This window comes from Nicotiana tabacum, chromosome 19 (genome assembly GCF_000715075.1).
Source record: "Nicotiana tabacum cultivar K326 chromosome 19, ASM71507v2, whole genome shotgun sequence".
NCBI lineage: Eukaryota > Viridiplantae > Streptophyta > Magnoliopsida > Solanales > Solanaceae > Nicotiana > Nicotiana tabacum.
The window spans coordinates 84,163,108-84,235,021 of NC_134098.1; the positions used below are offsets into that span (position 1 = coordinate 84,163,108).

At 40.0% G+C, this 71,914-nt stretch overlaps 5 protein-coding genes and 1 pseudogene across 5 annotated transcripts; all 6 read right to left on the bottom strand.

The window, feature by feature from the left end:
- Positions 1–9,427: 9,427 nt before the first annotated feature.
- LOC107824061 (dirigent protein 23-like) lies at positions 9,428–10,301 on the bottom strand. The gene has a single exon (XM_016650778.2). The coding sequence runs from the start codon at positions 10,072–10,074 to the stop codon at positions 9,523–9,525; it is 552 nt and encodes a 183-aa protein (XP_016506264.1). The 5' UTR covers positions 10,075–10,301; the 3' UTR covers positions 9,428–9,522.
- A 13,211-nt stretch (positions 10,302–23,512) lies between these two features.
- LOC107824054 (putative amidase At4g34880) lies at positions 23,513–25,826 on the bottom strand. The gene is made up of 6 exons (XM_016650772.2): positions 25,487–25,826; positions 25,089–25,406; positions 24,764–24,978; positions 24,435–24,677; positions 24,034–24,232; positions 23,513–23,964 (listed from the first exon to the last, which is right to left on the bottom strand). Exons 1-6 carry the CDS (start codon positions 25,703–25,705, stop codon positions 23,611–23,613), a joined length of 1,548 nt encoding a protein of 515 aa, XP_016506258.2. The 5' UTR covers positions 25,706–25,826; the 3' UTR covers positions 23,513–23,610.
- A 1,140-nt stretch (positions 25,827–26,966) lies between these two features.
- On the bottom strand, positions 26,967–31,637 carry LOC107824055 (putative amidase At4g34880). Its single transcript, XM_016650773.2, has 5 exons — positions 31,022–31,637; positions 29,233–29,447; positions 28,510–28,749; positions 28,153–28,351; positions 26,967–27,663 (listed from the first exon to the last, which is right to left on the bottom strand). The coding sequence occupies exons 1-5, from the start codon at positions 31,499–31,501 to the stop codon at positions 27,310–27,312; spliced, it is 1,488 nt and encodes a 495-aa protein (XP_016506259.1). The 5' UTR covers positions 31,502–31,637; the 3' UTR covers positions 26,967–27,309.
- A 1,083-nt stretch (positions 31,638–32,720) lies between these two features.
- On the bottom strand, positions 32,721–35,521 carry LOC107824057 (uncharacterized). Its single transcript, XM_016650775.2, has 4 exons — positions 35,270–35,521; positions 34,762–34,895; positions 34,342–34,652; positions 32,721–33,467 (listed from the first exon to the last, which is right to left on the bottom strand). Exons 1-4 carry the CDS (start codon positions 35,427–35,429, stop codon positions 33,116–33,118), a joined length of 957 nt encoding a protein of 318 aa, XP_016506261.2. The 5' UTR covers positions 35,430–35,521; the 3' UTR covers positions 32,721–33,115.
- A 3,475-nt stretch (positions 35,522–38,996) lies between these two features.
- LOC107824058 (eukaryotic translation initiation factor 4B3) lies at positions 38,997–41,683 on the bottom strand. The gene is made up of 2 exons (XM_016650776.2): positions 40,436–41,683; positions 38,997–39,289 (listed from the first exon to the last, which is right to left on the bottom strand). Exons 1-2 carry the CDS (start codon positions 41,602–41,604, stop codon positions 39,208–39,210), a joined length of 1,251 nt encoding a protein of 416 aa, XP_016506262.1. The 5' UTR covers positions 41,605–41,683; the 3' UTR covers positions 38,997–39,207.
- A 25,433-nt stretch (positions 41,684–67,116) lies between these two features.
- The window catches only part of LOC107824059 (putative magnesium transporter NIPA6), a 5,025-nt pseudogene continuing 227 nt past the window's right edge, over positions 67,117–71,914 (bottom strand).

Here is a 71,914-nt window from a genome sequence, read left to right on the forward strand (position 1 = left end):
CAGAGGCCGAAGCCTCTTTCTCGATGGACGGGGGCCTCAAAACCGCATCTTTGCCCACACCTACCTACGGAAAAATTTATTAAAAGTATATGGAAAGCATCTCGTTCAAACTACCAAAAAATACGAGAAAGGGCTTACCGTGATTCTTGGCCTCCCATCGGCCCTTTGACAAGTCACGCCTTGAGCGTTCGGCGTATGTGGAGGTCGACGCCAGATCCCGTACCCAGTTCTTGAGGTCGGGAACTGCGCCGGGCATCCAGGGAACTGCTGCATCACAAAAAAGGAGGATATCAGTGAGAAAAGAAATAAAAAGGCAAAATAGTAGGAGATAACAATAGAATTACACTTACACTTCATGTTCCACTCCTCGGGAAAAGGCATCTTCTTAGTCGGAATTAGGTCCGAAGTCCTTACTCGGATGAATCTACCCATCCAGCCTCGATCCCTGTCCTCGTCTATGCTCGAGAACATAGCCTTGGTAGCTCGATGCTGAAGTTTTATTAACCCTCCTCAAAAAGGCGAGAACGGTATAATCGGATGAGATGATCGAGGGTGAAAGGCATCCCCTCAATTTTGTTCACAAATTATCAGATCAAAATAACGATCCGCCAAAAAAAAGGATGAATCTGGCCTAGGGTTATTAGGTATTTACGACAAAAATCTATGATAACAGGATCGAGGGTACCTAACGTGAAAGGGTAAGTGTACACACTTAAAAACTCTTTCACGTGAGTAGTAATGTCCTCTTCGGGAGACAGTACTACCACTTATTTGTTCCCCCAGTTACAATCTTTTTTTATCTGCTCGATATACCCCCGGGTTATCGAATAAATATATCTTGATACAGGCTCACATCAGCCGGGAACCGGCGAACCTTTATCGAGTTCGAAATTGGAAGTAAGAACACACGCCGCCGGAATGCACTCCTCAGGCCATGGATCCACCGGTGTTTTGTCGGCGGCGGATTGGGAAGAAGAAGCTTTTTCTTTTTGGGGGACTGTTTTTGATGTCTTCACCGTCTTGGGATTTAGAGAAGGTGATAAAGATTTGATGGTTTTAAGAAGAATTTTGCAGAAAGGAACCACAGATCTATGAATGAACTCAGAAGAGACGAAAAGGAACTTAGAAAATTTGGAAGATTGAAGACGTAAAAATGATAAATGGTGAAAGGAAGGGCTATTTATAGATTGAAGAAATGGCGGTTCAATATCAACAGTGGCCGACCACCGTCTGACATGCATTAAATGCCTTGAAAAACTAAACCGACCACAACTATCACGTGCGTCATGATCGAGCCTAATGTGAACATCAACTTATATGTGATCGAGCCGTTGTGAAATCATGTCGTTTCTTGCTACATCCTTCTCAAGAAACGAAGGGACTATTTGTATACGGTAAACACCGGTTAGTCCTTCGTACGAACTGGTTTAAATGGTAATACGTTGGATCAGAGAAACGTCTTCACAGTATCAGGTTGAGGTCCGAAGTTAGGTCACCGATCTTCGAGCCCGAATGACCGATCAACGTCGAGCTCGAATCCAAGTCGAACTATGATGCAAAGTAAAGTTATCGAGCTTATGATTCAGAGACCGACCAAACTGACCCCGAACCAATATAGGGATCCGAGTCAGAATCGAGCTCGAGTCAAGATCGAGAGCTCGAGTCAAGACCAGAAACGCGAGTCAATATCGAGCTCACAGACAAGAGCCGTTGCAAACCCACTAGAGGAGAGAATCCTAACAGAAATTATGGAAAGGCTAAATTACCATGGGTCTCCCACTATGTATTTTTAATTATATCTAAAAGTAGGATCCTCCACTATAAAGAGGATGGCTACATTTCTGTAAAAGACAGTTTATTTTTGGCTTACATTATAATTTCAAGCACAATATTCTCCTATATTCAAGAGTTATTCTTCTAAAAGCTTCCTAAATTGATTTATCCTGCTCAGTCCTAAAAATCATCTTTTTTCTAACCTTGTTTATTTCGCATTCTTTGCAATCCATATTGGATATTTCTATATATCCTTACGATTTGTATTAAGTTATTTGACATATCCTTAGAACTACGTACAAATTCAATTCTATCCGTTTTTCGGGTAAACAGAATTAATGCAATGTTGTACTATAACGTTATACTCAATAATAGTATCCTCCAGTGGTAGGGTTGAACCAATGATTCTTTGGTGGCGCGGTGGCGATACCTAGAGGCGGATCCAGGATTTAAATCTTATGTGTTCAATTTTAAGATTTTTAACATTGAACCCATTATAGTTTTAAAGTTATGGGTTCATATCTACTATTTTTGTAATTTTGATGAATTTTTACATATAATTTTTTTACTCCGCATTGAAAGTTACGGGTTTAGTTAAACCCATAGCTAGTACGCTACATCCGCCTCAGGCGATACCCCGAACCACCAATAATCGACATCTAAAGACAGTGACGGGTCTAGAATTTTTATTAAGGGTTGTCAAAATATATAAAAGTAAACATACCAAAAAATTAAGGGGAGTCAATACATAATATATATACATATAATTTTTTTTTTACCTACCTACACAATATATTTTCCCACTGTTAGGATCGAAAAATCGGGTAGTGCAAAATTTAGCCAAACAATGTTATAATGACAATAACAAAGACAATTCAAGTTGATAATAACGATAATTAAAGAAGATAAAGAAGACATAAATTTAACGTGGTTCGGTCAAGGTGACCTAAGTCCACAAGCGGAGAGGAGCAATTTTCCTATACCAACAAGAGTACAAAAGAGAGTATAAAATTAGAGTAAATACTCTAATTTCCAAATACCCCAAGAGAATAACTTAACAAGATCACTCCAAAGAAAGGGTTTACACAAGTGTTTCCCAACACTCACTCTCTTATAAAATACTCAATAATGAAATAAAGGAGGAGAAAGAAAGACCAGAGTGAAAAGCTCTTAAATTAGTGTGTTTACAAATGAGGAGAAGCTCCTCTATTTATAGCAAGAAATTCTTGGCCTAATAGTGGATATTATGTCATGGCAAATGTCATGATCCACAAATTTGTTATAGTGGATATTATGTCATGACAAATATCATGAAAATTTGGCCCCAACTTGAGAAGAAGCCAAATTAATGGCCATATTACAAATCTCCACCTTGGCCTAATTTTGGCTTATATATAGTAAATTTGCTCCAGCTTCTCTGCAAAAACCCCAATGGGCAAAATCATTCTTCATAAATGCCAATCAAGTTCAGGCAAAGCTTGAACTTGGACACTGGAAGAGGTTTTGTGAACATGACAGCAGGATTGTCTCTAGTGCTAATCTTCTGAACATAGACCTTTCCTTCAGCAATGGTTTCTCGGATGAAATGATACTTTATATCAATATGCTTCGTCCTCTCATGATACATTTGATCTTTAGTCAAGTGAATGGCACTTTGACTATCACAGAAAATGGTAATACCATATTGGTGTGAACTGAGTTTCGCAAATAGACCCTTCGACTATAAAGCTTCTTTGATCACCTCGGTCACTGTCATATATTCTGCTTCGGTAATAGATAAAGCTACTACATGTTGTAATGTAGCTTTCCAACTAATAGCGCAACCACTAATGCAAAATACATAGCCTGTTAGTGATCTTCGTTTGTCAAGATCACCTGCATAATCTGAGTCTACAAAACCAACCAAAGTGTTAGTATTTCTCCCAAACTCCAAACATGTGTTTGAAGTACCTCGCAAGTATTTGAGAATCCATTTCACAGTATGCCAATGTGCTTTACCAGGGCAAGCCATATACTGGCTTACCACACTCACTACTTGTGAAATGTCTGGGCGTGTACAAACCATTGCATACATAATACTGCCGACTGCACTAGAATAAGGAACATGTGCCATGTACCTCTCTTCTTCCTCTAACTGCGAGGACTGAGCAGCTGATAACTTAAAATGAGCAGCAAGAGGGGAACTAACTAGTTTAGCATATTTCATGCCAAAGCTCTCCAAGAGTTTTTTCAAGTACTTCTTCTGGATCAGAAATAGCCTGTTGGATTTTCGATTTTTTTTTATCTCCATGCCAAGGATTTTCTTAGCTGCTCCCAAATCTTTCATCTCAAATTCACTTTTCAGCTGACTTTTCAAATTGTGAATTTCTGCTAAATCCTTAGCAACAATGAATATGTCATCAACATATAATAATAGGTACACAAATGAACCATCATTTAACTTCCGGAAGTAAACACAACTATCATATATGCTCCTCGAATAACCATGACCCAACATAAAAGAATCAAACCTTTTATACCATTGTCTTGAAGACTGCTTTGATCCGTACAAAGATTTCTTCAACAAGCAAACATGATCTTCTTTTCTTTCAATTTCAAATCCTTCGAGTTGATGCATGTATATTTGTTCCTCAAGTTCGCCATGTAAGAAAGTTGTCGTAACATCAAGTTGTTCTAATTCCAAATCATACATGGCAACGAAGGCAAGCAAGACACGAATAGAGCTATATTTAATAACAGGTGAGAACATATCATTAAAATCAACTCCTTGTACCTCACTATAGCCCTTTGCAACTAATCGTGCCTTATACCTCGCATCTTCAACCCCTAGAATTCCATCATTTTTCTTGAAGACCCATTTGCAACAACCAATTCTTTTTCCTGATGGCGGCTTCACAAAAGACCAACTACCATTCTTGTGGAGCGACTCAATTTCTTCATTCATTGCAATCAGCCACTTGGCTGAGTCAGCACCAGAAACTGCTTTTGAATATTTTGATGGTTCTCCAATTTCTTTAGTTTCCTGTGCAACTGAAAAAGAAAATGCAACATAATCTCCAAACCTTAATGGTTGTTTACCTTCTCTTCTTGGTCTATGTTTATTTATAGAATACTCCTCTTCTTCTAGTTCAACTTCAGGAGTCTCAACTTCAGGAATTTCAGCTTCTGGCTCAACTTCAGGAGTTTCAACTGTATTTTGCTCCAAAGTTGATGAGCTTGGCTCAGAAGGAATGCTAATCTTAACCTCCACATGCTTCTGTGTACTCTTTCCTTTATCTGTATTACAAGAACTAGAAGACTCTTTTCTAGAATATAAAATAGAGGATTCATCAAAGGTTATATCTCTGCTAATTATAAATTTTGGTGTCGTGGGATCAGGATACCATAGTTGGTATCCTTTCACCCCAGATGCATACCGAAGGAAAATGCACTTTTTAGCCCTTGGCTCAAATTTTCCATCATTTACATGCATGTATGCAGGGCAACCAAATATCTTTAAATCAGAATAATTAGAAGGAGTACCTGACCACATTTCCTCTGGAGTCTTAAAGTTCAAAGGTGTAGAAGGAGCTCGGTTGACAATATAACAGGATGTAGAGATAGCTTCTGCCCAAAAGGCGTTTGTCAACCCAGCATTTGAAATCATGCAACGAGCCCTTTCCAAAAGAGTTCTATTCATCCTTTATGCCACACCATTTTGTTGAGGTGTCATTCTCGCAGTACGATGACGAGCAATTCCTTCATTCTTGCAAAATTCGTTGAATTTATCATTACAAAATTTCAAGCCATTATCTGTTCTAAGCCGCTTAACCTGTTTTCATGTTTGCTTCTCAATCAAAACTTTCAATTGTTTGAAATTTAAGAAAACATCACTTGTATTTTTCAGGAAATAAACCCAAACTTTCCTTGAATAATCATCAATGAAAGTTAACATATACCTCGTACCACCTTTTGATGGGGTACGTAAGTGACCCCAAAGATCTGAATGAATGTAATCCAAAGTACCTTTTGTTCTATGAATTGTTGGAGATTTGAAGCTGACTTTTTTCTGCTTTCCGAACACACAATGTTCACAAAACTCCATATTTTCGGTATTTTGGTCACATAAGAAACCTCTTTTACTGAGGATGGAAAGACATTTTTCACTCATATGCCTCAATCGCATATGCCACAATTTGGTGATGTCAAAATCTGATTTATCTGATATTGAAACTGCAGCAACACCTCTAACAGTAGATCCCAAAAGAGTATACAACGTACCAGATCTGCCTGCTTTCATGATCACAAGAGCACCATGAGAAACTTTCAGAACTCCACCTTCACCTGTGTACTTGCACCCAAGAGATTCTAGAGTGCCCAAAGAAATGAGATTTTTCTTCAAGTCAGGAACATGTCTAACATCGGTGAGAGTTCTCACTACACCATCGTGCATTTTGATTCAGACTGTACCTTTTCCAATAACTTTGCAAGCAGCATTGTTGCCCATCAAGACAACCCCACCTCCAATAGATTCATATGTGGTAAATAAATCCTGATTGGGACACCTATGATAAGAACAACTCGAATCTAAAATTTACTTAGATTTGAAACTATTATTAGTTGCTAAAAAAATAATTCCGTCTCATCAGCAGCTACACTTGCTTCAGCAATGTCAATATTTTTGTGCTCATTTTTCTTGTCTGTATGCTTTTCTTTGTTTTTCAATTTAAAGCATTCAGAAATAATGTGACCTTTCTTATGACAATATTTGCACATGACATTTCTGTATCTATATTTTGACCTTGATTTAGGTTTCTCACTACTTGAATCTTTCTTATTGGATCTACCTCTAATGAATAAGCCTTCCTCTTGGTTCTCACTAGTTTCCCGATAATATCTCTATCTATTTGTTCTTTTGATTTCAAAATAGATTTGATATCTTTATAAGAGATATTATCCTTTCCATAAAGCATAGTATCTCTTATATGTTTAAACGATTAAGGTAAGGAAACAAGCAATAACACAACTTGATCCTCATCTTTGATTTTAGCATCTATGTTACTTAAATCCATAAGAAGAGAATCAAAAGTATCAAGATGTATAAGTATAGAGGTACTTTCAGCCATACGAAAAGTGTAGAGTTTTTGCTTTAGGTAAAACCTGTTTTCTACTATTCTTTTCATATATAGGGTTTTAAGCTTTTTCCATATGCCTTTGGCTGAGCTTTCTGCTGCAACTTCATGCAAAACATCATTTGAAAGATTTAATATACTACATGCTTTTATCTTTTTGTCTATGACGATAAACTTCTCGTCCGTCATTTTATCCGACATCTTTTCCTTTCCTTGCAATGTCAAATCTAAGCTATCCTGAATTAGGATAGCTTTCATCTTTAATTGCCACATTTCGAAATTTGCACTTCGGTCAAATTTTTCAACATAGGTCTTTGTTAGAGTCATTTTGGCCATTTAAACTAACCCGGTTAGATCTGGCTCTGATACCGATTTGTTAGGATCGAAAAATCGGGTAGTGCAAAATTTAGCCAAACAACGTTATAATGACAATAACAAAGACAATGCAAGTTGATAATAACGATAATTAAAGAAGATAAAGAAGACACAAATTTAACGTGGTTCGGTCAAGGTGACCTACGTCCACAAGTGGAGATGAGCAATTTTACTATACTAACAAGAATACAAAAGAGAGTATAAAATTAGAGTAAATACTCTAATTCCCAAATACCCCAAGAGAATAACCTCACAAGATCACTCCAAAGAAAGGGTTCACGCAAGTATTTTCCAACACTCACTCTCTTACAGAATACTCAATAATGAAATAAAGGAGGAGAAAGAAAGACGAGTGAAAAGCTCTTGAATTAGTGTGTTTACAAATGAGGAGAATCTCCTCTATTTATAGCAGGAAATCCTTGGCCTAATAGTGGATATTATGTCATGGCAAATGTCATGATCCATAAATTTTTTATAGTGAATATTATGTCATGACAAATGTCATGAAAATGTGGCCTCCACTTGAGAAGAAGCCAAATTAATGGCTATATTACACCCGCGAATGGGTATCGTTTGATACCCCTTCCTATAAGTTAGCTCCGCCACTGTCTAAGCACTCTTAAACAGAGTTCCAGCCAAGAATGCTTTGTTAACAACCTTATTTTGTATTATCAATCGTCTTATTTCTTTTGGTTTCTTAAAATAATATACATATTCGCTTTGTATGGATGTGAATATAGATAACAAATAAGGTGGCCAAAAATTCATTTCAAATGGGAAACAGAAGTAAGAAAGGAAGCTTAATATACTTAAATGGAGGTTGCCTTTTGTTTTATTTTGTCTAAGATGAAATATCTGACTTGTGACCTACCTCCGAGGGAAGCGTACCGATTCACATGTTAGATGTTGCACAATCATGCGTATTGTTGTATTCCTTTATCATGATTAATTAATATGTAGTTTTAATTTAATCTGTAAATTTTATAATTAAATTATTTAGTTTGACGTATACAGCGGTAAGAGTAAGGATTTACCATTGAGATTGTTGTGCCGAATGTCATATGCATTGACTGCATGTTCCTGGCTAATGGCTAATTCCATAATTTTTGTTTCTACAATTAGTTTGAGCTTTGATAATACAATTGCAAATACCGATGACCAAACAAATATTTGCGAATACATAAATTTTGTTTAGAGTCCGACGGATAAAAATATTAAAAGAGGGAAAACACCTCAACATTTTGGGTGTGTTTGGTACGGAGGAATATATTTTTTCGAAAAATATTTTCTAATTTTTTTTAATGTTTTGTTTGTCTTAAATGATTTGAAAAATATTTTTCTCATGAACTCATTTTTTTCAAATTGGGGAAAAATATTTTCCCTATCAAAAGAAAGAAAATTAACATTTTTCAAAACTCCTTTTCAGTCTTCCCCACTCTATTTCCCATCCCTACCAACCCCACCCCCACACCCCCACCTACTCATCCCCACCCCCACCCCTGCCCCGCCCTAAATAGAAATATTATTACTAGTACTTTCTTTATTCTTTTCATATTATAGATAGAGTATTTTTTTATTTATTTCAACAATATGAGTATTTTCTTTTCATGATTTAAAAAAGTATTTTTTTTTATTTTAACAAAAAAAGTACTTTATTTTCTTGATGTAGAAAAAATATTTTATTTTATTTCAATAAAAAGAGTTTTCTTTTCATGATTTAGAAAATGTATTTTATTTTATTATAGTAAAAAATAATTTCTTTCATTTCAACAAAAAAAGTATTTTTTTTTTCATGATGTAGAAAAAATATTTTCTTTCATTTTAACAAAATAATTTAGTAAAAAGCAATTTCTTTCATTTCAACAAAAAGAGTATCTTCTTTTCATAAAAATATTTTCTAAAAAAATATTTTTCGTAGAAAATATTTTCCTTCTTACCAAACACACCCTTTTAAGTTATGGAGTTTTCTTTTAGAAACTAATAATTGTCTTTTTCTTCTTCTTTCAACTCTATCTATTTTTACCTACCCTTAATACAAAGTCCACAAGTAGTTCGACCAACCCCGACTAAGACGCTGGCGCTGTGCATCATTCATATACTTTAAGAAATTATTGGTTCTGATTTTATCATTCATGTACTTTAATTTCTTTATTGCTCACACATCAATCTCATTCCAAAAAAGCAAAATTAGGCAAGAAAAAAAAATGAAGAACTAAACTAAATGCTGCAGAATAGTTGCATCTATAAGAAAAACAAAAAGAGATCAAATATATGTGACAATGGTAACATTATATCCAACAATAGCATCACCGTTAGGATTCGCCGAATAGGTTTGAGCAATAGCATACCCACGAGCTAACCGGAATAGACCGGTCCCACCAACAATAGCCATTTCACGAACCGGGTTCATTGCTGGGTTCAAGCTCAACAGGCTAAACGAACTTCCTTGGTAAATACCATCCGTGAACCCATAGTTGATTACCATGATAAGGCCCAAATCAGTTTGACCAGCAGACCCGTAAAGCCCACGGGCTCGGCCCAATAATTTTGAAGTTGGGTCGGGTCCAATAGTAAGTGGATCATCAATCATCATTAAAGCTCCAAATATGGTAGCTGAATTGTTGGTCTCAGCTGCTTGGGCTATCCTAACTGCACTTGGATTGGATCCACTGAGTTTATCATGAAAATAGAATTGAAGAGTTGTTACTACTTCTTTGCCTGATTCAACCCTCTTGGCCCATGACTCTTTGTCTTGTCCTTCAGCCCATGCAAATATTGTCACCAACAATATGACAAGTAGAGCAATCCTTTCCATGGCCCAATTACTTGCTAGATGTCAATTTTACGGATGAATAAGCGTAGTAGAAAAGAAAAAATCAATTACAAGAGGAAGGCGAAGACCTGACTTATGATGAGGAGCCGGTGGCCATTTTGGAAAGAAGAAAAAAAAAAAAAAAAGACAAAAGGGCAAGATCAAGAATTGAGCTATTGGCTTGCAAAGAACCTGTGTGCAACACAAATATCAAATGGATATGTTGAGGGATAGTGCTTTTTATAAGCAGGGTTGGGGGATTAGTTATAAATGACTCTTTGACTTTTAAACAAATCAAGCAAACTACATTGCTAACTAATCTGGTCCCACTTAAAAGTTAGAGCTTTTGTTGAACTCTTGAGAAAGAACAAGACAAACAAAAAAAATTCATATATTGAGCATAAAGTCAAGTTAGGATTCTAGAAGTTTTAGCATCTTTAGTCGTGCATTGGTTTGCCATCACAGAAATACGACAAAAATATTTTTCAAATCCTATATATTTCAATGTTTTAAATTATGAGCCAAGTTTTGTCAAGTATATTAGGAGCAGGTGAGGAGAAAAAAAGATACTATGTGAGCAGGTGGGATGGAGAAAATTGTTGTTAGAAATTTAATTAAATATGGATTTACGTCCAAAATTGTACTTAACTTGTCCGTTGAGAAGCACAAAAAGTGACTTTCCGTATCTCTTTGGCGTCAAAGTCTCATTATTTGAATTTTCTGGACTAATAAGATTTGGTTGCTTTTGTTGCTTCAACTTTTTGTCTAAACTTTTTGGCCAATTTTTTTTTTATTTTTTCGATTTGGTTCTTTATCTCTATCACCTTCCATCCTGAAATCATGATAGATAGGTGCTGGGTTTGAGAGGTCTGGTTTGAAAAATTTGACGAGGAAGAGTAGGTAAGTGTCGGTATTTAGTACATCAGTCATCAAAATGATACACCAACTACGAGAATCTCACGTAGTTATGGAGTTTGACAATGTTTTCAAGAGTTCCAACTTCTGACGCAAGGCAAGTACATAATTTAGTTGACCAACTTACCTAATTTTTACTCCCTCCCTTTCGATTTACGTGAACTTGTTTAACTGGGCACGGAGTTTATGAAAATTTTTAGAATTTGTGGTCCTAAATAATTCAAAAAGAAGCCCGGAGTATTTGTGTGGTTATAAAAGTTTCTCATTAAGGTTAAAATTGTAAGTTAGGCAAAATTGTTTTCAAATTTAGAAATGAGTCATTTTTTTTGGAACGGGTAGAATTGTAGAAAGAGTACTTTTTTTATTTCAACAAATGAGTATTTTCTTTTCATTCACCAAATAAATAAGGAAAAATAAGTCATAAACTCACTCATTTTACATGAAAACATTTTTCTTCTTACCAAACACACCCTTAGTGCGAATATCTTTTGTCATGATTTCTTGTTTTGGCAACACACGTGTGAATCAACTATTTCTCTTGAAAGTTTGAAAGCTTTGCCAAGATGCTTAGGCCTACTGATCACGGCTTAGGCCTAAATACCATAACCCCAAGATTATGGGTTTAATCTTTGCGCAACATGATAGTATAGCTAATTGTGTACGGTCAAAATCGAGTTTGCCCTCGTATGACTGATCGAGTTTGGGGCATGGTGGACCGAGGTTCGTTATTATAATATCGAGTTATGATGTGAAGTCGGGCTGCTAAGTTCTAACCCTAGAAACCGACCAAGGTCGAAAACAGCCAAGGTCGATATCGAGCCCAGATAGAGGTCGAGACCCGGAGACCCAGAGACCGACCAATACCGAGCTCGAGGCGATATCAAGTTAGAGTCAATATCGAGCTATGATGTGAATCGATGTTAGCGAGATCAAGAGTCAGAGACCGATCAATATGGAGCTCGAATCAACATCGAACTCGAGATCCAAGACCGACCAAGATCGAGCTAAGAGACAAAAAGTCGTTGTAGCCGCACTAGGGGAGAGAATCTCGACGGGAATTAAGGAGAAACTAATTAATTAATCTATCATAGAATCCCCACTATGTATTTTTAATCATATCCAAAGTAGGATCCCTCCACTATATGAAGAGTGACTATCATTTCTGTAAAGGACATTGAACATTGAGACATCAATACACTCTCACATGTCAAAGATTATTGATATTTACATAGGAGTATAGTAGAGATTATCCTTTTTTGGGCTTTGGACATTGATTCATCTTGCTTGTTCATAAATCATTCTCTACTCAATTTGGTTCGTATTTCATTTCATTTTTATAGTCAATATTAGATATATTTCTACGTATTTTTCCGATTTGTACCAAGTTATATCACGTATCTTTAGAACTACGTATAAATTCAACTCTATCCGTTTTTTGGGTAAATAGTTTGGCGCCCACCGTAGGGCTAAGGATAATAGTGATTATTTGGTACGAATCTCTGCAAAACACACTATTTTACATTTGCTCTTGGAAGTGTCTTTGATTTCAGGTTAAAAACGACGAACTCTCAATCAATGGCCCTACCTATTGATAACGAAACTGGCCTTCAAGATGAGAACAACAACCTGACAACCGAGGATGAAAGGCCACTCGTCGATTCCGTTAGAACTCGGGTCGCAGATCCAATCGACGTCAATTCACATGTGGCCATCAAGGCAAACCAACGTTCCGACCCCAAAAATAGCATCCATGGTGGAACTCGACATGCAGTTCAAAACACCCAAAATATTGGAGAAGATGGGATCAGCCTGCGTATGATCTTCGAAATGTTGCAAGCTCAACATGTAGCAATAGCTCAGTTGCAGAGCCAAACCAGGCACCGAGCAGGGCCGAGCCCGGCCCATCCCGAGAAATCACCCACGAAACCGGGCCAACCATAGTAAGATCAAATGAACAAAAATCGGGGACTAATCCCGAAATCATCAAGATGTTAGAGGAACTGACAAAACTAATTGAGTCAGGAGAAAAGAGGATTGAAGCAATCGACACAAAAGTAGAAACGTATAACTCCAGGGTTGATCAGATCCCGGGGGAACCACTGGTATTGAAGGGCTTGGATTCCAAAAAATTCATACAAAAGCCTTCCCCCCTCCGAGCGCGGCTCCTAAACCGATCCCCAAGAAGTTTCGCATGCCCGAAATTCCTAAATATAATGGAACGACCGACCCCAACGAACATGTCACCTCTTACACATGTGCCATTAAAGGGAACGATCTAGAAGACGACGAGATCGAATCCGTGTTATTGAAGAAGTTCGGGAAAACCCTGTCAAAAGGGGAAATGATATGGTATCATAAGTTACCGCCTAACTCTATTGATTCTTTTGCTATGCTTGTAGATTCTTTCGTAAAAGCACACGCCGGAGCCATAAAGGTCGAGACTAGTAAGTCGGACCTTTTCAAGGTAAAGCAAAAGGATAATGAGATGCTAAGAGAGTTCGTATCTCGTTTTCAAACGGAACGAATGGATCTACCACCGGTCACGGATGATTGGGTTGTACAAGCTTCCACTCAAGGACTGAACGAACGAAGCTCGATGGCTTCACGACAGTTAAAGCACAATTTGGTCGAATACCCGGTTGTTACCTGGGCCGATGTGCACAATCGATATCAATCGAAGATCAGGGTTGAAGACGATCAGTTGGGTTCTGGGTTCTCTATTAAAAGGGACGTCGACCGACAACCAAGGTCGAATAAGGATCGATATCGGCCGTATAACGGAGATCGTAGGGGTAATGAACCTACAAGCAACTCCGTACGAGGCAAAAAGAGAAGTGATCGAGGTAGTTCCTAAGAAGAACAATAAATTTCGCATGTGTGTAGACTATAAAGATCTTAATAAGGCGTGTCCGAAAGTCTCAGGGGCTGATGAACAAGAATGGGTTCGACAGGCATATCGGACCTAAAGAAGCACCACGGTTATCAAAACATAATTTCAACATCGATGCATCCGCCATCATGTCGGCTATCGGATGCATAAAAAATACTAAGTGGCCTCGACCTTTGCAGTTCGATCCAACCCAGAGTAATCCCAATCAAACATGCAAATATCATGGCACCCATGGCCACAGAACCGAAGACTGCATGCAATTGAGAGAGTAGGTAGCCCGTTTATTCAATGAAGGGCACCTTCGAAAATTTTTAAATGAGCGGGTCAAAAACCATTTCAAAAATAGAGATTTCAATAGGCAAAATGAACAAGAAGAGTCACAACACTTCATCCACATGATCATCGGAGGGATCGACGTCCCCTAGGGACCGATGCTTAAATGCACTAAGATATCTATTGTAAGAGAAAAGCGATCTCAGACTCAGGATTACACACCTAAAGGAACTTTGTCCTTTAGTGACGAAGACGTAGAAGGAATCATGCAACCCCATAACGATGCACTGGTAATATCTGTACTTATGAATAAAACTCAAGTTAAATGTATGTTAATTGATCCAGGTAGTTCGGCCAACATCATTCGATCAAGGGTCGTAGAGCAACTCGGTCTACAGGACCAGATCGTACCCGCTACCCCGGTAATGAACGGATTGAATATGGCATGTAAAACTACTAAGGGCGAGATAATCTTGCCAGTAAACGTGGTCGGGACCGTCCAGGAAACGAAGTTCCACGTAATCGAGGGCGATATGAGATATAACGCCCTGTTCGGAAGGCCATGGATCCACAATATGAGAGCAGTGCCCTTGACCCTTCACCAGGTTCTGAAATTCCCAACATCGGAGGGAATCAAAATGGTCTATGGGGAACAACCAGCCGCAAAAGAAATGTTTGTCATCGATGAAGTGATTCTGATATCCTCACTATCATCGACAAAAGGGATCAGATTCGAAGGAGGAACAAAACACCAAATAGCAATCACAAATGTCAGCCTCGACCCAACTAGGGAATCAGAAGACTGATGAGGATGATGACTATGAGATCCCTCGATCCTTTGTGGTCCCCGATGATTCCGACGCTACTCAGTCAATGGTTGAAGAACTGGAGCAAATCACGCTAATCGAATATCTATCCGAACGAAAGGTATACCTAGGCACGAGGTTAGATCCCGAGCTCAGGAAAAAGCTTATTCAATTTCTTATAGCTAACATGAACTATTTCGATTGGTCCCATCTTGACATAACAGGGATCCCATCGGAAATAGCCACTCATAACTGAGCTTGGATCCAAAATTCCATCCGGTAAAGCAAAAAAGAAGGCCCCAGTCCGAGATCAAACATGCCTTCATCAAGGACGAGGTAACCAAACTTCTTAAAATAGGATCCATTCGAGAAGTAAAATACCCCGAATGGCTAGCAAATGTGGTGGTAGTCCCTAAGAAAGGAAACAAACTTAGAATGAGTATAGATTATAAAGACTTGAACAAGGCATGCCCTAAGGATTCCTTTCCTTTGCCTAGCATCGATCGTATGATCAATGCCACGGCCGGCCACGAGACTCTCAATTTTATCGATGCCTACTCTGGGTACAACCAGATACAGATGAACCCGGAGGATCAGGAAAAGACCTCGTTTGTCACTAAGTACGGTACCTATTGTTATAACATAATGCCATTCGGTCTAAAAAATACTGGTGCAATTTATCAACTCCTAGTAAATTGAATGTTCGAAAAACAAATAGGAAAATCAATGGAAGTTTATATTGATGACATGTTAGTTAAGTCCCTGCGAGCAAAACACCATTTAAAGCATTTGCAGAAAACTTTCAACGTACTAAAGAAGTACAATATGAAGCTCAACCCCGAAAAATGTGCATTCGGGGTTGGCTCGGGCAAGTTTCTTAGTTTCATGGTGTCCAATCGAGGAATCGAGATCAACCCCGATAAAATCAAAGCTATCGAGGATATCACGGTAGTAGATAATGTGAAGGCCGTGCAAAGGTTAACGGGGAGGATAGCCGTCCTGGGACGATTCATTTCGAGATCCTCAGATAAGAGCCACCAATATTTCTCGCAGCTTAAGAAGAAAAGCAACTTTGCATGAACTCCGAAATGCCAGCGGGCTTTGGAAGAACTAAAGCGGTATTTATCGAGCCCGCCTCTGCTTCATACCCCAAAAGTGGACGAACAACTTTACTTGTACTTAGCTGTCTCGGAGATAGCAGTAAGTGGAGTCCTGGTTCGGGAAGAACAAGATACGCAATTCCCTATTTACTATGTTAGTCGGACCTTGGGCGAGGCCGAAACTAGATATCTCCACTTAGAAAAATCAGCGTTCGCTTTAATAAGTGCCTCTAGGAAACTAAAATCATATTTCCAATGTCATCCAATATATGTTGTAACGACTTACCCTCTTCAAAATATTTTGCACAAACCCGAGTTTTTGGGTCAATTGGCCAAATGGGCCATAGAAATCTGTGGATACGATATCGAGTATCGACCCCGAACCGCTATCAAATCTCAAATCTTGGCAGATTTCGTGGCTGACTTTTCACCGGCCCTCAAACCCAAAATAGAAAAAGAGCTACTGATAAAATCGGGTACCTCTTCGGGAGTCTGTACCCTTTTCACGGATGGTGCCTTGAACGCGAAGGGGTCCGAACTAGACATTGTACTAAAATCACCCACAGGTAATGTAGTTAGACAATCTATCAGAACTACAAAATTGACTAACAATGAGGCCGAGTATGAGGCCATGATTACAGTTCTCAAACTAGCTAGAAGCTTGGGAGCGGAGATCATCGAAGCTAAGTGTGATTCCCTCCTCGGGGTAAAGCAAGTTAACGGGACTTTTGAAGTACGAGAAAATCGAATGCAAAGGTACTTGGATAAATCACAGGTGACTCTACATCAATTTAAAGAATGGAATTTGCAACATGTACCCCGAGAACAAAACAATGAGGCCGACGCTCTTGCGAACTTAGGTTCATCGGTCGAAGATGATGAACTCAACTCGGGGACTTTCGTACAACTCATAAGATCGATGGTCGAGGAAGGTCACACCGAGATAAACTCAACCAGTCTAACCTGAGATTGGAGAAACAAATATATAGAGTACTTCAAGAACGGGAAGCTTCCATCAGATCCAAAGGATTCAAGAGCTTTGCACATAAAGGCAGCACGGTTCACCCTGTCCGAGGACGGAACGTTGTATAGAAGGACGTTCGATGAACCATTGGCAATATGTTTGGGACCGGGAGATACCGATTATATCCTACGGGAAATTCACGAAGGCACTTGTGGAAACCATTTCGGCGCCGATTTGCTGGTCCACAAAGCAATCAGAGCAGGGTATTATTGGACTGATATGGGCAAAGATGCGAGGGAGTTCGTTCGAAAATGCGACAAATGCCAAAGACATGCGCCCATGATTCATCATCCAGGGGAGCTGCTCCACTCGGTCCTATATCCATGGCCTTTCATGAAATGGGGAATGGACATCGTCGGCCTCAGGTAAAGCTCAGTTTATTTTGTTTATGACTGATTATTTCTCTAAATGGGTTGAAGCGCAGGCTTTCGAGAAAGTCAGAGAAAAAGAAGTGATAGACTTTATTTGGGAACACATCATATGTCGATTCGGGATGCCAGCCGAGATACTATGTGATAATGGAAAACAATTCATCGGTAACAAAATAACTAAATTTCTCTAGGATCACAAGATCAAAAGGATCCTATCAACACCGTACCATACCAGCAGAAACGGACAAGCCGAATCGACCAACAAAACCATCATCCAAAATCTTAAGAAGAGATTGACCAACGCCAAGGGAAAATGGAGAGAAATACTACCCGAGATCCTATGGGCATATCACACAACATCGAAATCCAGTACTGGAGCAATGCCATTCTCGTTGGTCTATGGCACCGAAGCTTTGATCTCGGTTGAGGTCAGAGAACCTAGCATCAGGTTTCGATATGTGACAGATGAGTCAAATAACGATACTATGAATACGAGCCTAGAATTTATTGGACGAAAAAGGAGAAGCCGCTCTCGTCCGATTGGCCGCCCAAAAATAGCGGATCGAAAGGTACTATAATCGAAGAACCAATCTTCGACATTTTAAAATCGGGGACTTGGTGCTAAGGAAAGTCACCCTCAACACCTGAAATCCGAATGAAGGGAAACTGGCTCCGAACTGGGAAGGACTATATCAGGTTCTCGAAATTGTCGGAAAAGGATCCTACAAGCTCGGTGTGATAAACGGTAAATAGCTACCGAGCAATTGGAACGTATCGTACCTAAAATGATACTGCTACTAAGATACGGCCCTCCTATGTTCATTTGTATTTCGAAATTAACCCTTGCAGGTGTCCGACCATAAACAGGGATGGACTCTTCAACTCGAAGCCTTTAGGTCTGAAAGCACGCGTTGCACTCTTTTTACCTTAGGCCGGTTTTTTCCCAAATGGGTTTTTTCGGCGAGGTTTTTAATGAGGCAACCATTGATCGTGCTAACATAGAACAATTCAATAGTATCCGAGGCCTCTTTACAATCAATCTCAAATACTTGGGGACATTACACTCGAATATAGCAAGATCGATGCAAGGAAATTACTTCATGGCAACAGGGTCTCGATAGGAAAATTTTGTAAGGGCCAAATAGTCAAACGAACCATGCCCGCGTAGTTTGCTCGAGCCTTGGCACAAATCATGAATGCATGTATAATGACTTATAAAGAGAAATTTCTTCCTTACCAACATCTCATATCTCAGAAAGGTTCTTCTGCTTCATATTCTCGATCAATTATGCAAACAGGCTTAAGGGCCTACCATGACCGGAGTTCGAACTATAACCCCGAATCGGGACTACGAGTAAAGCCTAAAGGCTACAGTAATTCGAGTTCAAGCAAACACTCACTCGACTGAAAAGCCTAAGGGCTACCTTAATTCGAGTTCGAGCAAACACTCACTCGACCATAAAGCCTAAGGGCTACCCTAATTCGAGTTCGAGCAAACACTCACTCGACCGTAAAGCTTAAAGGCTACATTAATTCGAGTTCAAGCAAATACTCACTCGACTGAAAAAGCCTAAGGGCTACCTTAATTCGAGTTCGAGCAAACACTCACTCGACCATAAAGCCTAAGGGATACCCTAATTCGAGTTCGAGCAAACACTCACTCGACCGTAAAGCTTAAGGGCTACATTAATTCGAGTTCAAGCAAACACTCACTCGACTGAAAAGCCTAAGGGCTACCTTAATTCGAGTTCAAGAAATCACTCTATTCGTAAAGTCTAAAAGCTATCTTAGTTCGAGTTCGAACATTCACTCGGGGACTACCTACAAGAAAAGGTCGAGTTCGAACATCCACTCGGGCCTTCAAGTAATTATCCCGTACTAAGGCACTTTTTGGCCTTTGTATAAATTAACAAGAAAGGCAAAAGATTCGAAGGCCATAAAAGAAAGAAAGTTTTATATAGACCAAAAATCATTTACAAGGGCACCATGGCCCGATCAAGTTTTTCTACAAAAGACCAAAACGGGATTAAAAGAAAGAAGAGAAATACTAAAAGGACTTAGTCCTCTCCAGGAGCAACATCTTCACCCTCGAGGCCTCCTTCGCTCTCAGAACCGCTCATACTCCCGATATCATCATCATCGGGAAAGGCCAACACTCTAGCTTCGGCTTCGAGCTCTTTTGCATTCTTGATCTCGGCTATAAGATCAAAGCCACGAGTGTGGATCTCCTCTAGAGTCTCCCTCCGAGATTGGCATTTAGCATGCTCGGCAACCCAATTTTCTCAAGCTTGATCAGCATCGATAACCTCGTTTGCTCGAACCTTAGCGGCTTCAACATCGGACCGATAAACAACCATCATTGCATCAGCATTAGCCATGGCTATTTCGGCCTCCGATTTGGCCGCTGCCAGTTCTGAGGCCAGTTCTTTCTCGATCAGAAGTCACTGAGCCCAACCAAGACTGGAACTCCTCGATATTCTTAGCTTGCACCAAGGTTTTCTCTTTTAAGCTTCGGAGTTGGACCTCAGCCGAAGCCAGTTGTGTTCGGGCAGTCTCTTTCTCTGAGGCGAGGCGGTCCATGTTCTTCTTCCACTCCTCGGCCTCTGATTTCACTACATCCACTTCAGCACGAAGCTGCCTAATCACTTTGAACTTTTGCTCAACTTGCAGGACCGAGTTATTAGCCATCAATTCCGAGTCAATATCATTAAAACCAAAGATTCTTTGTACCTGCTCGACCAACTAAGTTTGTTCTTTCCGAGATACTTCCAGCTCGGCCTGAAGTCTTTTTACTTCTCATTCTCTCTGCCCACCGAGAAGCTTTAAGGTATCTCTCTCCTCGGTAAGCCTTCAAACTTCGGCCTTGTACCGGCTCATCTCCCCTCGGGATTGAAGAAATGCCTCATGATGAAGCGCAAAAGCCTACAAAAATAAGAAGGGATTATGCAAGGAAAGGAAAATACAAGTATGAAAATTAGCAAAGAAAATATGAACTTACCCGGTTCAGGGCTTGTTGGGCTTCGTTAAAAAGGCAAGGCACTCCCACCTCGCTCGAGCTCTTTTTCAGAACCTCCGAGTCACTCGGACTGGTGATGTCTTATACACCGATAAAATAACCATGGAAAGGATCCTCCCCTCCATGGGCTCCTTCCCCGTGACAAGTTCCCATAGCTTGAGCGCCACGTATCATCGATTGGGAGAAAGAAGGGAAAGAGGGGGAATCCCCGATCTCTATTGCCCCGAGTAAGTCTTTTGGGGCACCACTTCCGTCTTCGGGATCCCCAAGCTCAGTTTGCACACCGTCATTCACCGCCTCTTCGACGATCTCTTTATCCCGAGGTAAAAGATCCCCGGTCTCTAAAGGCTCGGGAACTCGAGTCGAAGTCCCCTCCTAGACCTCATCAAGCAAGGTCGGAGCAGTATCAACTCCCACCGATACCAAAATAATACGAGTGTCAGTGCTAGCCCGGGCACGAGCTAAAAGCTCGGAATCACTTTCTTCTTCTTCTTCTTATTCTTCTTCTTCTTCTTCTTCTTCTTCTTCATCCCTTGGATGGAGGACCGATTCCATAGTCAATGGGATTGTGGTTCCCTTGGGCTTACGGACTATCCTCTTCTTAGGTTTCCGACCCTCGGAATCCGAGGTCTTTTTTCTCTTACTTTCATTCAACGGCTTCGAGACAGGCGGTAAAACTTCTTCACCACCAGACGGGGGCCTCATGACCGCATCTTTTCCGAGACCTGCGAAGAGAGAAGATAAGTAAACTCATACTTCGAATAAACATGTCACCTAGAATGACAAATGAATCGGTAGACAAAGATGAAAGCTTACCATGAGTACGAGCTTCCCATTGACCCTTCGACAAATCACGCCATGAGCGCTCGACAAATGTTGATGTCGAGGCCAGGTTTTTGACCCAGTTCTCGAGATGGGGAACCGCACCCGGCATCCAAGCAACGGCTGTGTCAATAAAAACACTGATAAGAAAAGATGAAGAAGTAAAAATAACAAAAACTAAGAACGACATCACACTCACGGTTCATACTCTCAGCTGGGATTAGGTTCGAGGTCTTCACTCGAACAAACCGGCCCATCCAGCCCCGATCCTTATATTGATCTATGCTCGACGTGAACACCTTGGTGGCACGACGTTGAAGCTTTATCAGCCTGCCTCGGTAAAGTCGAGGACTATACAATCATATAAGGTGGTCGAGGGTGAAGGGAAGCCCATCGATTTTGCTTACAAAGAAACGGATCAAGATCACGATCCTACAGAAAGAAGGATGAATTTGGCCGAGGGTCACCTGGTATTTCTTGTAAAAATCAATGATGACTGGATCGAGGGGATCCAACGTGAAAGGGTAAGTGTAAACACTCAGGTACCCTTCCACGTGGGTAGTGATCGATTCCTCCGGTGTCGGTATCACGACCTCTTTGTTTACCCAATTATAATTTTTCTTCACAGCATTAAGGAGACTTACCGGTATCGAGCATATATATCTCGATACCGGCTCGCACCGACCTGCAACCGACGAAGGTTTATCAACTTTAAAATCGGAATCAATAACACATCCCCTGGGAACGATTTCTTCAATGCGTGGCTCCACCACCGATTTTTCACCAGCCAGTCGAGATGAGGAAGCAACCTCTTTCTGAGAAACGATTTCAGATATCTTGGCCATCTAAATTTTTAAGGAACAAAGAAGACGGGAAGTTGAAATATTTTGGTGTTTGGTGAAAAACAAGCAAAGAAATTTTCAGAACCTGGAAATAGATAATTCTGGGGAAGACGAAGAACTGTAAAAGTTCGAATGAGAAGAGTTGAAAGTAAAAGTTTAAAATGATAAAGGAAGGGGGCTATTTATAGGTTACACAATGACGGTTCAAAATTAGTAGTGGTCGACCATCGACTGACGCGCATTTAATGTCTTGGTAACTGAACCGACAGGACATTTGTCACATACGTCAAAATCGGGCTCAATGCAAACGTCAATATGAATCTAGTCAGAGGTTGAAAAATCATATCGTTTCTCGCCACATTCTTTCTAAGAAACAAGGGGACTATCTGTATACGGTCAAAATCGAGTTTGCCCTCGTGTGACTGATCGAGTTTGGGGCATGGTGGGCCGAGGTTCGTTATTATAATATCGAGTTATGATGTGAAGTCGGGCTGCTGAGTTCTAACCTTAGAAACCAACCAAGGTCGGGAACAACCAAGGTCGATATCGAGCCCAAATAGAGGTCGAGACCCGGAGACCCAGAGACCCACCAATACCGAGCTCGAGGCGATATCAAGCTAGAGTCAATATCAAGCTATGATGTGAAGCGATGTTATCGAGCTCAAGAGTCAGAGACCGATCAATATGGAGCTCGAGTCAACATCGAACTCGAGATCCAAGACCGACCAAGATCGAGCTAAGAGACAAAGAGCCGTTGTAGCCGCATTAGGGGAGAGAATCTCGGCGGGAATTAAGGAGAAACTAATTAACTAATATATCATGGGATCACCACTATGTATTTTTAATCATATCCAAAGTAGGATCCCTCCACTATATGAAGAGTGACTATCATTTCTGTAAAGGACATTAAACATTGAGACATCAATACACTCTCACATTTCAAAGATTATTGATATTTACACGGGAGTATAGTAGAGATTATCCTTTTTGGGGCTTTGGACATCGATTCATCTTGCTTGTTAATAAATCATTCTCTACTCAATTTGGTTCGTATTTCATTCCTTTTTTACAGTAAATATTAGATATATTTCTACGTATTTTTTAGATTTGTACCAAGTTATACCATGTATCTTTAGAACTACGTATAAATTCAACTCTATCCGTTTTTCGGGTAAACACTGATATTCCTTACATTTTAGTTGTTATATATCTGTTTTTTAACCCTTAAGAAACTATTAATGAGATGATTTTTTATAGTATGTAATCAATAATATTTTTACTTAAAAAAAACAACTAATACTAAAATGGGAAGAAAGTAATTAATTATATCTTGATTTCTAAAATGACAAGTATTTTGAATCAATTATTTTTTAGTAACCACGACAACTAAAATGTAAGTATATATTATAGGTCTCCGTTGCGTTCTCCAAGAAATAGAAAAGGTAAGTTTTCACTTTTATTTAGATGCTGTCATAATAAATCAAGGTAAAAATGTAGGAGATTTTCTAATCAGGGTTGCTTGCTCAAAGCCATAGGCAATTTCAATTAATTTAGGCTCAGACCCTTTCAACCCACTAAAACAAATGCCAATAGGCACCTCTTTGTCATATGCAGCAGGCACACTAATTGCTGGAAATCCACCAATTGCAACAACAGCAGCAATACCAGAACCAGCAGTTACCAATGCATCCAACTTATACTTTTTCATCAACTTTTGGAATCCATCTTTTGTTAATCTTAATAAATTCCTCAAAGCTTTCAATTCTGTTTCCCCAATTCCATTTGTTGCTTCAGCTGCCAAAAATATATCTTGACCAAATTCCTTGAGCATTTCCTGAAATAAATCAAGTTAAATGAGTTGCCAAGGTGATATCAGTACATTATTTGATCATGGATAACGTACCAGTTCAGAATTTTTCTGATTGAAGATTATTATATCTGCTAAAGATCGAACAGGGGAATCAACTAGCTCCTGTAGATAAGCATTTAAGGCTATCTTCATTTCAGCCAATACTGCCGATGCTTCACCGCTCAGATTAAAGTCTAAAATTGTCTCAAGGTTCACTATGTTCACATTATCTACCAAGACTGCACCTTGTCGCCTGTATTTGAGGAAAACATTATAAACTCGTAAAAATTGTTGAAATGTATAACCATCTCATGTAAAAGATTAAATGAAATTGTCACATTTCAACATGGTATCTGAATTGGCAAAGATACTGAATTCAAGTGTATCATTAAGCTTTTGAATGAGATACTCATACATTTTAACAAAAATGATATCTTCAGCAACAACTAGGTTACCTGAGTGTTTGGAGATGTTTCTCAAAAGCTTGAGCCAAAGCAGGATTATTTGTGAAATTGAAGAAGGGTTCCCTCACTATTCCCAATCTCTTACCCTTAAGACCATCTACTTTCAGAAATCGAGTATAACCACCAGGAGGGATTAATTTTTCTGCTGCACGAGTTGCAGTCGCGTCATTGTGGTCAAAGCCTACAATTACATCAAGAACATGAACAGAATCCGCTATAGTTCTGGCAATTGGCCTGCCCAACCAAAGCATAAAACAAGTTAGTATTGGTATAATTAAGAATTATTAAATCAAATGGATATGAACTTAGATGTGATCTACCCAATGGAGTCTTGTCTGGGAGTGACTGGGATGACCCCAGCTCGGCTAGTGAGACCAACGGTTGGTTTGATGCCTATAACTGCATTAGAGCTGGCGGGGCATATAATGGAACCACGGGTCTCTGTCCCTATTGACACAGATACCATGTTTGCTGCCACTGATATTGCTGATCCGCTACTCGAGCTACAAGGGTCTGCTGAGAGAACGTAAGGATTCTGCATAGGAGTTGCACCCATATAACTTGTTTGGCATAGTAAATTAGGTTGCAAATTGGAGTAGCTATTAAAATGTGCTAAAGTAGTAGCTAAATACATGCATAACTTGCCTTTCCTTGTCCACCTCTGGGACTCCAGCCATTGGGTGCCGTTAGCGCCCTAGAATGAGCCCACTCACTAAGGCTAGCTTTGCCTAGTACAATTGCCCCTGCTTTTCTCAACTTTGTCACTACACCTGCGTCACACGGCACTACTGATCCCAGTAATGAAAAAGATCCAGCAGTTGTGTTAAGCTTATCTTTTGTTGCTATATTATCCTTAAGAAGTATTGGAATACCATGCAACATGGATAAAGAACATGACTTCCTAATTGCCTCGTTCCTCTCATTGTCAGCCTTCTCAGCTTCCAAGAGTGCATCGGGATTTATCTGTTGAACATGTAATTAAATAAATAATTGTGTATTTTTTTTAGCGGTTGGAACTTGGTAATACTAATTTTTAACATTACCTCTATAACAGCTTTAAGAACTGGATTAAGACGTGAAATTTCTCCTAGGTAGAACTTGACCAGCTGCCTCGACGTAAGATGGTTTTGGTTAAAAGCAAGCTGAAGATCACTAATGCTAGCTTCTTTGATCGAGAATGCATGGCAGGTATCAATTTGCGACCATCCCAAAAGTGATAAGGCCGTTAGAGTAAGTAATGCAAACAAGGAATAAACGTTCATAGTGCTAATTTTAGCCAAGATGCAGCGTATCCCTAAAAGATGGATCTAATTGCACTTCACTCTCCAAATTTTTGATGATTCAGTGATTATTCTATTTTGATACGAGTGAATTGGAAATAAAAAATTCTTGAATGATGTCAAGGATTAATTGCAAAATAAATATTTATAGACACTAATTATTGGATAGTTAGCTACCTCTTCTTGTTCAACTGCATGAGAGAGTAGTATAGATGCTAAAATTGCGAAAGGGACGAGGGGAAAATGGCAAACGATCATTAAAACACAGAAGATTCTCTGGATATTGAGTCCATATGCCATTTCAAATCTGAGTTATTGAGTGCCAAGCTATTTAATTCTTGTCACGGTACGTTGGCCGGCAGTGTTGAATTTTAAGGAATTTTTCAATGTTAAGGTATCTTTTTGATCGACTTAGATCCTGTGCCTTATTCTTTCTTGAGTTATTCAACAATAGGAATATTCAGTTCTTAATATCCAACCTACTTAAGCTAATAATAAGACAGCTTTATAAGCGGCAACATCATATAGCTAGGCTGCTAGTATTCTAAAAATAGGCAATGGAGTCTTGTCGTAATACAGAACGGGTAAAATAAGTAATTCACATATCACAAATTCACAATCCCAACATAATTATTATTCACTATATACCAATCTCTATATTACTTCATAAACAATCCTTGCATTACCATCCCTACATAACTAGAAAGATTTTTTTTTTAAGCTTAACTGGTCAAAGTTAGACAAATTCAAGGAATTTCAGAAAATGGCAAGCTACTAAACCCTACAAAAAATTCTGAGAACCCTCCAATTGGGTGTGAGTTTGTGCTTAGGTAAATTTGTTCAACATGAAACTTTTTGTTGAAATTATAGTACACAATGGAAGTCCAGAGTAGGGTCACACCAGAGAAAATGCCCCATCTTACATTCATCACTGCCATTATTGTACACAATGGTCTGAATAAGATAAGGCTGTGTTGTTCTGTTTCCGAAGAGATTTTGAGAAGTCTTGAAATGAGTAATAGGACACATTTTACTGAAGTTGTTTATCACCAATGAGAGAGCACCAACAGGACAGTAGCCAATTCCATACAGAAACTTCAGTTGAAGAGTTATACATCCTATTTGGTATTATCTTATGTATAACTAATTCATAGCAAACCATGATATTAGCAATGCAAGGGGTTTTAATACTTGCATTAAAAACATAATTGCCCCTCAAATCCCTCAAAGTGTACAAAACTTAAGAATGTAAAGGGTATTTTTGTAAACAGCTAATTTTTAAAAAATTATACAATACTTCAATACACCAAACCAAACAGTGGATAAGATATAATCTCAGCATAACTAATGCCAACATTACTAATACCAGCATTGTTAATACACCCCATTCAACACTATTCTTATACCTCCTACCAAACGACCCCTTAGTTCAACATTGCCAATGGCCTAATAACATGGTACAATGCACCATTAGCTGCACATGCAGCAGTAAGCGATGCTCTTCGCTTTCTTCGTTTCAATATCTTCTCTATTTTTCAGGGCAAACAATATCAATGTGAAACAGTTGCTTCTTTGCTTCCTTCACATTAAACTACGGAAGGAGGTCGCCGAACTTTGCTAGATTGTTCAAAAGCATAGGCAACTTCGATTAGCTTTCGTTCAGTACCCTTCAACCCTCCAAAACAGATTCCAAAGGGCATGCCATCACTTTCATAGCCGGCTGGAACGGTTATTGCGGGGTAGCATCCTATTGCAAAAACAGGGGAGGCACGTGAACCAGGTGCGACCATTGCATCTAGCTCGTGGTCCTTCATCGTTTTCTCAAATCCATTTCGTGAAAATTTATGCAATTTCTCCACAATTTTCTTCTCTTCTTCCCCGTATCCGTCAGTCTTCTCAGCTGCTATAAAGGTATGTTGGTCATACTCGGTAAGTTTCTCCTGTAGTAAAAAAGGTCCATTGGATATTTTCATATTACATAAGATAAAAGTATGTACAGCTCAAAAATCAAGACACTATTTTTATTCCACCTCCATGTCACAGGGCAGGGAAAAGCTATTGCCTTTTACCCCCAAAAGCTCCCAAAAGTATCAAAAGGTTGGGGTCTTAGACATCAACTTTATGACACATATAGCCATTTCATTTGTTGAGTGAATTGCACCCCGTTTAGGAAGTAAGGAAACTGTCTTGACTGTGTTTGAAACAATCTTAGCCTTCGAGTAGATGAGCTAGACTACCCTATGCACTAATTTTGACACAATGCTCAAAAATTTCCCCGTTTTGGTATTTCCTCACATGGACAGAGGATGTTCTACTTAATCAAAACAAGTCTAGGGCTGAAATGAGATACTGTTTCTGGTTCTTGATATTACTTCATGTTGATTTTACTTAATGCATAATGATCTTTACAGCAAAGCAATTTTACGTACCAGCTCAGAGTGGCGCTCATTAAAAGCGATAATGTCAGCCAATGACCTGACAGGCGAAGTGATCAACTCTTTCAGGTACGCATTGATTGCCGTCTTGAATTCAACCATCATCACCAATGCTTCACCGCTGTGATTTGGATCCATAATCTCTTCAATATGTGGTATGCTCAGGTTGTCTACCAGAGTTGCTCCTTGTTGTCTTAAATTCCAACATAAGGTCCACCAAATAATAACAAAACATAAGGTCCATCAGATAACTACAAGTGTTCTCTAACCAGGTAAGCAAGTCGTGCCTTCTTATTTTTCATTTGCAATTTTTGAAGATAAAATGTGACTTAAGGTTACAAAGCTTCATACCTTAACAAATCCAGGTGATGCTCAAAAGCTGATTTTTCAATTTCTCCATGTATCATTTCCACAAATGGATGTCTGACAATGCCTATTCGCTTCCCTTTCAGACCATCTTCCCTGAGAAACTGCTTATAGCCACCCTCAGGAACATATTTAGCTGCTTCCCTGGTGACTTCGTCTCTTGGATCCACTCCAACAATTACATCAAGCATGTAAACTGCATCGGTGACATTCCTGCATATAGGCCTGAATAGCAAAAAGAAATATTTATGTTTTATGAAGGTCTGATTCACATTGCTATAACATCGACATGTGAGTTTCTAAAAAAATAATCTTAAACCAAAAATTTGCCATGAAGATTAAGTGAAATCTTGATTAACACCCAACTTTTAGAAACAAATGCTACAAATTAAATTAGGTTGAGCTAAATCTACATTTATATCAAACTAGATTACAAGTAGGATCAGATCAATAAAATATTTTTTTATATAACTTGCTGCAAGAGCTCTTCTGTTGGCTCACGAGAAACTTGGAAACACTTCCTCTGATAAAGAACTGTTAGCTCACAAAACACTTGAAAGAACTTTCTTCTATTTAAGACGCTTCTTTAACATCACTGTCCAAAAAACACCTTAACATCACTGAGACAGTAACACAACTTCTTCTTCTTTAACTTGTGTTTAGTAATAATCGATTTAATTCAAAAACACCTAACAAAACTACACTCACCCAATAGTGTCCCAGAGGGGCGTCATTGGTATGATCCCAGCCCGACTTGTGAGCCCAACTGTAGGTTTCAGCCCTACAACTGAATTGTGATCTGCTGGACAGATGATGGAGCAGTGAGTCTCAGTCCCTAGAGAGACTGCCGCCATATTTGCAGCAACAGATATTGCACAGCCACTACTCGATCCACATGGGGATCCAGACGGGCAATAAGGATTCTACATTATATGAAAAGGTAAATGTAATACATTCTTTAGAGGAACTTTTAGATGTTTGTAATGTTAAAAATTTGACATTTGGTCTCAAAGCTTGTACATGATATATAATACTCCTTCTAGCTCTACAAATAAGATCTATTCAAATCTGTACAAGAAAAGAAATTTTGAAGCATGAATGATTATCCAAACAAAGAGCTCTATTGCATCATCCATATGCCATACCATATGCTGGTAATCTCGCAAATCGCAATCTATCACAAAATATAGTCGTCATCTGCTTTCAGAACTGTAACTTCTCTCTCGTCTCCCTTTTTTAAAACAATTGTTGCTTTCCTGTTTGTTTAATTGCAAGGAATATGTGACACAAATGACCAAAGAGTGTAAGTTATGTGCACTAACAGACAGTCAGGTCACTTATAAAGCCATTACAAGTAAATCTCTGTGACAAGCATTAATTTGTAATAACTAACTTACCATCACAGGTTAAATTATATTGATAGTCTGCTTTCATACTAATTTCCTACAGGGCAATAAGGATTCTACATATTTTGAAAGGTAGATGTAACATCTTTTGACAAACTTTTAGATGATACTCCTATATAATACATGATATTCTTATTCTTCAAGATATATAATACTCTTCCTAGCTCTACATAAGAAGATCTGTTCAATTCAATACAAAAAAAGAAATTATGAAGCATGAAAGATTATCCAAACAAGGAGCATTTTCAAATCATCCAAATGCCACACACTATATTGAAAATCTGCACCAATCTATCACAGAATATGACCATCTGCTTTCAGAACTTTAGCTTCTCTCTCTGTCTCCTCTTTTCAAATAATTTTTCATGTTTCACTTTCTTGTTTGGTTAACTGCAAGGACTATGTGACACATATAGTGATATAACCAAAGATATTACGATACAAACAAATATTTACACAGTTAGATACTTATAAGATCATTAAAAGTAAATGTCTATATAATAATTAATTGGTACTAACCTGCTATCACATGTTAAACTACCTTGACAATTGTGCATTTACTTAACCCTGCTCGCAGACATCAATAGGCAAGGTAAAATATAGAGCAGAAAGGTGTTTAGCATTTATTTGGCATCTAACTTTCATACTAAAGAAAAGCTGATTAATTGAGCAACTCTGGGAACAAAGATCAAGCGATTGAAATAGAAGTAGCATGAATCTATCAGCTCACATGTAAAATATGTACAAATGGAGCGAGAAAACCAGCATATATAGCGTTTTAAGTTCTAGGCACTGAGGTATCAAAAGTATCTACACAATCACGTCACTTATAAGTAATTACAACAATCCAGTAGAATCCCACTAGTGGGGTCTCAGACCTTACCCCTACCATTGAGGGTAGAGAGGCTGTTTCGGGGAGAGCCTCGGCTCAGAGACTCCACTTATAAGTAATTACTTTCTGTAATAAACATTAATAGGCAGCCTCATAAAAATTGATAACTAACCCGCTATTACAGGTGAAACTATACTGATCAGGTAACAAGTCTATATAACTTAAATCCATATATAAAGAAGGGGAAAAAGTAACGAACCACTCCTTGTCCAGATCGAGCACACCAACCATTAGGAACTCCACTAAGAGAACGAAACTTATACCATTCACTAAGACTTGCTTTTCCCAAAATGATAGCGCCTGCTTCTCTCAATTTCTCCACCACCCCAGCATCTCGTGGTACCTCAGATCCTAACAGAGCATAAGATCCAGCAGTAGTATTCAACTTATCTTTTGTCCCAAATGTGTCCTTAACAAGTACAGGAATTCCATGTAAATTCCCTAAAAAATTTCCACCTTGATTAGTGCTACTGCTTCTTCTCTTTTTATCAGCCTCATCAGCTAAATTCTGAGCGTCCGGGTTAACCTCGATAATGCCGCGAAGCAGCGGATTTAGGGTTTCAATTTGGTGGAGGTAAAAGTCAACCAGCTTTCTTGCTGTAAGTTTGTTTTGTGCAAATGCTTGGTGGATTTCTTTAATGGTGATTTCTTCAATCTTGAAAGCCAATTCGCCTTCCATTCTTTCTCTGATTAATTAGTGGAACTATGAGCTTATGAGTATTAATATTACGAGTTCCCTCTATTTCTGTTTTTTGTTTCTTCTGGGCAAAAGTTGACATGTGCATAACTTCGAAGCTACTGCATAGACTTGGGGGATGATTATCTTATACTTAAATCATCACATGTGATTTTGACGAAAACTATGCAATGTAAGCCATTTTGTGTCAATTTTTGTGACACCTTTATGGAACACAAAATTTAACCAAAAACTAAACCTTTTAAAATTTTGTAGTCGAAAATTATTTTATTAAAAAAAAAAAAAAGTTTAACATTAAATTATTTAAATATAAAAATATATTATTTTTAAATTAAAGAAAAAGTGTGGTATACGTAAATTGGGAAAGCAATTCAAAGTTTTGTATTTCTTTCCATAGTTTATATTTACACTCTAATACGTCCCAAAGATATCCAAAAATAATACTACTAATTAATCGGTTTTTTCATCTTCATTTCAATTAGTTAATTAGAGACAATCAAAACATATATACAGTTGAATCATTCTTTCATCTTCATGTTTACTATTTACATGATACATGGATAAATAGTAATATATTAAAATGAAGAAATAAATATAACAAAATGGTTTATAAACCCACTTTTTCCTTTCTCTACCAGTGTCGGACTTCTTCAAATTTCAGATTTGGTTTCCCAAAGTAGAGTTTATTTTGCCTCTAAAAATGTAGTCCCTTTACAGGTTTTGCAAGAATGTAAAATTGATTAGGACGATCATCTCACGACCTGTTTGGTCAAACTTCTAAAATTTACTTATTTTGAAAAGTGCTTTTAATTTTTCAAAAAAATACTTTTAGTGGGAAGTAGTTTGTGCTTGCTAATTAATTTGAAAAGTATTTTTGAGTAACAGTTAATATTTTTTTGGAGAGAAACTACTTTTTTCTGCTTCTCCAAAATTATTTTTGCTTTTACTCAAAAATACTTTTTTTTTTCTTCGAAAAGCTTGGCCAAACACCTTAATTTTGGCTAAAAATTACTTTTGACTAAAAAAAATATTTTTGATCAAAAAATAAACTTGACCAAACAGGCAATGAATATGATGTTTTCATTCTGTTTCTTAAATACCCGCTAACAAAAAGAAAAGAAAATCATACCATGACGATTTTGAAACAATCAGTCGAAAATTTGGATATAGTTTAATTTAGGCATGGAAAATAATTTAAGGGTTTCTTTATTTGCATTGAAGCAATCAACTGTCATTTCAGAGTCAATATATGAGTATCATATATACAAGGTTGGTAAATGTAGAGCACATCCAGAAGAATATAATCAATACAATAACAATTATCTAATACTGTGGGTCTGAACAAGAATATAAGCAGTAATATCAATAAATTAAAATATGATATACTCCAAAATACAAAGAAGTACAGAGCAAATGTAGGAACAGTATAAGCCAAACGTCGTATTCTTATCCATGCAATGGAGCAATAACGTAACGTGCAGTATTGCTTTTTTTATTTTTTATTTTTGTATAACGTGATTAGCTCAACTATATATTAAGAAAAGTATACTAGGAACATAAATTATTTAAACCAGCTGAAATAATAAACCAAATTAATCACTTGCAAGGATTGAATTTGCAAGTGGCATTCCAATTGCCAGAATTGGCCCTCATAAAACTCAATGCTGTGTGCAAAACATGCTGAGTAGATCCCATTAATGCCCAATTCATATGCTGAATTACACCCAATGGATGATAAGGAAACTGCACACTGTTATAAGAATTCAAAAGTGCAGTTGTCCCTTCTCTTAGCAAAGTCTTATAAGGTTCTCCTCTGCCTTTCATTCCTTCCCATAATGTTATATCAGTTCCATATTTTCTAGCAGCAATTAGACCAAATACAACTCCTACTTTAGAATCTGGGGTTACTACTTTCCAATAGCATCTGTATTCTGGCATTATCCAGTTCCTGCAGTACAAAATGTTGTCATTTTGTTACGTACAAAGTTTCTTTCTCTAATCTCAACACGTAAACAATGTTCCTAGCCATGTTTGACTAGGATCCACCGACATTGGAAAAAACTTATACTAGTAACTAGTAGTTAAAGATGTGTACAAAATAAGGGTCCATATGTACAAACCAATAAAAACAATTCCTCTTTAACTGATTAAGTTGAGCCAAAAAGAACAGCCTTTAAAGAAAGCAGACAGTAGAAGTGCATTAGTTATACACTTATTGCTGCAGTACTAATTTAGGGTGTGAGCTTATGTTCAGTAGGAAGGAAATCATTTTTTGAAAAATGTTACTCTGGAAATGACTTATTTTCTGGTGATCGATTGGAGGCTAAACGTTGATAATAATATTAGTAAATTAGATGGTGCGTCTGTGGAATTTATTAGTACTAAATATTAATAAAAATAATGTCCGGCAATTAAGTGATATGAAGTAAAGATTGAAATAATTGTAAAGGAAAATGACTCCCGTCTAATTTCTCCCTTTCCGCGGAACCTTTTTTTTAAAAAAAAAAATTCTGGCAACCAAACACCACAAGGAATAAATGACTTATTTTCATTAAAAAAAATTCCCAAAAAATATTTTCCGTCTAACCGAACACGACCTCAATAAGAGATTGACATATACAGTCAGACATTTGTATAACAGTATCGATATATAATAATCATTCATTATAAAAGCCAGTTTTTTATGCTATGTTATAATATATATTCTCTATAACAATATTTTGTTATAACAGCCAAAAATATTCGGAACAAATGAGGTTGTTATAGAGAAGTTTAACCGTATAGAGAAGTTTAATACCATGAATGTATTTATAGAAACTTACTGGTGTGGGCAAGCTGAGGCTTCCAAATAAGGGAAAGGAGGCATTGGGGGTAAGTGAGGCATTGGAGGAGTAGGTGGTAGTGGTGGCAATGGAGGTATGGAAGGGGAAACAGGGTTGGGATGTGGTTGTGGTTGTGGTTGTGGATATGAAGAAGATTTTGGACAGAAAGACATAGGATCTGCTGGCTGAGAAATCAAAGGATCAACTATGTACATTTCCATATCAAACATCCTAAACATTAATCTTGGTGATTTCCCTTGACCTCCTCCTGTCCCACATCCTCTTGTCCCTTGCTCACTACTGCCAGTAACCTGTGCAACAACAATGTCGACCATATGAATCTTCACCGATAATGTCACTTCATTTAAGCTCATCTCATTTCAAGATTATGAAAAACAAAAAAAAGTTGTCTATATTAACCTGTGCAACACAACCACTCAAATCTGGAGTGCCATCGAATCTCATGGCAAAGTTTCCTAGCCAATTTGTTGTTTCTTCTCCCCATGTTGTCATTTGCCCATTGTTATCTGGGCATGCCATTGCTACATTTATTCCTGCACATAAATTTGGCACTCAAAACCTTAACTAACAATGGTAATAAGAAGCATTTAGAGGATCTCTTTTCGAGTAAAATCAAGATTCAAGACTGAAAGGAAGCTTTGACACAATGGAAATAGTTGTCACTGTATAACCAAGAGGCCACAAATATATTCAAGCCGTGAATGTAAGGTAAAGCTGCATATAATAAACCTGATGTGGTCCGATCCTTTCGAGGATCCGTACTGCCCTTATAATCAAGATTCAAGGATATTAAGAAGCAGGACAAAAGCATTGGACAAGAAATACCAAAAACTAAGTTGATTCTAATTAATGTCATATGTGAATTCAAAAAGAAACTAAAAGAATTACTACTTATAGGTTTAGTTACCGTTTAGAGGATAATCAAAGAGAGAGACTTGGCCATCTTTGCATTGGTCACAGAAGACAGTGCCAGAGACCATTGCATAACCATGAATTCCACGAATGGATGCTGCTGCTGCTGTAACAATTAGAAAAGCTGTAAAATAAAGCTTTTGGGACCAATCCATAATTTTCTTTTTGTTACTGAGAATGAGGGAAGAGAAAGAGACTTAAGTAGTAAAGCCAGTGGTTGGTTTTGAGTTCAATCTTGAATGCGAATAAAAAGCACTGAACATGGTGGTAGAAGAATTTATGAAGCTTGGCTATACAGCAACGCTCAACTGTCTCCATTAATGAGGTTTTGGAAAAAATGGTTCTTGAAAAAGTATTTAGATCGGTACGGGTAAAAAATCATTATGATCCAGCTTTTTATTAGACAAACTAAAGCAATTTATTGCATTCACTAGCCTCTCATTTGCTGTACTGTTAATTTTTTTTTACAAAGTTGTCCTTGAGTAAAAACTTAGGAGTATTTGTTATATTTTCAATAAAAAAATTATGTTTAATATGATCAATTTCATTGTTAGTTAATTATAAAAGGTAAAGTCCTTAATATGTGTGAAAACGATCAAAAAAATCAACTAAAATGGACGGGAGGGAATACTCTTTTAGAAACTTGGTTCATGAGTCATGACCACTTAAATATCCTTCAAATTAATGTATGCAAGTGTTTTAGGAACCATGAACATTATTGCTTCAATTAAAGTATCAATTTTAAAGATTCTTATTAATTTTTAAGGTTTTGGCCGAGAGACCTACTAAGTTTTAATGTGCTAAATGTTCTAGTGTTTTTCTTTCTCTTTCTTGCGTACAATTCTAGTGACATGTGTTAGAGTGTTTACTCTAATTTTGTACTCTCTTTTGTACTCTTATTCTTATAGTAAATTGCTCTTCTCCGCTTGTGGACGTAGGTCACTTTGACCGAACCACGTTAAATTTGTGTCTTCTTTATCTACTTTAATTGTCGTTGTTATCAACTTCAATTGTCTTTGTTATTGTCATTATACCGTTGTTTGGCTATATTCCGCACTTCCCGGGTTCCCGATCCTAACAACATGTTTTAGGTTGCATTAATTAAGCTTATGGAAATGTCATAGTAAATGATTGTTCTATGTTATGCATTTGCAGTTATGTTTCATATCATGCATATGGCAGGGAGGAAGTAGTTGCGATGCAAAGAGAACGTGGCAACCTGGAAACCAAGTTTATAGAGGATTTTGTGCTTTTAGAATACCTGCATTCAGATATGATCAGTTAAAGTTTTATGTACACAATAAAAAATCAGGTGGCTTGTAAGATAATAACAATAATAATATTAATCAACAATACAATACATGAATGACGAGAAGAGCATTTTTTTTTAATTTTCTGGTCATCACTAAATAACATACCTCACATTTGATGGTACTTTTGAGATAAGTATTAACTTTTAATATTAGAAATATATATATATATCTTACTATATATAAGCTATATTCGATTTATATACTATATATACATCTTAAGATATATATATATATATATATATATATATATATATATATATATATATATATATATATATATATATATAGTCATCCAATTTCAAAAACAACTCACTTCTAATTTCAGCATTCTAGTGGATATCTAAACATAGCAAAAACCACGAATCATGTCTCATGTCACAAGAGAATTGCTCTTAAGAAATTGAATAGCATAAATGGGAAACTAAAGGTGGTCGCAAATTACAGCTATATATGACTGTCAAATTGACAAAAAACAGAAGGAGTAAATATCCAATAAGAACAGACAACTTCTTGTTGAGTAATACAGTTTATAGTTGAGCGTTGACAAACAGAGCAAAAAGCAGCTTCACTTTTGAGTTATAAAGGGATTACTGATGTGAATGTAGTAATTATAGCCATACAACCACGTTTGCCTGAAATTAAATAAAATAAAATAAAATAGAAATTGAAGAAGACCGCCTTTTTATTTCTGAAATTCTTTAATTTTTTACAAGTTATAACGTGGCAAAAACTCGATGGCGATGGATATATTAGATAGCCGTCCGAGTCATGTGGAGCATTCATGAATAATACCATTTGTCAAACAAAAAAAAATGTATTGTCGTAATATCATGAAAGTTTAAGATGCACTGTAATCATAGTAATGTATTTAAAGTGTGAACAGTCAACACATAAGAAAATGACTAATGTATCTTTGAATATAAAATTCAAAAGATAAATACAAAATGAATAAAATTCAAAAGATAAAATTCAATGTCTTAGATACACTTTTAAAAAAAAATAGTTGTGTAAAAGGTTGCCTATGCTCAAAAAAATACGTCACAGTGATTTAGTCCTAAGTTTCAGGGTAAACTATATATTCCAAATGGTAAATCATCTCAGCTCATGACCATACCAAGTGTAAATTTACATGCTCTGGAATTATGGGAGAGATATGACGTTACCAATTACTGCACGTGTAGTATTTTACGATAAATAGTAGTTAGGAGACTTACGGATTTTTTCTTTGCAGAATTTGACCAAACTTAATAGATTTACTAAGGTAATTATAAAAAAAATGTAGATAAGTATTGAGTGAGCACTCATTGTCTACATTTACTAAGGTAATTATAAACTTAATAAATTTACTAAGGTAATTACTAAATTCATTTTTTCTCTTCTTTCGATATTTTTACCGGTGAGCACCGATGACTTTGAAATCTTGAATCCGCCGCTACTGTCTACAGCAACTACGACTTATGTCACCGGCCGTCGGGAACTCTCACAAAGTATATGAATCCCTTTTGTCTACAGCCTAAAATCCTCTAGATGCAGGGAACTCCTCCAAAGTCCAAACCCTAGCCTTCAGGTCAAAATGACAAACCCCAAAAAGTATTGTGTTCGTCCCAGTACAGGGATTGTGTTGCCTCGATCCACTTGTGATGTTATAGGTAGTACCCACTATAATTCATCCACTCAAACATTAAACATCTAGCTTGCTGCGATGAAGCAAACCATTGTGGAAGAAAAAGACCGTCAAATTGCCCAACTTATGAGCAAATTGGAACTCTACAGTTTTGGCGAGTTAAATCACAACCTTAACAGTAAATCCCCTATCAAGTCATCCAACACTCAAAACAGAAATCAATTTGTTTTTATACTCATCGAAAATCATGTATAGACTTAATTCTTACTCTTGAGCCACGTATAGAATTGTTAACAAGCGATGACAAGACCCAAATTCAAGTTACTTTTTTGTGCTAATCTTGTTGTGTTAAAGAAAACTCATTTACAAGCTTATAACGTACTAGAGATAAGATAATTTCTTTTGAAATTTTAAATCTAGCCGACTAGAGGTACCTTACAAACACTATCCGAGACAAAGTAGATGCATGGTAAATAAGATACAGGTCAAACACTTTAAACACCAGCCGAAGCAAGGAGGAGAGCAGATTTCAGTTGCTGCCTATACTCGCCAATATAAAGCTTCATTCCAGTTAAAACTTGAAAACCTACACATATTTTTGTAAACAACTTTCCACAATTATAAGAATCTGTTATCTTTTAATAATCCCATCTTAACATCCTAAACAAGATCTAAACATAATAATAAGAATTATAAGAATATGTAATCTTCCACACAGTCTTTATGCCTTTGTGTTCCGCAAATGAATGTGTACTAGCTTACGAACAAACAATTCTGGACTATGATGAACAGGAAAAGAAAAAACATAAATAGCAAAACAATAATGTTGGTGAAGTACACAGCAAAAACACAACCCACTACAGACTAAGCAGTTCTATCAAAATTGAGCAGTTCTATCAAAATTGCTTTAATGCTTCGCATCACATGAATCGGGGTAAAACTATTTCAAACTCTGAGGAAACAAACACAACTCATAAATAACTCCTCCATTTGGCATCATATTTGTGGCTCTCCACCAGATTCCTCAGCAGCTCCCTGTGCAGTTTCTTCAACAGCTCCATTTACAGTTTCCTCAGCACTACAATACATTTATAAATGAGGGTCAAGAACCAAGCCACTAAGGTACAGAGTGGAAATAATTCTAAATAAAAAAGAAACTAGTAAACCAAGTAAATTTTCAGGTGCACTAGGAAAGTAGAACAAATACTAAGGCAGATAACGTCGTCAAACTGCTGCACAATCAGATAAATCAGACATGTGCAACTCCAAGCTGCTGCATAAACATAACGGAGGAAAAAGAGAGACTACATAATAAGTCACACTTCCCAATCCGGTTGAACTGACTAAAAATCATTTGTGACCCTCAAACCAAACGCCACTAGCAAACTGCTAATGCAGCATAACACATGAAGGAGGTATAGTTGACCCGATAGGCCTAACACATACAATCCTATTCTACCAGAACCAGAGTTTATCCAACTCGCTCGCCGGTAAATGCACTGACCAGCAGCAAGAATCAGCACTCAATCAATTATGTTTCATTCTGAAATTAGTTGGATTCAAATCCGTAACTCATTTGCCCCGTTTCGTCCAAAATTAAACCCCTCATAATTTCTCTAATTTAGGACAGAAGACCTCGAAAACAAAATGTTACATATCTTTTAGCAACGTCCTGTTCTGAGGCCATTTTGAAGTAAAATTGAGTCAAATATATGAGGTGAAGCAGCATTTTATTGCAGTGCTCAACACTATGGCATTTTAATCAAGTCCCTAAAAAGGCAATGCTAAACTTAGGGTACAAAGCAGCTGGCTTCATTCAGTACCAAGCAAGCGGACACAAAGCTTTAGTTGTTCTTCCATAAATCATCCATGACTATGACTACACGACTACATGATACTTGGAACACCCCAATCCAGCAAAAAAATTAAAATTTAACCCTAACATAACTTGTTAACCCCAAAAAATAAATCTTCTTCAGACCAAACAGCATACCCCAACATTTTTCAAAAAGTCTATTACCAAATATCTATAACCAATTAACTAGTGACAGTTGATTCATTTTTGCAAAGACTAAAGAGCAACCAGTAATATGATTCATCAGAGACCCTACCTTTCAAAAATAGATAATCAATTACGAAGTAATTCATCAAAAAACCAACATCACATAGAAATTAATTCAGCATAAAACAACAGCTACTAAAACACATAAGAATTCATCACAACCTTAAAGGACGAACTTCATTCGGCTCAGGCTTCCTCCAACTCTTCTCAGTCCTCTCCTCGCGCATGAAACTCAGCTTCCCATTCCCCCAAGCTTTCTTATCACTTGACTCGGAAACCACCTCCTTTAACTTCAAAGAATCAAGCTTTTGATCAATCTCCTTCCAATCTTGTCCCTTCTCCTTCAAAACTTCCTCTCTCGGTCTAGCGGCCCCAAATGGATTATTAGACCCTTTGGGCTTCACCATCACAGTAGCCTCATTATTACCGCCATTCTGCTGCTGTACTTCAGCTATAGGCAATGTCCTGGGCTGTAAATTCAATTTGGGCCTACCTCCTCCACCACCACCACCTAAAGTTTCTTCTCTCTTTCCTCTTCCCCAATTTTCTGAATCCACTCCACTATTATTGGACTCATAGCCCCCGCCTCTTCGCTCTCTTAAACTGTCGAATGCCCCACCTCCACCGGACCTTTTAGTCCACTTATCCGAATCCGAATCACTGCCGTTTGACCCGAAACTCCCTCTCCTATCAAATCTTCGACCCGAAGAGGGTACAAAGGATTTATTTGCGCCCCAGTTATCAGATTCATCAGCTTTGGAATGCGAATCTGAGAAAAATCCTCCCCTTTCGCCTCTCTCCCTTCTGTCGAAACTGTTACCAATGGAAGTTTTTTTAGCTGCGCCCCAGTCGTCAGTCTCGTCGGCGCGTGAAGGCGCAATTTCCCTGTCGGAATCACGTCGGAACCCTCCCGGTCTCCGGGACTCGTCCGACGAACCTCTACCTCCTTGCCTATCATAACCGTACGATCTGAAGCCGCCGCCCAGGCGAGAGCTGTCGAGTTCCTCAGCGGAGCGTTCGCGGGGACCGGTGGGGAGCATCATGACTTCCTCCGGCGTTAATCCCTTGACGGCGGCAGCAGCGGCGGATTGAGACTTCTTAACGGAGCTGTAAGTTGAGAACTCCTGAAGGGATAGGGCTTGTGGTTTTTTCTTCTTCGTTTTGGTGGTGGCGGCGGCAGCTAGAGATGGAAAATCGGAGAGCCCAGCGGCGGCGCCGTTAGAGTGGTTGTCGCCATTTACTGACTCTTCCTTTTGGAGCTCGGACTCATGTTCCTCTGAATCTAAAGCCCACGCGCCTGGTTTTGCCCACGCGCTCACGGTTGCCGCCATGTTTGCTCTTGCTAATTGCTCTTTGGACTCTGTTTGTTATCCCTTAGGTTTTTTGAGAGTATTCGCTTGTGTTTCAAGCGAAGAAATAGGTTTTATATATATATAAAAGAGGATGCGTTGATTTGATCTAACGGTAAGCGTTCAATGAGAAACGATTTTCCGGAATAGATTCGGCTTGATTGGACGGTGGAGATTAAGTCCTTCATCTCAAAGGAAATGGACTTTGCGTTGAGTTTACACTATTCTTTTATGTTTTATTTGAAAGCGTGTAAATGTAGACCACAAATATTGCATTCCATATCTTTGGTCTAGCTAGGAAATTACAAGTAATCGCTATATTAATCAGGAAAAATAAAGACAGCGAAAAAAAGAACAAGCAGAAACATTTCAAAAGATGAAAAAGAAATAAAACAGACTAATGAAAAAAAATAAGTAAAAAAGGAAGGCCGTAAGACTTCGTATACTTATTAATTTTTTTAAAAAATGATATACACGAGCTTTTTCCAGTATTTTGAGTTTGTTATTTCTTTTCCTAGAAAAAATATTTTTTAACTTAAGAAATTCAGACAGTATTCACAAATAATAAGCATAATTTATTATATACCGGTATTAAAACATTCTCTCTATCCTAAACAATCCGATGCCGAGTTCCTAATTATTAAGTGTGTATACGGTCGAAATCGAGCTCGCGGTGTATCCTAACTTCCGACATAGTAAGCCAGGCTCGAGACATGACAATAAAGGACTGAAGATCGTCCCCAAGTCCCACCGTTGTAGAACTCGGAGACAGGACGCCTGCCTTCGAGAATATCGAGGCCATGATCCCGGAATCGGTCCTAGCCTCAAACGACTTTGAAGAAACATTGCCAGCATAGCCAACGGAAGACCAAAATATCTGTGACCGGCCGGATATTACGGCGGGAATATCGGCACGTAACGATAAAAACCGGCGATCAGCAAATCAAAAGATTTTTTTACCTTTTATAGAATTGTACCTAAATAGGACTCATCTACTATATATAGGGGGTCTGATAATTCATAAAGTACATTGTAACACGCATTCCAAAGTAATATATTATTATTTTTTCTGTTATTAGTTCTTTTGTTTTCATTCGTCAGTGCTAGTCGTTACGAGCCCGGGTCGAGGACAAATATTTCACTAAGGCTTAAATCGTCTTCCTCGTGTGGTTTGAGCTTACTTCATCCTTATTTATTTAATTTATCTTTATTTACTGCTTTGTGTCAAATAAATTTGTGTATCCTTAAAACTACTTATAAATTTAATTGTTATCCGATTTTAAGGATAAACAGTTTGGCACCCACCATGGGGCTAAGGATAATAGTGGCTATTTGATACAAATTTCTATAACACACACTACTTTACACTTGTTCTTTAGAGTGTCTCTAATTTCAGGTTAAAGCTCAAAATGTCAAACTCCCAGTCAACACTTCTACATGTTTGCAATGAGTCCAGTCATCACGGCGAAAATAACAACATATTGCCCATTGGCGAGGTACCACCTGTTGATCCCATCAGAATTCCGGTCGCTGACCCGATTGACGCCAACTCGCATGTGGCCATCGACGCAAATCTGCCTACTAGCCCCGAGAATAACGTCCGTGGTGAAGCCCGATCAGCAGCTCGAAATACACAAGACATTGGAGAGGACGTGATCAATTTACGGGTGATCTTCGAAATGTTGCTCAACAGATAGCGCAGTTACAGAACCAAAGTCGCGCGCCGAGCAGAATTAAACCTGAGCCATCCCGGGAAGTCACCAGCAGAAATGAGCCGATCACGGAGAGACTGAATGAAAATGAATCGGGGACTAACTCCGAGATCATAAAAATGCTCGAGGAATTGACAAAACTGATAGAATCGAGGGAGAAGAAAATCAAAGACAATGACAAAAAAGTAGAAACCTACAATTCCAGGGTCGACCAAATCCCAGGAGCACCCCCGATATTGAAGGGCCTGGATTCCAAGAAGTTTGTTCAAAAACTTTTTCCTCCGAACGCATCGCCGAAGCCGATCCCGAAAAGGTTCTGTATGCCAAAATTCCTAAGTACAACGGAACGACCGACCCAAATGAGCATGTGACCTCTTATACATGCGCCATCAAAGGGAACGGCTTGGAAGATGACGAGATCGAATCTGTCATGCTGAAAAAGTTCGGGAAAACTTTATCCAAAGGAGCTATGATATGGTATCATAACTTACCTCCTAATTCTATTGACTCATTTGCTATGCTTGCAGATTTCTTCATAAAAGCACACGCCGGGGCTATCAAGGTCAAGATCAGGAAGTCAGACATTTTCAAAGTAAAACGGAAGGATAATGAGATGCTCAGAGAGTTCGTGTCCCGGTTTCAAGTGGAACAGATGGACCTGCCGCCGGTCGCTGATGATTGGGTCGTTCAGGCTTTCACCCAAGGACTCAACATTCGAAGCTCGTTATCAGTTGAAACAAAACTTGGTAGAATATTCGGCTGTCACTTGGGCCGATGTCCATAACTGGTATCAATCAAAAATCAGGGTCGAAGACGATCAGCTTGGGGCCCCTTCCGAGTCCGTGTATCCCGTCAGAACCTTCGACATAGTCAAGAGAGACATCAATCGTGAACCGAGATCAAACTTGGTTCGGTATCAGCCGTACAATGGAGACCGAAGAAGCAATGGGTCTGGGCGGAACCTCATGAGAAATAAAAGGAGAAATGACCGAGGTCAAAACAATCGAGGACTCATGAGCAAAATCAACTTCGACAGGCCCGTCGGGCCTAAAGAAGCGCCACGATTATTAGAGTACAACTTTAACGTCGATAGCTCCGATATCGTATATGCCATCGGACGCATCAAAGATACCAAATGGCCTCGACCTCTACAGTCTGATCCATCCCAAAGGGATCCTAACCTAATGTGCAAATATCACAGCACTCACGGCCACAAAACAGAAGACTGCCAACAATTAAGAAAGGAGGTGGCCCAGCTGTTCAACGACAGACATCTCCGAGAATTCCTAAGTGATCGGGCCAAGAACCACTTCAGGAATAGGGATTCTAATAAACAGACCAAGCAGGAGCAACCTCGGCACGTCATTAACATGATCATTGGTGGGGTAGACATTCCCCAGGGGCCGATGCTGAAGCGCACCAAAGTATCCATCATAAGGGAAAAACAGACTCGGGATTACTTACCGGAAGGAACCTTGTCTTTCAACGATGAAGACGCTGAGGGGATCGTGCCGCCCCACAATGATGCAATGGTAATATTGGTACTCATAAATAAATCTCGAGTTAAGCGTGTGTTAATTGGTCCAGGTAGATCAGCCAACATCATCAGATCGAGGGTCTGGAATAACTCGACCTACAAGATTAGATCGTACCTGTGGTCTGAGTCCTGAACGGGTTCAACATGGCATGTGAGACTACTAAAGGAGAGATAACATTACCAGTGCACATTGCCGGAACCGTTCAGGAAGCCAAGTTCTATGTAATCGAAGGAGATATGAGATACATCGCTTTGTTCGGGAGGCCATGGATTCACAACATGAGAGCAATACCCTCAACACTGCACTAGGTGCTGAAATTCCCAACACCCGGAGGAATCAAAATAGTTTACGGGGAACAACCGACCGCTAAGGAAATGTTCGCGGTCGATGAGGTGATCCCGGCATCCACACTCTCGATATCGAAGGGTCAGAATCCGATGGCCAAAGACGAGGCCGAATAGTAATTATCGATACTAGCCTCGACATAACCATAAAAACAAGGGGTTGACGATGACGACGACTACGGAGTTCCCAGATCTTTCATAGCCCCCAATGATTTCGACGCTACCAAATCAACAATCGAGGAACTGGAGCAAGTCATACTAATCGAACACTTGCCTGATCGAAAGGTATACCTGGCACGAGGTTAAGCCCCGAGCTCAGGAAAAAACTCATTCACATTCTTATAGCTAACGAAGATTGTTTCTCTTGGTCCTACCTTGATATGACAGGGATCTTGCCGAAAATAACCACTCACAAGCTAAGCTTGGACCCAAAATTCCACCCGGTCAAGCAGAAGAGGAGACCCCAGTCCGAGGTCATATATGCTTTTATCAAGGATGAGGTATCTATACTCCTTAAAATAGGGTCCATTCGGGAGGTAAAATACCCGAATTTGTTAGCAAACGTAGTGCTAGTCCCTAAAAAAGGAAATAAATTAAGAATGTGTGTAGACTATAAAGACTTGAATAAGGCATGTCCCAAGGACTCCTTCCCTCTGCCCAACCTCGATCGCATGATCGACATAATGGCTGGCCACGAGATCCTCAGTATTCTCGATGCCTATTTTGGGTACAACCAGATACGGATGAACCCGGGAGATCAGGAAAAAAACCTCTTTCATCACTAAGTACGACACATACTACTATAACATGATGCCATTCGGACTAAAAAATGCCGGTGCCTCTTACCAACGCCTAGTAAATTAGATGTTCGAGGAACAAATAGGAAAATAAATGGAGGTTTACATTGATGATATGTTGGTTAAGTCCCTGCGAGCAGAGGACCATTTAAAACATTTGCAGGAAACCTTCAGCATATTAAAGAAATACAATATGAAGTTGAATCCGGAGAACTGTGCATTTGGAGTCGGATCCGGTAAATTCCTCAGATTCATGGTATCTAACAGGGGAATTGAGATCAATCCCGATAAGATCAAAGCCATCGAAGATATCATTGTTGTGGACAACGTGAAGGTCGTAAAGATATTAATCGTATGCTTAGCCGCCCTAGGGCGATTCATCTCGAGGTCTTCCGACAAGAGCCACTGGTTATTCTCACTATTGAAAAGGAAGAATAACTTCTCATAGATCCCGGAGTGCCAACGGGCCTTGTAGGAGCTCAAGCGATATCTATCGAGCCCACCGCTACTCCACACGCCGAAAACAGACGAGCATCTATACCTGTACTTGGCAGTATCGGAGATAGAGGTAAGTTGAGTCCTAGTCCGGGAAGAGAAAGATACGCAATTTCCAATTTACTATGTTAGAAGGACTTTAGGCGAGGCCGAAACTAGATACCCTCACCTAGAGAAATTGGCGCTCGCTTTGCTAAGCGCCTCTACGAAGCTGAAACCGTATTTTCAATGTCACCCCATATGTGTTGTGACTACTTACCCAATAAAGAGTGTAATGCATAAACCCAAGCTCTCGGAACGGTTGGCCAGATGGGTCGTGGAGATCAGCGGGTACGATATTGAATATCGGCCCCGGACCGCCATTAAATCTCAAATTTTGGCAGACTTTGCAGCCGATTTTATGCCGACCCTAATACCCGAGGTCGAAAGAGAGTTATTGTTGAACTCGGGGACTTCTTCGGGGATCTGAACCCTCTTTACGAACGGCGCCTCGACCACAAAAGGGTCCGGACTTGGCATCGTATTGTAGCCACCAACAGAAAATATAGTTAGACAATCTATTAGGACTATAAAATTGACTAATACCGAGGCTGAATATGAGGCCATGATTGCAGGTCTCGAACTAGCCAAAAGCTTGGGGCGGAGGTGATCGAAGTTAAGTGCGACTCCCTCCTTGTGGTGAACCAAGTCAATGGGACGTTCGAGGTCAGAGAAGAACGAATGCAAAGGTACCTGGATAAGTTGCAGGTAACGTTACATCGGTTCAAGGAGTGGACTCTACAACACGTACCTCGGGATCAAAACAGTGAGACGGATGCCCTTGCTAACTTGGGGTTATCGGTCGAAGACGATGAGTTCAACTCGAGGGCAGTCGTACAACTCATAAGATTGGTGGTGGAAGAAGGCCACGCCGATATAAACTCAACGAGCCTATCTTGGGATTGGAGAAACAAATATATAGAATATCTGAAGACCGGAAAACTACCCTCGGATCCAAAGGAATCGAGGGTACGTACGAAGGCATCCCGATTTAGTTTGTCCGAAGACGGAACCCTATTCAGAAGAACATTTGATGGCCCGCTCGCGATATGTCTAGAACCGGGAGATACCGAGTACGTTCTGAGGGAAATTCATGAAGGCACCTGCGGAAATCATTCAAGCGCCGAATCATTGGTTCGAAAAATAATTAGAGCCGGCTACTACTGGATTGACATGGAAAAGGATGCGAAAGAGTACGTACTAAAATGTGATGAATGTCAAAGGCATGCTCTGATGATTCATCGAGCCATGGAGCTACTACATTCGGTCTTGTCATCCTGGCCGTTCATGAAATGGGGGATGTACATCGTTGGCCCCTTTCCATGGGCACCTAGTAAGGCTCAATTTATATTATTTATGACTGACTATTTTTCTAAGTGGGTGGAAGCCCAGGCATATGAGAAGTTCAGGGAGAAGGAAGTCATCAATTTCATTTAGGACCACATCATAGGTCGGTTCAGAATGCCGGCCGAGATCGTGTGCGACAATGGGAAACAGTTTATCGGGAGCAAAGTAAGCAAGTTTCTCGAAGGCCATAAGATCAAAAGGATCCTATTAACACCCTACCACCCTAGTGGGAACGGAAAGAAGAGTCCACCAACAAACCCATACTCTAAAACCTCAAAAAGAGGTTGACCGACGCCAAAGGAAAATAGAAGAAAATCCTGCCCGAAGTCCTATGGGCATACCGTACGACCTTGAAGTGTAGTACCAGGGCTACCCCGTTCTTGATGGTTTACGGCATCGAAGATCTAATACCGGTCAAAGTCGGAGAACCGAGTCTCAAGTTCCGATATGCAACAAAAGAATCAAACTATGAAGCCATGAATACGAGCCTGGATCTGATAGATGAAAGGCGCGGAGCCGCCCTTGTTCGGTTGGCCGCCCAAAAATAGTGGATCGAGAGGTATTATAATCTAAGAGCCAACCTTCGACATTTCAATATCAGGGACTTAGTGTTAAGGAAGGTAAAGCTAAGCACCTGGAACCTGAACGAAGGGAAGTTAAGGCCGAATTAGGAAGGTCCTTATCAAATTATCGAGATCATTGGAAAGGGATCATACAAACTCGGAACAATGAACGGTGAGCAACTACCGAACAACTGGAACATAACTCACTTGAAGCGATATTACTGTTAAGGTACGACCCCATTCATTCTTTTTACTAATTTGTATTTTGAATTAACACTTTTAGGCGACCGTCGAAGAACGACACATTTTTTAGGCCTGAAAGCACGCGTTGCACTCTTTTTCCCTTGAACCGGTTTTGTCCCAAATAGGTTTTTCGGCAAGGTTTTTAACGAGGCAACAATAAATCATGCTAACTTAAAATTGAAGGCCGACTATGAACTGGTGTCGAGGATCACGACAATACTATTTGAGGCTTCTCTATGATCGGCCTCGAACACTGGGGGCATCACCCTCGGATAATGACTTTAGCAAGGAAAGAAACTTTGTGATCGAATGGTCTCAGCTCGATCGATAGGATTTACTGTAAGGGCCAAACGGTCAAATGAATTATGCCCACATAGACTGCTAGAGCGCTGACACAAAGCTTGTACACATGTGTAACCATATATATTATGCACAGAAATAAAAAGAAGTTTCTACCTTGCGGATAAATATCTTGTCCCTTAAAAATTTTCTTTTTTCTTTTCTCTTAAGGAGTTTCCTACATTCGATCCCCTAAAGATATCGAATCTAAGGGCCACCTTTATCTGGGTTCAAATGATCGCTCTCACTCGGGGACTGACATCCAAAGACAAACTTGGATGGCCCGGGGGTACAAGACCTATTAGGCATTGCCCGAACCTTAAAGGCTACGGCCATCCCCATTCGGGGATTGTTATCTAAGGCAAGCTCGGATAACTCTGGGTAACAAGACTACCGGGCAACACCAGAACTAAAAAGGCTACGGCCATACTAAAACGGCTCGGAGACGTCCGAGACCCGTAACAAAAATAAGGCCTTCAAAATTTTTAAACCGGTTCAAAAGGCTACCCACGGTAAAATTATCATCTAAAAAGTTCTAAGTATTTTGAGGAAAGCTTCCGGTCATACCGAGCCCCCACAATTCGTAAACAAAATAATATCGAAAGAAAGGCTTGTTCGGATCTCCGAGCAGGACCTAAATATTACATGCTAAGGCATTTTGATATCTTCACAATTATAAAGAAAAAAGTTAAAAGAAGCAAGCTTAGAAACCGTCGGAGGGAAAAAAGAGCCTAATATATATGAAAATATCTTTACAAAGGCCAAACGGCCTCAACAAAAAGCACAAAGGTGCAAAAACAAAGAAAAATTTACAAATGCCAAACAGCCTCGACAAAAAAAGTAAAAAAACAAGGGAAAAACTATGAGGCATTTAAACGGCTTGGTCTCCACCGGAGCCCGCCTCATCGCCGGGACCGTCGGAATCTTCTCCGTCCTTGGATCCGCCCGATCCCTCGGAGTCTTCATCCTTGGGATACGCCAACTTCTTAGCCTTGGCCTCGAACCCCTTAGCGGTCGCGATCTTGGTTGACACATCAAAACCCCGAGCTTGAACCTCCTCGAGGGCCTCCCTTCGGGACTGTAACTTCGTGTATTCGACCGTGTCCCTTAAGCGGTCCTGGGCTGCCTCGGCGTCGGCCTTATACTGGGCCACCATCTCGTCGGCATCAGTTTTGGTCACTTCAACCACTGACTTAGCGCTTTGAGCTTCTTGGCAAGGTTTTCTCGATCGGAGACGACCGAGCTAAGCTGAGAATGGATCTCCTTAATTTTTTGGGCCTGCACCTTGGCCTTTTCCTTTGTCGCCCGAATTTGGACCTCTGCCGAGGTCAACTGCGTCCGGACAGTCTCCTTTTTCGAGGCCAGACGATCTATCTTGCCTCTCCATTCTTCGGTCTCGACCTTGACTGCATCCATCTCGGTGCAGAGTTGGTCGATCCAATCGATCTTCTGTTGGTCCCGCAGGTTTCGACCGTTAGTCACAGTGTCTAGATCATCGTCACTAACTTCAAATATTTTTACATATTCAACCAGGTCGGCATGGTCCTTCCGAGCCACCTCCAACTCAGCTCGAAGGCTCTTAGTCTCTCTTTCATGTTGCTCGCTGAGGAGTTTGTAGGTGTCTCTCTTCTCAGTGAGCCCTCGGACTTCGGCTTCAAGCTGGTTTAGCTCGTTCCGATACCAAAGGAAAGTTTCATGATGAAGCATTGAGACCTAAAAATACAAAGAAAAATGTTAGGATTATCTATGGATTAGTCTGAGTACAAAAGGATAAATTGAAGTCATCGAGAGGTATCTGAAGTTACCCAGTTCAACGCATGCTGTGCTTCGTTGAACAAGCAGGACGCGTCTACCTCGTTCATCTTGGCTTGGTCTTCCTCGGTCACCAGCCACCGAAGTTAACTGGCCACCCCTACGGGGGCGGAGAGGACCCGGGCATCCTCCGAAACAGAGATGATGATGGATCGCTTTCGGTCAGGATCCACACTTGGAGCTGGGAACTGATTGATTAGTTTCGGGATCGAGGAAGACGCGTTTGCTCCCTAATATGGACTTTTTTCGGTGCCTCTAAGTCACCCAATCCGGTGACGTCCTCCGTGGCGGTGGAATCCACACCATCAAAAAAACTGCGGAAGGTGTCGTCCGCTCCACGGGCCCTCTCGTTGGGACGTTCTTTCACCGTTTCTAGCTCATTATACATAGACTTAGTAAACGAGGGTGATTCAGTGATGTCTATCACATTGAGTGCTTTCTTCGGGGCACTTCCTGCATCCCGGGAAGCCTCGGCCTCAGCCTCCTCATCGACCTTATTACCTTGAGGCAGGTCGGCCTCAAGGTTCTCTGGTTCGGAGGCCCCTTGCCCTTCGAGCCGCGACAGCACGCTGGCTATCAGGACAGAGACTTCTTCTTTTTCTTCTTCTTTGGATTCATCTCTCGGTCGGTAGAGCGAATCCGAAGGTGGTGCTCGGGCACTTGTGCCTTCTTTTGTCTTGCGCACCAGCCTCCTTCTTGTTTTCTTTTTCTCCGAGCTCGGGGAAATCGGATCACTTTTTCTTTTCTTCTCTTCGGCCTGCCTCAGAACATGGGACTTGGCAGGTAAGTTCTCGCCACTAGATGGAGGCCTCAGTTTGGCATCCTTGGATAAACCTGCAAAAAGAAGTAAAGGGAGTGAGTACTTAATGATAAAAGAGGAATCCAAATATCACCTACTCAGGAAAGGAGTCTCACCGTGGGAACGGACCTCCCAACGGCCCTTCGAGAGCTTGCGCCATGAGCACTCGGAGTAAGGCATCTGCGAGACGATACACTCAACCCACTCCTTGAGTTGAGGGACAACATTCGGGACCCGAGCGACGGCTGCACCACCACAAAACACCGATAAGAAAGAAGGAAATAAGTATAAAATCGACTTTCGAAAGAAAAATTATACTTACGTGAGGTATTTCACTTCTCGGGGAATGGCCTGCACTCGGTTAGGAATAAGTCCGAAGTCCTTACTCAGAAAAAATGGCCTTGCCAGCCCCGATCCCGGTCCTCATCAATACTTGAGAATGGGGCGTTGTTGGCCCGCCGTATAAGCTTTATCAGTCCCCCCCCAGAAGATTCGGGGACTGTATAAACGTAGAAGATGGTCGGTGGTGAACGAACATCTATCGACTTTGTTCATAAAGAACCGGAGGAGGATCGATGGGTGAATCTGGCCTAGGCACATGTTGTACCTTCTGCAGAAATCCAAAATGACCGGATCCACCTGGCTTAATGTAAAGGGATAAGTGTAAACACTTAGGTATCCCTCGATATGGGTGGTAATGGATTCATCGGGGTCGAGGACCACTATGTCCTTATTGGCCCAGTTACAGTCTTTTCGGACCATGGGGAGGATTTCTTCAATGATCGAGCAGATGTATCTCGAGACCTTCTCACACTGACCTTGTACGGAGGAAGGTTTTTCACCCTTGAAATCGGCGTTGACCGAGCATCCTTCGGGGATGAACATTTTCAAAGGGGGTTCATGTATCGCTTCGTTGACGGCAGCGCGCGAAAAGGTCTCTTCGGGTTCAGTAGCCGGTTGCGAAGTAGAAGGGGCTTCTTTCTGGAGAACGGTTTTAGAAGTTTTTTCCATTTCTTTAGAAAATGGAGGAAAATGGGGGAGGAAAGAAAGTTGAAAGATTGTACTTGTTGGCTTGAGGTGAAGATGGACAAGAGTTCTTGCAAAAGATCTCAAATAACCAAAGTAAAAGTGCTAGAAAGTATTAAAATTTGTAAGGTACGGGGTTAGAATATTTGGATGTAAAGTTAAAATGAACGAAGGAAGAGGCATTTATAGTATTTCAGCGATGGTTAGCATCCAGGAATGACCGACCGGCGGCTGACATGCATTTAATGCCATCAAGACTTGATTGACGAGACGTTTCAGGTGTTTTATCGTTTCTGTCACGGTGTATCGAAGTAAGAATCAGAAGCTCATGTCGTTTCTCGTCGTCTACTCTCCGAAAAACGAGGGGACTATCTGTATACGGTCGAAATCGAGCTCGTGGTGTATCCTAGCCTCCAACATCGTAAGCTAGGCTCGAGACATGACAATAAAGGACTGAAGATCGACCCAAAGTCCCACCGGACTAGAACCCGAAGACAGGACGCCTGCCTCCGAGAATATCGAGGCCATGATCCCGGAATCGGTCCTAGCCTCAAACGACTTTGAAGAAATATTGCTAGCATAGCCAACGAAAGACCAAAATATCCGTTACCGACCGGATATTACGGCGGGAATATCGACACGTACCGATAAAAAACGACAATCAGTAAATCAAAAGATTTTTTACTTTTTATAGGATTGTACCTAAAGTATGACTCCTTTACTATATAAAAGGGGTTTGATAATTCATAAAGTACATTGTAACACGCATTCCAAAGCAATATGTCATTATTTTTTATGTTATTAGTTCTTTTATTTTTATTAGTTAATACTTGTCGTTACGAGCCCGGATCGAGAGCTAATATTTCACTAAGGCTTAAATCATCTTCCTCGTGTGGTATGAGCTTACTTCATCCTTATTTATTTAAATTTATCTTTATTTACTGCTTTGTGTCAAATAAATCCGCGTATCCTTAAAATCACTTACAAATTTAATTGTTATCCGATTTAAAAATTATTCTTTCTTTCTTTCCTAATGTGTCATAATCAAGACGACATGTTACTAAAGCATAATATCTAGTTAATTCATCATGAGAGATTAAACAACAAATAGTAAATGAGAAAGAAATCGAAGCTGGAAAAAAATCTGATGTGCTTCTTATTCTAAGTAAAAATGGCAGTAGCGTAATTTTGAGAAGAAAGACTAATGCAAAGTCCAGGCATAAATTAACCCTTTCATTAAGTAAAAAAAACAGTCCAGTGGTGTTTGTTTCAAAACAGAAAAGGAGCTAATTAAGACTACGTCATTTCTCATTCTGAGTAAAAATGACAGTAGCGTAATTTTGAGATGAGTCAACTAGTAATTTACAATTCTAAATTTAAAAGAAAAGAAAGAAAGAAAAAAGGAGCTAAACAGGACAGGGCAGGACAGGGCAGGTTGAAAAATAAAAAAACTGCTTAAATGGGACAGGGCAGGACGAGTTGAATTTGTGGCACAGCTACGCTTCACCCGCCCCGCCTTACCCCGCCGCAGAGGCGGATCCAGAATTTAAATCCTATGAGTTCAATTTTAAGATTTTTAATATTGAACCCATTATATTTTTAAAATTATGGGTTCATATCTACTATTTTTCAATTTTAATAAATTTTTACATATAAATTTTTACTCCGCATCAAAAATTATGGGTTCAGTTGAACCCGTAGCCACTAAGCTACATCCGCCTCGCCCTATTGCCTAGTTGAGACATAACTGGTCCAGACCCCTCCGCTTGTAAAACTGTTGGGCTTGGATTGAGAGCCCAGACTGGCAATTTGCGGGCATGTTTTTTGGAAATTAGCTCTACTCCACAAGTGAAATTTCACAACAAAATTCTGGAGTCACTTATAGTGTTTACCCGAAAAATGGATAAAGTTAAATTTGTACGTGGTTCTAAAGATATATGGTATAACTTAATATAGATCGTAAGGATAAATAGGAATATCAAATATGGATTGCAAAGAATGCAAAATAAACAAGGTTGGAAAGAATATGATTTCTAAAAATAAGCAAGATGAATCAATTAATGAAGCTTTAAAGAACAACTCTCAAATATAGGAGAATATGGTGCTTGAATTACAATGTAAGCAAAAAGTTGCCCTCTACAAAAATGTAGTCATCCTATTTATAGTGGAGGATCCTACTTTAGATATAATTAAAAATACATAGTGGAGAATCCATGATAAATCAGCTTTTCCCTAGTTTCCGCCGAGATTCTCTCTCTTAGTGTGTTTGCAACGGCTCTTGTCTGTGAGCTCGAGCTCGATCGGCCTCGGTGCTGGTTGGTAGTGCTTCTAGAGCTCGATATGGACTCGGGATCAGGTGATGATTCGGACTCGGTCCCGGTTGGCCTCTGCCCCTTAAGCTCGAAAACATCTCATCACAGTTCGATTCAGACCCGAGCTCGATGATGACTTCGAACTCGGTGTTTGACCTATAGCTGGAATCCGAAGCTTGTTTGTACAATCTTCGGAACCCATCTCGAAGTCTTTCTTCGATCCATTATGTTTCGACCTCGATCAATCGTACGAAGGCCGAAATCTATTTCGACCGTATACAGATAGTCCCCTCGTTTCTCGGGAAGGATGTGGTGAGAAATGATATGATTTCTCAACGGCTCGATCGGATTATAAGCTGACGTTTACATTGCGCTCGATCATGACGCACGTGATAGCTGTCGCGTCGATTTAGCCTTTCAAGGCATTTAATGCATGTCAGTCGGTGGTCGGCCACCGCTGATACTGAACCGCCATTGCTTTAATCTATAAATAGCCCTTCCTTTTACCATTTACTACTTTTACATCTTCAATCTTCCAAATTTCCCAAGTTTCTTTTCGTATCCTCTGGGTTTAATCGCAAATCTGTGATTCCTCTTTTCAAAAGCCCTTCTTTAAAATTACCAAATCTTTGTTACTTTCTTCTATTCTCGACCTTTAAATTCGAAAATGGCAAAAACATCACAAACTATTCCTTAGAAAGAGAAAGCTTCATCTTCACAATCTGCCACCAACGAAACACCGGTAGAGCCACGGCCTGAGGAGTGCGTTCCTGGGGCGTATGTTCTTACCTCTGATTTTAAGGTCGATAAAGGCTCATCGGTTCCCGGCCGATGTGAGCCAGTATCGAGGTACATGTATTCGATAACCGAGAGGTACCTCAAACAACTACAGAAAGATTGTAATTGGGAGAACAAAGAAATAATAATCCCTTCTTCTGACGAAGATATCACCACTTACGTGAAAGGGCTTTTAAGTGTGTATACTTACCCTTTCACGTTAGGTCCCCTCAACTCTGTTATTATTGACTTCTGCCGACAATACTAAATAATCCTAGGCCAGGTCCATCCTTCTTTTTGGCGGATCATTTTTTTGATTCGATACTTTATAAACAAAATCGAGGGGATGTCGTTCACCCTCGACCATCTCATCCGATTGTACCGTCCTCGCCTTTTTCGAGGAGGGTTAATAAAAATTCATCATCGGGCTACCAAGGCTCTGTTCTCGAGCATTGACGAGGACATAGATCAAGGCTGGATAGGCAGGTTCGTTTGAGTAAGGACTTCGGACCTGATTCCGACTGAAAAGATGCCTTTTCTAGAGGAGTGGAATATGAAACGTAAGTGTAATTCTGCTGTTACTTCCTTCTATTTTGACCTTTTATTTCTTTTCTCACCGATATTCCTCTTTTTGTGATGCAGCGGTTCCCTGGATGCCCGGAGCAGTTCCCGATCTCAAGAACTGTGTACGAGCTCTGGCTTCGACCTCCAAATACGCCGAGCGCTCATGGCGTGATTTGTCAAAGGGCCGATGAGAGGCCAAAAATCATGGTAAGCCCCTTTCTCGTACCTTTTGGTAGTTCGAACGAGATGTTTTCTATATACTTTAATGAAATTTTCCATATGTAGGTGTGGGCAAAGATGCGGTTTTGAGGCCCTCGTCCGTCGAGGAAGAGGCTTCGGCCTCTGTCCAAAAGCCGGTGAAAGATAATAAGAGGAAAAGAGCATCCGCTCCCGAAGATCCAAAACCGAAGAAGAGGACAACTCGTAAGCCGAACAAGAATACCATTCCTTTTACCGTAGAATCAGTTCTGCGTCTAAGGGATGAAGGCGAAGAGGAAGAAAATAATGGGTCCGCGCTGGCGGCCCGAACAAAGAAGACCACCGACGTTCCACAGGCAGCTGGATCGATGGTGGTTTATAAGGCTCCGCCTCGAACTGAGGATATATCGGAGAAAGATTCGGGCGGAGTCCCCGAGTTATTGGAGATCGAAGATGCTTCCCATCAAAGACAATGGATGGGGGATATGTCTGAAGGGGCTCTCCTCAAATCTCTTCGAACCGAAGAGAATGCTCCAAGTGAATCACTTGGGGTAGTAGCAATCAAAGACTCGCCAGCCTTCCCTGCTTTTTCTGCAGGGGCGATTCGGGAAGCCCAAGCTTTGGGGGCCCTTGAACTAGACAGCCTCATGATGGAGATGATCCTTTTCGTGACCAGTTTACCGGTATCGAGGACGTTGCCGGTACTAGTGATGCATCAGATCTTTTTCACGGGGTGCAGCAGGCTTTGAATCAGGTAAGCCTTAAATTATTTTGTTGGTATTACCTTTATGTTTGCTTTTATTTTCTAACTTCATTTCTTCTTTCTTTGTAGGCCGCGGAAGTTCATCGAGAAGCATGTTCTCGGTCCCGAACTGAGCTGCGTTGATACGAGGACGAGCTTCAACAGGTTACGGAGGAGAGGAACTCCCTAAAACTCTTCTTAGGCCAAAGGGGAGAGGAAATAAAAGACCTCCGAGTTGAGTTGGCCAAGGCTCACCAAGATCAGATCGATCTGTCCGAGAAGGTAATAATACTTTTAAAAGCCTATGGGCTCGATACCGAAATGATGACTAATTTTTCGGTCTCACAGCTGCAACAAATAATTGAGATGATCGAAAAACTCTGTGAAGAAGTCGATGTGATAAAAGCAGAGTCTTTGAAGTGGAAAGAAGGAATGGACCGCTTTGCTGCAGAGAAAGAAACTGCTCGAGCCCAATTATCATCGGCCGAAAATCAGCTTCAAAAAATAAAGGAGAAAGGCTCGCTCCAAGTAAGAAGAATAGAGGAGCTCGAGGCTCGGTTGGCCTCTGAATTTGCCAAGGACGAATCTGATGCTGAAAAGGCAAAGGCCGATGTGGATGCACTCGTGGCCGTCTATCGGGTCGATGCTGAAGCTGCCCAGGTCCAAGAAAAAGAGGCAGCCGAGACCGCCGATACTCGAGCACATTGGGTCGCTGAACTTACTAAGTGCCGATCTCGGAGGGAGACCCTCGAGGAGATCCATGCTTGAGGTTTCGACCTCGCTGAAGAGATTAAAAGGGTCAAAGAACTCGAAGCCGATGTTGAAGCCTTGGCTTACAATGACAACGGTGATGATAATGATGATGATGATGATGATGGGAGTAAGAGCGGGTCCGAGAATGAGGGGGAGCCTGGTGGAGAAGAGACCGCTCCCGGAGATAGCCAAGAAACTTAGCTCTTAGTTTCTATGTTGCAATCAATCATGTAAACAATCTTGTATATATAAATATCTTTTTGTTTTACCGACTTGCTTCTGTTTTGTTTCCTGCGTTGTGAAGATTTTATTCATGCTTTATGAATGTTTTCATAAGGATTTAGGCAATTTGATCAAATTTGGACTTCGTAGCCTTTATAACTGAGTGAGCGCTTATTCAAGCTTGAAATAAGGTAGCCCATAGGTTTATTAGTCGAGTGAGTGATTCGAACTCGAAGTAATATAGCCCGTAGGCATAATAGTCGAGTGAGTGCTTGCTCGAACTCGAAATAAAAATAGCTCGTGGATTAGTAGTCGAGTGAACGATTCGAACTCGAAGTAATATAGCCCGTAGGCGTAATGGTCGAGGGAGTGCTTGCTCGAACTCGAAATAAGAGTAGCCGGTAGGCTTATTAGTCGAGTGAATGTTTCGAACTCGAAGTAATATAGCCCGTAGACGTAATGGTCAAGTGAGTGCTTGCTCGAACTCGGAATAAGAGTAGCCCGTAGGCTTATTAGTCGAGTGAATGTTTTGAACTCGAAGTAATATAGCCCGTAGACGTAATGGTCGAGTGAATACTTGCTCGAACTCGAAATAAGAGTAGCCCGTAGGCTTATTAGTCGAGTAAATGTTTCGAACTCGAAGTAATATAGCCTGTAGGCGTAATGGTCGAGTGAGTGCTTGCTCGAACTCAAAATAAGAGTAGCCCGTAGGCTTATTAGTCGAGTGAATGTTTTGAACTCGAAGTAATACAGCCCGTAGGCGTAATGGTCGAGTGAGTGTTTGCTCGAACTCGGAATAAGAGTAGCCCGTAGGCTTTTTAGTCGAGTGAATGTTTCGAACTCGAAGTAATATAGCCCGTAGGCGTAATGGTCGAGTGAGTGTTTGCTCGAACTCGGAATAAGAGTAGCCCCGTAGGCTTATTAGTCGAGTGAATGTTTCGAACTCGAAGTAATATAGCCCGTAGGTGTAATGGTCGAGTGAGTGCTTGCTCGAACTCGGAATAAGAGTAGTCCGTAGGCTTATTAGTCGAGTGAATGTTTCGAACTCGAAGTAATACACCCCGTAGGCATAATGGTCAAGTGAGTGTTTGCTCGAACTCGGAATAAGAGTAGCCCGTAGGCTTATTAGTCGAGTGAATGTTTCAAACTCGAAGTAATATAGCCCGTAGGCATAATGGTCTTGTGAGTGTTTGCTCGAACTCTGAATAAGAGTAGCCCGTAGGCTTATTAGTCGAGTGAATGTTTCAAAGTCGAAGTAATATAGCCCGTAGGCGTAATGGTTGAGTGAGTGCTTGCTCGAACTCGAAATAAGAGTAGCCTGTAGGCTTATTAGTCGAGTAAATGTTTCGAACTCGAAGTAATACAGCCCGTAGGCATAATAGTCGAGTGAGTGCTTGCTCGGACTCGGAATAAGAGTAGCCCATAGGCTTATTAGTCGAGTGAATATTTCGAACTCGAAGTAATATAGACCGTAGGCATAATGGTCGAGTGAGTGCTTGCTCGAACTCAAAATAAGAGTAGCCCGTATGCTTATTAGTCGAGTGAATGTTTCGAACTCAAAGTAATACAGCCCGTAGGCGTAATGGTCGAGTAAGTGCTTGCTCGAACTCGAAGTAATGCAGCCCATAGGCTTGATAATTGAGTGAGTGTTGCTTGAACTCGTTGATTTACCTTAAGCCTGTTTGCATAATAAAACTCAAAATAAGGGAATCTTTCTTGGATATAAGATATCGGTAGAGAAGAAATTTTTCTTTGCAAGTCATTATACATGTGTCCATGTTTTGTGTCAGTGCTCGGGCCAACTACATGAGCATGGTTCGTTTTGACCATTTGGCTCTTACAACTTTTCCTATTGGAACCTTGTTGTTACAAAATAACTTTCTTGCATCAGAACTTGATATATTTGAGGGCTAATGCCCCCCAGTATTCGAGGTCGATTATAAAGATGCCTCGAATACTGTCGAATTGTTTCTAAGTTTAGCATGATCACTGGTTGCCTCATTAAAAACCTTGCCGAAAAACCCATTTGGGATAAAACCGGTCTAAGAAAAAAAGAGTGCAACGCATGCTTTCAGACCTAGGGCTTCGTATTGAAGGATCCATCCTAGCTCCTGATCGGACTCCTACAGGGGTTAGTTTCGAAATGTAAACGAATATGGGAGGGTCGTACCTTAGCAGTAGTATCGTTTTAGGTGCGACACATTCCAATTGCTTGATAGTTCTTTGCCGTTTATAATACCGAGTTTGTATGATCATTTTCCTATGTTTTCGAGAACCTGATACGGTCCTTCCCAGTTTGGTCCTAGTTTTCCTTCGTTTGGATTTCGGGTACTGAGGGTTACTTTCCTTAGCACTAAGTCCCCGAGTTTAAAATGGCGAAGCTTGGTTCTTCGATTATAGTATCTTTCGATTCACTGCTTTTAGGCGGCCAATTGGACGAAAGCAGCTTCTCATTTTTCATCCGATAATTCAAGGCTAGTGTTCATAGTCTCGTTATTTGACTCTTCTGTTGTATACCGAAACCTGACACTGGGTTCCCCAACTTCGACTGGAATCAAGGCTTCGGAGCCATAGACTAAGGAGAACGGGGTTGCCCCCGTACTAGATTTTGATGTTGTTCGATATGCCCAAAGGACTTTAGGTAGGATTTCTCTCCATTTTCCTTTAGCGTCGTTCAGCCTCTTCTTTAGGTTTTGAATGATAGTTTTGTTCGTTGATTCGACCTGTGCGTTCCCACTGGGGTGATACGGTGTTGATAATATCCTTTTTATTTTGTGGTCTTCGAAGAATTTCGTCACTTTGCTGCTGACAAATTGTTTCCCATTGTCATACACTTTTTCGGTAGGTATCCTGAATCGACATACGATATGATCACAGATAAAGTCTATAACCTCTTTCTCTCTTACTTTCACGAACACCTGTGCTTCAACCCATTTAGAGAAATAGTCAGTCATAAATAAAATGAACTTAGCTTTACCTGGGGCCGATGGTAGAGTGCCGACGATATCCATTCCCCATTTCATGAATGGCCATGGGGATAGGACTGAGTGAAGTTGCTCTCCGGGCTGATGGATCATTGGTGCAAACCTTTGACATTTGTCACATTTTCGAACAAACTCCTTTGCATCTTTGCCCATATCGATCCAATAATACCCTGCCCTGATTATTTTTCGGACTAATGAATCGGCACCGGAATGATTTCCACAAGTGCCCTCATGCACCTCACGTAGAATGTAATCGGTGTCTCCTGGGCCTAAGCATACTGCCAATGGTCCAACGAATGTCCTTCGGTATAGCGTTCCATCTGCAGTTAATGTGAATCGAGCAGCTTTGGTTCGTAGGGCCCTCGAATTTTTAGGATTCGATGGGAGCTTTCCATTCTTTAAGTATTCAATATACTTATTCCTCCAATCCCAGGTCAGGCTCGTAGAATTTATCTCGGCATGACCTTCTTCGATCACGGATCTCGAGAGTTTAACGACAGTCCCCGAGCTTGTTTCGCCTTCCTCGACCGATGATCCCAAATTTGCAAATGCATCAGCCTCACCGTTCTGATCTCATGGAATATGTTGTAAAGTCCATTCTTTGAAATGGTACAAAGTGACCTGCAGTTTGTCCAAATACCTTTGCATTCTATCTTCTCGAACTTCGAAGGTTTTGTTTATTTGATTTACCACCAGCAAAGAGTCACACTTGGCTTCAATGACTTCTGCTCCCAAGCTTTTAGCTAGCTCGAGACCTGCAATCATGGCTTCGTACTCGGCCTCGTTGTTAGTCAACCTAGTAGTTTTGATAGATTGCCTAATAGTGTTACTCGTGGGTGGCTTTAAAACGATGCCTAGCCCTGACCCCTTCACGTTCGAAGCCTCGTCCGTAAAAAGGGTCCATACCTCCGATGACGTATCCGACTTCAATAAGAGTTCTTTTTCGACTTCGGGTATGAGGGTCGGCGTGAAATCGTCCACGAAGTCTGTTAAAATTTGAGACTTGATGGCCGTACGGGGTCGATACTCGATGTCGTACCCGCTGAGTTCGACGGCCCATTTGTCCAATCGACCTGATAGTTCGGGCTTCTGCAAAATATTACGAAGCGGGTAAGTGGTTAATACGCATATGGGGTGACATTGAAAGTACAATCTTAACTTTCTAGAGGCGTTTATCAGTGCAAGTGCCAATTTTTCTAGGTGCAGATATCTAGTTTCTACTTCCGGGGTCCAAGCGAAATCGTTTTTCTTTTTGAGCAGAGAGAAAAATTGGTGACTTCAATCTGACGACCTTGAAAGGAATCGGCCTAAGGCTGCAATCCGTCCTGTTAGCCTCTGTACGGCTTTTACGCTGTCCACGATGGCGATATCTTCGATGTCCTTGATTTTATCGGGGTTAATTTGGATCCCCCGATTTAACACCATGAAGCCAAGGAACTTGCCCGTACCGACCCCGAAAGCACACTTCTCAGGGTTGAGCTTCATGTTGTATTTCCTTAAAATCTCGAATGTTTTCATCAAATGGGTCAAATGGTCCTCTGCGCGCAAGGACTTAACAAGTATGTCATCAATATAAACTTCCATTGATTTACCTATTTGTTCCTCGAACATTTTATTTACTAAACGTTGGTAAATAGCTCCTGCATTTTTTAGCCCGAAAGGCATCACATTATAACAATATGTTCCATATTTGGTGACAAATGAAGTCTTTTCCTGGTCTTCCGGGTTCATTTGGATTTGATTATACCCGGAATAGGCATCGAGAAAAGTAAGGATCTCATGGCCGGCCGTTGCATCGATCATGCGATCGATGTTGGGCAGCGGAAAGGAATCTTTGGGGCATGCTTTGTTCAAATCCTTATAATCTACACACATTCTAAGTTTGTTCCCCTTTTTAGGCACTACAACTACATTAACTAACCATTCAGGATATTTTACCTCCCGAATGGACCCTATTTTGAGAAGTTTGGTTACCTCGTCCTTTATGAATGTGTGCTTTACCTCGGACTAGGGTCTTCTCTTTTGCTTCACCGGTCTGAACCTAGGGTCCAAGCTTAGCCGATGCGTCGTTATATCTAATGGGATCCCTGTTATATCTAAATGGGACCAAGCAAAACAATCAACGTTATCGATAAGAAATTGAATAAATTTTTTCCTGAGTTCGGGGGTCAACCCCGTTCCCAGGTATACCTTTCGTTCGGGCCAGTGCTCGATTAGTGTGACTTGCTCCAATTCCTCAATTGTTGATTTGGTAGCGTCGGAATCATCGGGAACCACGAAGGATCGAGGGATCCTTTGATCATCATCTTCTGATTTTCTGGTCGGGTTAAAGCTGATGTCTGTGATTGCTATTTGACATCTCGTTCCCTTTTTGAGCCCGATCCTTTTATTGGCGAAGGTGAGGATATTGGATTCGCTTCCTCGACGGCAAACATTTCTCTTGCGGTCGGTTGTTCTCCGTACCCTGCTTTGACTCCCCTTGATGTTGGGAATTTAAGGACCTAGTGTAGGGTCGAAGGTACAACTCTTATGTTATGGATCCAGGGCCTTCCAAATAGGGCGTTGTACCTCATGTCGCCTTCGATTACGTGGAGCTTCGTTTTCTAAATGATCCCGGTCACGTTTATCGATAGAATTATCTCGCCTTTGGTGGTTTCACATACCATATTGAATCCGTTTAGAACCAGGGTTGCGGGTACGATATGGTCCTGTAGACTGAGCTGTTCTACGACCTTCAATCTAATGATGTTGGCCGAGCTACCTGGATCAATTAACACACACTTAACTTTTGTTTTATTCATAAGTACGGATATTACCAGTGCATCGTTATGAGGTTGTATGACTCATTCTACATCTTTATCATTGAAGAACAAATTTCTATGGGTGCGTAATCCTGACTTCGAGATCGCTTTTCTCTCACAATCGATGTCTTAGTGCGTTTAAGCACCGTTCCTTGAGGGGTATCGGCACCGACGTGCTGTGGTTCTTCTTGTTCGTTTTGCTTGCCAAAGTCCCTGTTTTTAAAATGGTTCTTCGCCCTATGGCTTAAATATTCTCGAAGATGCCCTTTGTTGAATAACCGGGCTACCTCCTCTCTTAGTTGCCTGCAATCTTCCGTTCTGTGGCCATGGGTGCCATGATATTCACACATTTGATTGGGATTCTACTGGGCAGGATCGGACTGCATGGGTCGAGGCCATTTAGTGTCTTTGATGCGTCCGATAGCCGACACGATGGCTGATGCATCAATGCTGAAGTTATACTCCGATAACCGAGGTGCTTCCTTAGATCCGGCAGGCCTGTCGAACCTACTTCTATTCATCAGCCCCCGAGACCCTTGACCTCGATCACTTCTTTTGTTATTTTGTCCGGGGTTATGTCTCGATTCACCGATTCTGAGGTTTCCTTTATACGGTCGGTATCGATCCCTCACCGGACCTTGTTCTCGATTAATATCCCTTCGGGCAGCGGATTCAGACCCCAATTGATCATCTTCAACCCTAATTTTTGATTGGTACCGATTGTGCACGTCGACCCACGTGATGGCTGGGTATTCGATCAGGTTATGCTTCAACCGCCGTGAAGCTGTCGAACTTCGTTTGTTCAAACCTTGAGTGAAAGCCTGAACAGCCCAATCGTCTGTGACTGGTGGCAGATCCATTCGTTCCATTTGAAAATGAGATACGAACTCCCTCAACATCTCGTTATCCTTTTGTCTTACCTTGAAAAGGTCTGATTTCCTTGTTGCGACTTTTATGACGACGGCGTGTGCTTTTACAAAAGAATCTGCTAACATGGCAAACGAGTCGATGGAATTCGGTGGTAGGTTGTGATACCAAATCATTGCTCCCTTTGAGAGGGTCTCTCCGAATTTTTTTTAACACGGATTCGATTTCATCGTCTTCTAAATTATTACCCTTGATGGCACATGTGTAAGAAGAGACGTGTTCGTTGAGGTCGGTCATTCCGTTATATTTGGGAATTTCGGGCATACGAAATTTTTTGGGGATTGGTTTTGGGGCTGCGTTCGAGGGAAAAGGCTTTTGCACGAATTTTTTGGAATCTAACCCTTTTATCATTGGTGGAGCTCCCGGGATCTGATCGACCCTGGAGTTATATGTTTCTACTTTTTTATCGCTGGCTTCGACTCGCTTTGTGAGCTCCTCGAGTATTTTAGCAATTTCGGGAGTAGTCCACGATTCTTGCTCATTTGACCTCACTATGGCTAGCTCCGTTCTGCGGGCAATTTCTCAAGGTGGACTGGGCTCCGGCCTGCTCGGTAGCTGGGTTTGGCTCTGCAACTGAGCTATTGCTGCCTGTTGAGCTTGCAACATTTCGAAAATCATACGCAAGCTGACGCCGTTTTTCTCGATGTTATGGGTATCTCGAGCTGCAGACCGAGTGACACCGTGAATGCTATTTTCAGGTTCAGAATGTAGGTTCGCCTCAATGGCCACATGCGAATTGATATCTGTCGGCACTTCGATTCGAGCTCCAACAGCATTGACAAGTGGTCTTTCGGTACTGGGTGTCAAGTTGTTGTTCTCATCTTGAAGACCAACTTCGTTGTCGATAGGTGAGGCCATTTGATTGGTAGTTAGTCGTTGCTAATCCGAAATCCAAGATACTTTCGAAAATAAGCGCAAAACGGTGTGTTTTTGCAAATTCGTATCAAATAACCATTATTATCCTTAGCCCCATGATGGGCGCCAAACTATTTACCCGAAAAACGGATAGAATTGAATTTGTACGTGGTTCTAAGGATATGTGGTATAGCTTAATACAAATCGTAAGGATAAGTAAGAATATCAAATATGGATTGCAAAGAATGCAAAATAAACAAGGTTAGAAAGAAGATGATTTCAAAAAATAAGCAAGATGAATTAATTAATGAAGCTTTAAAGAATAACTCTCGAATATATGAGAATATGATGCTTGAATTACAATGTAAGCAAAAAAACTGTCCTTTACAAAAATGTAGCCATTCTCTTTATAGTAGAGGATCCTACTTTAGATATAATTAAAAATACATAGTGGAAAATCCATGATAAATCAGTTTTTCCCTAATTTCCGCCGAGATTCTCTCCTTTAGTGTGTTTGCAACGACTCTTGTCTGTGAGCTCGAGCTCAATCGGCCTCAGTGCTGGTCGGTAGTGCTTCTAGAGCTCGATATGGACTCGGGATCAGGTGATGATTCGGACTCGGTCCCGGTTGGCCTCTGCCCCTTAAGCTCGAAATCATCTCATCACAGTTCTATTAGGACCCGAGCTCGATGATGACTTCGAACTCGGTGTTTGACCTATACCTGGAATCCGAAACTTGTTTGTACCATCTTCGGAACCCTCGGAACCCATCTTGAAGTCTTTCTTCGATCCATTATGTTTCGACCTCGATCAATCGTACGAAGGACGAAATCTATTTCGACCGTATACATGTATAATTTGATATTACATAACAGCAGTTATTTTTCAATTACAATGGCTGAAAAATAGCTCCCCACCCCACCCAATTGCTTGTTCCAACGTCCATCTTTATGCTTGAGGTAAGTGCAAAATGCTTCACTTTGCTGCTAAGCATCTACAACAATACGGCTTTAACAATCTTCTAACTTCTAAATTATAAACTCCACAAAGTACATAATATGTCATTCTCCAAAACAAATGCTTACAAAGGCTTGGTTTTTTACTATCTTACAAAAGAATACCATCCTACACTGCTGCAACCTTCTGCACTATGTTATAATCTCATGCTCAAACAATGAATAATATGTTACAACAATAAGGTGTCAATAAACTACAACATTAATCAACTGAAATACTGCACAAAACAAGCTCAAAGAAATGACACCACCATGTATGTACAAACCTCAATTCGAATAGCAGGTCTGCAAGAAAAGCATGTCCAAATGTACATGTTGGTCAAGGCTTATTCAAGAATCCATGTCAAGCTTCATATACAAGGTGACCTTGACTCATAACCTCTCCCAAAAATATGTTTGTAGGAGAACTCGCCTCCCAGTTGTAAAGCTCGACATTGCTAAGCTTAAACAAGAATCCTCATTCCACAAAAACATAAATCAAGCATCAGTTGCGGATACAACAACTTTTGCGATCAAGATCTAGAATCGATATCCACGAGATCAAATCAGCGGAAATAGTTTGAATCATTCAACATTATGTAATGTCCATCCTCCATAACCTTTATATCTTCCCCATTATACCATGATATATTTCCTGCATAAACCAATGTATTATAAGCACAAACCTGCAGTAAAATTTGAGTAGAAATAATGATATTGAGGCCTCAATTTGGGCTTCAAAGCACAGTAGATTCTAGAGAAGAACTTCCAAAAACTAAAGTCCAACACCAGCTCAAGAGAGTCATCAGTCCCAACACCAGTGAAAGGATACCTATATGTCACATGGGCAACAATGTAAACATGTGCTCTTTTGGGACACCAAGTACCCAAAATCAGAAGGACAATTGGATCTGTGCACCTGAATTGAGCAAAGAAGGAACATCTAATCTCACTATCTCACATATGCAACTTTGTAAGAACACGTACTTCCTTCGTGATCTGCCCCATCACGAAAAGAATAATTGTTGTCAAAAGTCGAGTAAAATCAAACAGAATACTAGACTCGATTATTTTATTTGTGTTTCCTTACAATCTTCGGTAATTCAGAAACATTACAAAAACAAAATTTAGAAGTTTCGTGAAATTTGTACAGTAAAAGTAGTCAAAGTGATGCAGAGGAGATACTACACTAAAGTCAAAATATGCTTTTTAAGTGTTGCAGACAGAAATGCCATGCTTTTGGCAGATTTTAGCTTGCATAATATCAAGGATATAAACATTGATATGAGATGCCTACAGCTTCTATAGGCGTGTGCATGCTGCAACTTCAGTTTTTACCTGGTGTAGTTGCTGGTTCCTGTTCTCTAGTCACATGGAGTACGACTGTTCCTGAAAGTACTATACTATGCTGCTAGCATCTTGTCCCGCCCAGTCCTGCAAAGCAATAAGCAAATGATGGGTTCACATTTTACTCCGTGAACATATTGATAGGAGACCACAATTAAGAATAGTTCAAACTGACAACATACCTTGAACATTATTGCGCTTGCAATGATGGTCAAAGTGGTGAACATTACATAATATATTGGGGAAACAATTGCAGCATTGAATGTATCCAGTGCCTATCCAAATGACGCATAAACGTTAGAAAATGGTTCAGACACCCTAAAGAAAAGCAATGTGAATTCCCCTAAATATAATGCATATTGCTGAACTGCAAAACCAAAATTAGGCATAATAGCATGCAGTTCATATTAACCGCGCTCTATAATGGTCAAGCAGCATCTCAAGGTTCATGTGATAAGGGAAATATTGATATGAAGTCGTACCAACTATTGTAGAAACTTCTTTTTCCTAGATTACCAACCAAAGCACTCGTTTCAGATATTAAAACTGCTCACATATCAAGCATGCAAGAAAGAGCAACAAAGGAAACGAGAATCTGAACTGCAGTATCCTTCATCTCAACTTAGGAGTAGAGCTATGAATCATTTAAGGACGGCTTCAGTTTCATAGTACTCTACTTATTTGTCTGTGACATAATGATCCAAATTAGAGCATTTATTGCCAAATCACAAAAGTTAAAAACAGAAACATAATTTAAAGACTTCAGAAAAATATTGCAGCATAGTTAGCATCAAGTATTGATTCTATGTTTTATCTTCATGTCATTAACAAAAGACACCTTGTGCAAGAATTGATATCATTACATGAAGAGCATAAATCCAAATAACTACTCCAATATTTTAGTTCAGAGGAACTGACACCAAATATATGCATGATGCATGTCCTGGATGCTTTGCCAGGACGACATCAATATAGATGCATTCTGAATTTTAACGTAAAGGACAGGCATGTTATTATTTCAGAGAAATGAGACTTCACGCTAGTCAAGGTAATGTAATCGAGTGATCATTGGATTACTGAAAGTCTCAGCCGAGCTGGGAAAGTACCATACAGACATTACCTTGTTTAGATAATTCAACTGTGTGATTACACAGATTACTGCAACAGCTAGAAAAAACCAAGTCTGCGGATAGGCAATCTGACTAATTCCTTCCAAAGTAAGTTTTATTGCAATTCCAATAGCCTTTATGCTGACAACCTGCAAAATACAATAAAATTTTACAGAACATCTTAACAGGCTAGCAAAATGTTCACATGTGCAAAACTGTATCATGTCCAACAAGAATGTAGTTGTACAAATTCCACCAAAGAATAAAAGGAGATGACGGAAGTAGACTAGAACAAAACATAATTACCGTAAGTGCACCCATTAGGGAACATATTACCAAATAGACCAGTAAGTTCGTCTGCCCATAACGAGGCCCAAAATGCAACATCAAAGCTACTACTGTGGATACTGTTGCTGCTATATAAATCATAAATGCTGCTGACAAAAGAAGCAAGGAGAAATTACTAATAAGCTCTGCAAGAGGGAGAAATATCTTACAACCTACAAAAAGTCCAGACCTGGTTGAATTGCCAAAATCCAGATTTCTTGTACAGAAGTTGGCATATGCTCCTGAGGTGCATGTATAAAAATTACCACAGATCCTACAATGCACAATATGCATCCTACCACACCCAACCGTTGTAATCGTTCCCTCAACATAAAGTGTGCCAAAAGAGCACTATTCAGATTCACCAAAGTCAGTTACACAAACATCACCAGGAGTTCCTTATCAGAGTTATAAAACAGCTCATAAGACTTCAAAATCATACCTTATAATTATACTCAACGCGCCAAGAGGGGTCACAAGAACCGCCGGAGCATAAATATAAGCCACAAAATTGGAAGCCTCCCCAACAATCACTGCATGTCCAAATCCAAATGACATTAACACCAGAACAATGTAACACAATCCTGGAAAGAGGTTAACTTATGGAGACAGCTTATGTCAACTTACTTGTAATCATGCCTGCCCACCAAAGGGGTTCAAGCAAATAAGTATAATCTCCAACTCCTGCAGTGAAAACTACAACAACTGTTTAGCCAGGTGAATTGAAGTTGACTGAGTAAATAATGAGGATAAAGGATGCTAAATACGATGTTTGATGTTCTGCTATCAATTGAAGTACTAAATAGAAAATTGGCACACTAGACTACATCTAAAAATCAAAACTACATTTACTTCCAAGCAAACTATCATCAGCTAGAAGTACTGGAATAGATTACTGCATGTGAAACTCACAAGTACTTCAGGGATAAAAGCTTCAGCTCCCACTAGAATGTCCAACCAAAGATAGTTCTTCTCATATTATGTATGGGTTTGCAAGATCATGAATAAGAATAAAAACTACTAGTAAATACACATGGGGCTGCAATGTTTTAGTCTGCTAGACAACTATTATTTGTCAATCTTCTACTCATGGTTTAAATTAAAGAAAATGACAACAGGAAGAAGAAGAAAACTAAATGTCAAGAACCCAATTCGGCTATTCCAGTGCTACCAGAAGAAGGCTGGACCTAATGGGGCTAGAAAAGTTGTCAATAGACTCAGCACAAAAACATGAAGTTGATTTGTTTGCCTTTAGACCTCATATTTTTCACTTCAGCAGTTCCCTCTACATATCCAAATAATAGATTTCTACATTTTCTCTTCTCTTTTCTCGTGCCCATCCCCCACATCATTTATGTATTCCAACACAGGCCTGAACTGTAATACCTAACTGAAAGTGATCCTGAAGGATATTGTTTCCACCACCTAAATGATTAAAAATCCTAGTATGCTTGGCTCTAATTGAGTAATTATGTGCTACTATCACATAGTCTACCAGATGGTGCCTATAGACCCTAATGAACAAAGAATTACACACCCAAAAAAATATTGTCTTGATCAAACAAAGAAGAACCAACATAAATACAACAAATTGAACAGAACAATTTTCACCTAAGTTGAGATACAATGTCCTTAACATGCTTAGATATTAGATATGTAAAATAGCAATATTCACTAAATAAAGAATAATTAATGCAGTATATTCTTTCACTAAGGTAACTTTGTCTACATGAGTTTCGCAAAGCTTTTTTGGTCCTAAGTCATGATAAAGAACTAATGTCAGCTAAAAATAATCTGCCTGTGATGATTCTTTTGAATATTAAACAGGCCTCGATAGAGGGTTCATTAAGTCGAAGGCCAACTAATTTGGTACCAAATGCGCAGTTGATTGATATATTTTGTCACTAATATCACACATAAAGCGTTTTCAACACAAGTTGCTGGAATTGTGCATCTACACAAGTACTTCAAGTTTAAGCTAGCGAACAAATTGTGCCTTTTCATATAGTAAATTGACTAATAAACCGAAGTAAAGATCTAACACACCACACACACAAACACATAGAGACGTTTCAGACCTGCACGAGTGCCAGCAGCAGCAGCACGCCGGAGACCTTTCTTCTTCAATATAAAACTCGTTCCAATGAACAAGCTGGACACCATTGCTAGAACTAATCCTCTATTGTTCTCCGAAAACCCCATCCTCTCTCTCTCCGTCACTTCTTCTTACTTCTCCAATTTATATACACAATCAAATACTAAATCTGGAAGAATGATTGCTTTACTGTACCCTTTCTACTACTTCTTCTTCTATCTTTATACACA

Excerpts from the sequence above, each read along its gene's own strand:
- LOC107824061 (XM_016650778.2), bottom strand. The coding sequence starts at position 10,074 with ATGGAAAGGATTGCTCTACTTGTCATATTGTTGGTGACAATATTTGCA.
- LOC107824054 (XM_016650772.2), bottom strand. The coding sequence starts at position 25,705 with ATGAACGTTTATTCCTTGTTTGCATTACTTACTCTAACGGCCTTATCA. Across the intron at positions 25,407-25,486 it reads TTCTTAAAGCTGTTATAGAG|ATAAATCCCGATGCACTCTT; the intron begins GTAATGTTAAAA and ends CATGTTCAACAG. Across the intron at positions 24,979-25,088 it reads CCAGAGGTGGACAAGGAAAG|AATCCTTACGTTCTCTCAGC; the intron begins GCAAGTTATGCA and ends ACTCCTATGCAG.
- LOC107824055 (XM_016650773.2), bottom strand. The coding sequence starts at position 31,501 with ATGGAAGGCGAATTGGCTTTCAAGATTGAAGAAATCACCATTAAAGAA. Across the intron at positions 28,750-29,232 it reads CCCCTCTGGGACACTATTGG|GCCTATATGCAGGAATGTCA; the intron begins GTGAGTGTAGTT and ends TTTGCTATTCAG. Across the intron at positions 28,352-28,509 it reads CATCACCTGGATTTGTTAAG|ACAACAAGGAGCAACTCTGG; the intron begins GTATGAAGCTTT and ends TTGGAATTTAAG.
- LOC107824057 (XM_016650775.2), bottom strand. The coding sequence starts at position 35,429 with ATGGATTGGTCCCAAAAGCTTTATTTTACAGCTTTTCTAATTGTTACA. Across the intron at positions 34,896-35,269 it reads CTTTGATTATCCTCTAAACG|GAATAAATGTAGCAATGGCA; the intron begins GTAACTAAACCT and ends ATTTATGTGCAG. Across the intron at positions 34,653-34,761 it reads TGAGTGGTTGTGTTGCACAG|GTTACTGGCAGTAGTGAGCA; the intron begins GTTAATATAGAC and ends GTTGTTGCACAG.
- LOC107824058 (XM_016650776.2), bottom strand. The coding sequence starts at position 41,604 with ATGGCGGCAACCGTGAGCGCGTGGGCAAAACCAGGCGCGTGGGCTTTA. Across the intron at positions 39,290-40,435 it reads AATGAAGTTCGTCCTTTAAG|TGCTGAGGAAACTGTAAATG; the intron begins GTTGTGATGAAT and ends AATGTATTGTAG.